At 39.2% G+C, this 71339-nt stretch overlaps 4 protein-coding genes across 12 annotated transcripts; all 4 read left to right on the top strand.

The window, feature by feature from the left end:
• Positions 1-23945: 23945 nt before the first annotated feature.
• LOC110068778 (hydroxyacyl-thioester dehydratase type 2, mitochondrial-like) lies at positions 23946-33894 on the top strand. 4 transcript variants are annotated; one of them, XM_020776186.2, is made up of 5 exons: positions 24054-24361; positions 25432-25514; positions 26954-27054; positions 30010-30079; positions 31266-33894. In XM_020776186.2, exons 1-4 carry the CDS (start codon positions 24060-24062, stop codon positions 30061-30063), a joined length of 540 nt encoding a protein of 179 aa, XP_020631845.2. In that variant the 5' UTR covers positions 24054-24059; the 3' UTR covers positions 30064-30079; positions 31266-33894. The 4 variants fall into 4 exon arrangements, with proteins under 4 accessions (XP_089147588.1, XP_089147587.1, XP_020631845.2 ...); XM_020776187.2 differs by having other exon boundaries at positions 24111-24215; XM_089291462.1 differs by lacking the exons at positions 30010-30079; positions 31266-33894 and adding an exon at positions 27921-28577 and having other exon boundaries at positions 23946-24361.
• On the top strand, positions 31354-39529 carry LOC149110918 (uncharacterized). 4 transcript variants are annotated; one of them, XM_089291460.1, is made up of 4 exons: positions 31354-31415; positions 34984-35109; positions 37119-37656; positions 38592-39529. In XM_089291460.1, the coding sequence occupies exons 2-4, from the start codon at positions 35008-35010 to the stop codon at positions 39113-39115; spliced, it is 1164 nt and encodes a 387-aa protein (XP_089147586.1). In that variant the 5' UTR covers positions 31354-31415; positions 34984-35007; the 3' UTR covers positions 39116-39529. The 4 variants fall into 4 exon arrangements, with proteins under 4 accessions (XP_089147586.1, XP_089147585.1, XP_089147584.1 ...); XM_089291459.1 differs by lacking the exon at positions 31354-31415 and adding an exon at positions 34042-34903 and having other exon boundaries at positions 34980-35109; XM_089291458.1 differs by lacking the exon at positions 31354-31415 and adding an exon at positions 34042-34903.
• An 8902-nt stretch (positions 39530-48431) lies between these two features.
• Positions 48432-52940, top strand: LOC149110919 (uncharacterized). 2 transcript variants are annotated; one of them, XM_089292607.1, is made up of 4 exons: positions 48432-48730; positions 48811-48936; positions 50517-51054; positions 51990-52940. In XM_089292607.1, the coding sequence occupies exons 2-4, from the start codon at positions 48835-48837 to the stop codon at positions 52511-52513; spliced, it is 1164 nt and encodes a 387-aa protein (XP_089148733.1). In that variant the 5' UTR covers positions 48432-48730; positions 48811-48834; the 3' UTR covers positions 52514-52940. The 2 variants fall into 2 exon arrangements, with proteins under 2 accessions (XP_089148733.1, XP_089148732.1); XM_089292606.1 differs by lacking the exons at positions 48432-48730; positions 48811-48936 and having other exon boundaries at positions 50409-51054.
• Positions 52941-61832: 8892 nt separating this feature from the next.
• LOC149110920 (uncharacterized) lies at positions 61833-66356 on the top strand. Of its 2 annotated transcripts, XM_089292133.1 has the most exons (4): positions 61833-62122; positions 62203-62328; positions 63937-64474; positions 65411-66356. In XM_089292133.1, exons 2-4 carry the CDS (start codon positions 62227-62229, stop codon positions 65932-65934), a joined length of 1164 nt encoding a protein of 387 aa, XP_089148259.1. In that variant the 5' UTR covers positions 61833-62122; positions 62203-62226; the 3' UTR covers positions 65935-66356. The 2 variants fall into 2 exon arrangements, with proteins under 2 accessions (XP_089148259.1, XP_089148258.1); XM_089292132.1 differs by lacking the exons at positions 61833-62122; positions 62203-62328 and having other exon boundaries at positions 62633-64474.
• The last annotated feature ends 4983 nt before the right edge of the window (positions 66357-71339 follow it).

Below are 71339 nucleotides of genomic sequence, written 5' to 3' on the forward strand. Positions count from 1 at the left end.
TTCCCTGTGAAATATTGAGCCCAATAATTTAGAATTTATCCATTTTTAAATGAATTACATGAGCTTAACGTGATGCTTCAGCATGCTAAAGAGGAGGACCTCTTGAAATATAACTGTAAACTCAGTATGATTTGTATGCGTGTATTCACTTGCAGTGATCTCAGTTTTGTCGGGTTCTCAAACACTCTTTCAGGTAGAAATGTAATCTCGTTTGAAGACAAACGAGGCGCGGTGGCCTCATGGTTAGTGCGCTCGTCCCCGGATCAAGCAGTCCGGGTTGGAGCCCTGGCCGGGGACATTGTGTTGTGTTCTTGGGTAAGACACTTAACTCTCACAGTGCCTCTCTCCACCCAGGAGTATAATTGAGTACCGGCGAATTGTTGGGAAACCTAACAAATTGCGGAGGAGTGACCTGCGATGGATTAGCACTGATCCCATCCAGGAAGAGTAGAAATACTCCCAGCCGCTTCATGCCACAGAAACCGGGATAAGCTCCGGCAGCTATGAGCCAGTCGGCTCCAATGCTTCACTCCTTTTATCATTCACTTACAGTGATCTCAGTTTTGTCAGGTTCTCAAACACTCTTTCAGGTAGGAATGCAATATCGTTTGAAGACAAACCCCTGTGGAAAGTAGAACGAGATAACTTGTAAGAGTGAACTAACAGTGTCTCATTCTGGATACAGCTATGTGAGTTTGTTTTGAGTTCTCATAACTCCCTATTAGTATCTCATCCCATTAGTATCCAATGTATTTGAAAAAACAATCTCAATGTCAAACAATCTTCAAACCTTCGCTTCAGCATGATGTAGATTAAGATTTTGCGCTTTGGGCAGGAAGTTAGAGTATTGTTGCTTGCTAACAAATTTATCTACTGAGGACAAAGAATCCGACCACAATAAAGCGTAAAGAGTAATAAAGGAATTTCAAGGTAGCAAAAGACCAAAACAGGTAACATAAATGCCGACAAAAACTTAAACCTATAGATTGTTTTGTAATTTAATAAGGTTCTCATCAAGCTACGGATATTTTTAGCTGGAAAACGCGTAAAGCCGGCATTACGTCAACAGCTCGTGATAGTTGTGTATTTCTATCGATTCATAGAAACAAAATTCGGCTTTTGGCCCAAGCTTTTTTTACAGAGTATTTTCTAACGCATCATGTTTTGCATTGTAGTAAAACAAAAGAGTTTATGTTCTTGGGCATAAATATTTTTTGGGCCCGACTTATTTTTGCCTGAGCCGCTAAGCGACAGCCGGGAAATGAGCTCTGAGAAGGGCCCAAACATATTTATGCCCAAGAACATAAACTGTATTACTATTATTATCACTTTGGAGGACATCGAGAAAATAAGAACAAAAAAAACAACAGTCTGAACAATTACAGGTGCGTATACAAGTTGAATGGCTTTTTATTTTCCCTCAATGAAATGACACAATACATCGTGCGAAGCTGGTTAAAATTGCAAAATCTCGCCGTTTGAGTTTTCAAAAACTGTAAAAGACATGGAAGGAACTCGGCTCGATGAAGTTTATTTGTAAGTGTTAAAATTTCAGCGGGCTAAAGTAAATTTTATTCCGCTAATTTCTTCATTTTAGCCCGCAAAGTGCGCCACAATTCCCGACAAAGTGATAATTATTAAGAATAACACAGGCACCGACCAAATAAAGCAAATTTATTGATAAATATATGGATCGATGATTAATATAAATGAAAAATGAAAGAAAGGAAAGGATAAATGAAATAAATGATGGTTGTGTTATTTAAATGGGTCCTAAATGGATAGACTGCTGTAGGCAGGTACGTGGATGGTTTGGAAGGTGGATGGCTTAGAGGGTGGATGGACAAATGAACACACGTAGTTGGAAGGTCTGGATGGTGGATGGATCAGTATAGACATGCTAGCGAAATAGTCTTACAAATATTGAGTCTCCCTTGTAACGCAACGCATTGTGTCCGAGGATGATGTTCCATCCGTACAGTTAAGAACGAAGCCAGTACAAGAAGAGGACCGATGAAGCACACAACCTAAGAGCAAGCAACGTTGATATAAGAATGTAGGGTAAATATATATTCGTACAAAACTGAAGTTGAATTGTTTTAATTTTATTCCGTAAAGGATCGTAACAATAATAAGGATCAACCCTTAGGTTTTCGTTTTAATAAGAGATATCTAAATTGTTTTACGTGTACCAAATAGCCCTTGACTTGCTCTACAAGAACACATTTTTTTTTTTGTTACTCGTCATCTGAAGTCGCGTCAGCACGACACTTACTCTGATTGGGTAAAATCCATCGGATGATGAAGCAAGGACCAATCAGCTGTAGGGCTGATAATGCATTAGCAGCCCGCTGTCAGTCATTTGCGGTCCACTGAACACGAGTTTTCGAGAGGCCGAGTTTCTATTTGGCCGCGTATATTGATAATAATACAAATTTGCGTTAACTTCGCCTTAAGCATTTCGAACAAAAGAGGTCAAAAACTGTCTGTCTTGTAATGGAGAGCTGTTGTTGACACCGGATTCAGTCACGATCACCTGCGTAGAAGTTGGGAGACAAATATAATTCGCGTTGCTCACCGTTAATACCTGATAAGGAGCATAAAACTATTTGCTGTTTTTGGATAAATAGCATTTTTTTAATCAACTTGCGACTTTCATTCTCTGTGCTACTTAAAAGGACTCTGAATAGGAGAGAAAAGACTTGGATTTGCATTTTCTATTTTCTAGCGCAAGAAAAAATGCTAACCTTGTGTAGCATAAGAGTACAAGAACATGGGCAGTAACAACAGCAGCAACATGGTGAAGATATAGTTCATGACGAGAGATGTTGTCTACGTTTACTTTGGAAACATCAAACTGTAGATAGGAAAAGAACAATAGAAATAATTGGCTAACTTGTGTCGATTACCTAAACGTTTTATTAATTGTTTCAAAGGATGCAGTAAAAAAAGGCCACAACAAAATGCGCAAAAACACTGCCTAAATAATTGGCCCCTTGAGTGCATCGAGATATGTAGCATGTTTATGTTTTAAAGGATTAATTTAACGGAGCGCCGCATAAACGTCACTCACACAATTCTCCATCCGTGAAAACTCCCTCATGCCAAGCCCAAGATCCGATCATACATTTCTCTGCTAGACTTTGTGTGTCCCGGAGAAGCAGTCAGTTAACGGGGTCTACTGCAGTTTTCTTGGCACTTTTCTATTTTTGATGTAAAATGAATCTGGAAATCTGGAATGTTTGTAGGACATGATAGCTGCAGATAATGCAAACCTCAGGTATTTATACGGCTCGCGTGACTGCTTTCTCACGACAGCGTTAAGATCCTTATTAAGGTGGCCGAACACAGTTTTCGCGCGCTTTTGCTGATGCAATTCAGCGCGCACACAAGGATTGCAAAAAACAAACAGGCCATTAATAGAGCGATCATTTTATTTACTCAACGTAGTGTATTGATGGCTTTAATCAGACTTTTATTACAAGATATCTTAGAAAAGGTAACGATGCAAAGAACCCAGCAATTCTCAGCTTTCTCTTTGTTACCAGAAGAACTCAGTTAAATGCAGCGCATGCGTAGTAAGGCGAAAAATTGCGATTGAATGCGGAATAGCTTTCTCGGAAATACGCCTATTTCTCGAGAACCACTCATTAGAATTTTACGCCATTTGGTAGGAAAACACTTTAGGAAATAAGTAACTGGAGTATTGAAAAAAACTGAACTTTAACAAAGGAAATTCTAGATATTCCTGTGAACCTTCAACAAGGGATAATTAAAGATCCCTCTGTTAAATTATTAGCAAAATGGTGTTAACTTGTTGCATGCAAATTGTAAAGAAAATCTAACGTCTAGATTTTCTTCAAATAAACAAAACCGATTTTAAAGGCCTGTTTATATTTATTCATGTTGCCATGGCAACGGCAAATACGTCAGCTTAACCATCAAAAATCCAAAGTTTGCGTTGTTAACTTCCTTGCTGGCATTTTTGGCGACCGAGGGATCAAGGGTTTTAGAGAAAAAGATGAGTAAAACACAGGTATCAAAAACTGTGTTCACCCAGTAATCTGCGCGCGCTCAAAGGAAAACGTCAGTGTTTTTCGATTTTTATGACGTCAACATGAGCACAAAAAGCAAAACTGACAGTGAATTTTCTCGCGTTTCCTTTGGTGAATTTTTTTTTAAATTTGGCCCAGTTGTAACCACATACAATTCCTATAAAATACCCTATTTTTGTTAAAATCTGTCAGAGCTAATCTAATATATTTAGAAGAATGACAAATTACAGAATATTGGAAAAACCGTCTGAACAACCTTGACTTTTTGCCAATTGAAAATGTCAGGCAATACCATTTCCATGATGACGCAAAGTATGAAAAAATTTCACCGAAGAAAAGTACAAATATTGAGGAGTTTAGGCCGAAATGAGGAATATATCCACAGGGCAATAGATGAGATGTTGCCATGGTAACGGACTTGATCCACAAATTGACAACCAAAAAATAAGCCTTATTTTAACAGTAACCATACTGGTATATCTCTACAAGGAAAACTGTTGCGGCTATTTCGTGTTTTCTATATTTCCTGTTTTCTTTGTGTCTTTTTTTGTTCCGTATGTTAATGTATTTTTTCACTTTCTGCATTTCGTTGCGTATATATTTGTGTTATCCCTTCATGTTCATTTAGTGCTAGTTTATCGTCCGGTACACATGTTACGTCTTGGTTCCCAGAACCCCGTTGCCAGCATTTTCGTAAGCCGTTTAGTTTATCGTCTGTTTTGTATTTTCCTCTTAGTTTTCTGCCGTCTTCGGTTGGTTATTTGTAGTAATTCGTTTTATGTTTATCTTTAGGAATTTACCTTCCTCGTGCGGAAAGTCAAATAAATTTACTGGACTAATTGAAACTCGCTTTAAGTTGTGTCTGAAGTCGGCCCTTTGCTTTTTCAAAAACTTTAAGAGAAATTAACTAAGTTTCCTTTTCTAACTCGCGCTCTATAGGGAGGGTGTTCGTAAATAATCTAGGGAGCCACCTTAAGGTGGCTTACAACCGTTTTGATGGATTATAACAGCCCAACTTCTAACTCTTTTCAAAAATGTTCCAAAATGTTTTTTCTTTCTCTATTTACTGTTTTCTTTAAGTCTTTTACCATTCTAGGGGAAACTTGAACAATTTAAACGTCAACAAATGGCCAAAATGAATGACCGAGTACCTAAGGAGAGACTGGGCACTAGTAGGTTAAATCGCGTTTTTCTAAAAATTCGCCCGCATGATCCCACCTCAAAATTTCAGGAATGAGAAATTGGCTCTGATTTAACATTCATGCAAAGTAAAATAAAAATCTGTACGACAGATTTTTCGCCAACTAAGAAAATGTGAAATCAAAAATAGCTCAAAATCAGTCTTACAGATTTTTTTAAATTTTGGCTCTAAACGCAATTCACCCCTAAAAATTAATTGTGAAAATTTCATCATAGGTTGCACGGTAGGTTTTCGAGCAATCCTCGATGAAAGACTTACTTTTACATCCTTGGACGAGAATTGAACTGCGCATGCCCTTTATTTATGCGCGCGCTCATGTGACGCCATGTATGGCTACGAGAAAGCAAGAGTAAATTAGAACTCTTTTACCGGTTGTTTATGAACCTTTTCTGTCATATTTTATTGGCCCTAGGCTTAAACACATGTTTGAAAGCAGTTTGAAACTATCGCTACGTATACCGAAGTGATTTAACGCCTTTCAAGTCCTGAAGTTGTTTACGTTTTTTCGTAGGGTTACTTGAGTCATTTTTGCACGCGCGACTAACACTGACGTCTGGCAGGCAACCGTAGCGCTCGCTACTGAGTCTCTGAAAAACTGTAGTAAGCCACCTTAAATCAAAGCTTGGGATCATACTACTTTTCATAGTATTCGGGGTACTAAGGGCTAGGGTAAAGGTAACAACCCCACCTCAAAGAATAGCCTTCCTTCTAACGTCAGAGCCTTTAGTTGTTTTATTAACTTAAACAAGGAGGCCAATCACCCAATGTACACCTCGTACTCCCACACAGCAAACATGTGAATCAGTTTTTTCTTATCTCAATCTTGTAACTGATGTTTCTGCCGTGTTTAAATAAATAAAGTGTATGTATTCCGCTAACGAAAGCTATCTGTTGCGACAACCATGGACTTAATTTGACATGAAGCAGCAAGAGGTTCCCTAAAATAACAATATGAAATGAAGCGGGGGAATTCATTACAAAGGCCAAAACGGCCTGTCCACTGCTAAAAACTTTGTCTGAAATCTCTACTGTTGGAGATTCAATAACAAGAAATCTCCCACAAAGTTATTTGTATCATCCACCACTGAAAACGAGTACGTCTGTATTTAATGGCAATAGCTCCAGCACAGAGTCTCCAGAGATGCGTTGATGCACTGTAAGAAACTAATTTTAGTCTGAAGAACAAACAGTAAAAACACAAACCGATATTCACTCGAACAACGACATAATGAATTATCGCTCAAACTAAACCACAGTTTTCAAATGTTTGGCGAAATTGCCCTTAAGCATTAAAAAGATGTTTTTCTTCTTCTATTTTGTGTTGGTGGTTGGAGTGAGCTTACACGAATTAAAAAATAATCGTTTGTTTTGCGTAACTTAAGGTCGGGTTTTGCGCCTTAACCTCATACAAGAACCATTGGTTTTTCCCGTCACTGGCATTTCATGCAGAGTCTTCATAACGTCTTGTTTGACATATTTAATAATATGACTACAGTTTCAATAGCAAAAAATATGATTTTAACCTCAAGAAAAACAGAAGACACAAGTTGAAAGAAAAACGAGGTAATGGGATAGAGTAACAGCAACAAGCATAAAAAAAACAGCAAAAAGGAACCATCCACCTTGCACTTGAATTACATAACTTTAATCCCTTAACAACATATTATAAAAGTTGCCTTTCAACCTGCAAATGCCCGCAAAAACAAATGCAGTAAGAGTGTTGTGGTTCTTTTCTACAAATCTCTAAGAAAACGTTACCAGATAAGGTAAACTGCGCGATATGTCAGCAAGGCTGTCAATTTTGACGCCATCTGTTCACACAGTGTTTCAGCTTACGATCATTTGACGAGTCTAATACAATAGTTAGCTGTTTCAAAATTTTTATAGCACATTGACAAGTAATAAAAATCCACTTTCCTCTGTAAAGGGAGTGAGCTTGGTCAAGCTAATCTACCTTTATTTGAATTGACTTGACATAGTTCAGAATGAAGTACCATAAAAAATGTACATTGACAAAAAGAATAATCTAAATTTGCGAAATATATAATTAATGCAGAAAGAGTTCAAAACCTGACCTTTTTTATTCATGGTAGTAGAAAAGTCAGTATAGGTGGCTAAAATTTGGAGCTGGTATGATCACAATAATCTTTCGTCCTTCAGCACAGCATTCATAAAAACTAATAGTTTTCAAATGCAAAGCAATGACGTGAATTTGAAAAATACAATTTATCGCCAAAAAGATGATTTGCTAAAATCTTATTTAGAAGTTTTTGATTAATTTTGCACTGGAAGTACCATAAATGAAGCGAATTTTGTGATTCGAGATTTTTCATTAGTTTTCGGTTACGGCATAGCTTTTGAAGTACGCTAAGGACGATATTGATGTATTTACCATGGTTCTTTGGCAGAGGATGTTTTAGCAACGTTTCAATCGAGAAATGCCTGAAGAAAATACAACCGTTTAACAGAAAATCTGCCTGATGCACAGGTTTATTTTTTCTAAGGGGGCTGTTCTTTTATTTTCTACCAAAACCCTACGAGAGGAATCTAACAAGTACGTAACCTACTCGACATATTTGCACTCTTGTCGATTTTTACGCCATCTGTTTCATTTATCAAGTTTTTTTGCGAAATGAGATCCAAATAACTTTAAAGGAAAGGGCCTTGTGAAAGTAAGAATACTACGAATTTGAAAACTAAAGTCACTCCACCAAAAGACGACCACTACTTGACACCCTGATAATTCAACATTCTTACCTTCTCTTCTTTTTAAAGATAGTGCTAGGTTGATTTGTGGGCCAAAATTTAAACTTTGTTTGAAAAAAAAATATATCCACAGCCTTCCTATAGAATAAGAATTATTTTCTGCGCTCAGAACAGCGGCATCGTATTATATCTAATTTTTGTCCAATAACTGCTTCGGTTTTACACTCCCTAAATGCTTCAGTATGAAACATTACAAATTGAGCACAACGTATGATTGTTAAGCTGAAAAATAATCCACTTCACGGATAATTAAAATAAGATGTCCTAGCAATCCTAATTAAGTTTCTTAACTTCTGATGGCAAACAAAACCTTTCGCCTGAATTTAAAACACACGTTTCAGCTTTTAATTAGTTTTTTGTGACCAAAATATAGAGAAGTTTCTTTATCTCTTGAGCACAACGTATGATTGTTAAGCTGAAAAATAATCCACTTCATGAATAATTAAAATAAGATGTCCTAGCAATCCTAATTAAGTTTCTTAACTTCTGATGGCAAACAAAACCTTTCGCCTGAATTTAAAACACACGTTTCAGCTTTTGATTAGTTTTTTTTGTGACCAAAATATAGAGAAGTTTCTTTATCTCTTGAGCACAACGTATGATTGTTAAGCTGAAAAATAATCCACTTCATGAATAATTAAAATAAGATGTCTTAGCAATCCTAATTAAGTTTCTTAACTTCTGATGGCAAACAAAACCTTTCGCCTGAATTTAAAACACACGTTTCAGCTTTTGATTAGTTTTTTGTGACCAAAATATAGAGAAGTTTCTAGATCTCTTTTCATTTTATTTTCCGAGAAGGAGGGGTGGGGGGTGGGGGCGTATGTCGTTGACTATTGATATTCATAATACAAGAAAGAAAAATTTAAAGGATAAAACTAGCTAGGGGTGAGTGCCTACTACAAAAAATAAACGACTCTGTTATTGTTTTACTCATGGTTGGCATCTTGCGCCTTTTTGAAATTGGCTGATCTCCTTCAAGGCAATCAGTAAAAGCGGATGTTAAGATATTTTCATTCGAAGAGATACCTCTCAGAATCTCATGTAGATTTTTGTTTATGCCCTTAATTGACATAGTTAAAATCATGATTAGGCTGGGTTCTGATAAAGGAGGCATCATTTTCCGTTAAAGAGACCCCTGTGTCGAGACAATCATTGACTTAATTTGACATGAAACAGCAAGAGGTGCCATAAAATGACAACTGAACATAAAATGAAGCAGGCGAATTCAGTACAAAGGCCAAACCTGTCTACCGCTGAAAACTTTGACTGAATCTCTTTTGTTGGAGAGTCAATAACAAGAAATCTCCCACAGAGGTATTGTTTATCACCCACCACTGACAACGAGTGTGTCTGTATTTAATGGCAATGGCTCCAGCACAGAGTCTCCAGAGATGCGTTGATGCACTGTAAGAAACTAATTTTAGCCTGAAGAACAAACACTAAAAACACAAAGCGATATTCACTGTAACAAAGACATAATGAATTATCGCTCAAACTAAACCACAGTTTTCAAATGTTTGGCGAAATTGTCCTTAAGCATTAAAAAGATGTTTCTCTTCTTCCCTTTTGTGTTGGTGGTTGGAGTGAACTTACACGAATTAAAAAGCAACCGTTTATTTTGCGTTATTTTAAGGTCGGGTTTTGGGCCTTTTAACTATGTTAGTCTCATACAAAAACCATTGGTTTTTTTCCCGTCACTAGCATTCATGCAGATAGCTTCGCCTCAGAGTCTCCATAACTTCTTATTTGACATATTCAATAATATGACTACAGATTCAATTATTATAGCAAGAAATATGATTTTCCTCTCAAGAAAAGCAGAAGGCACAAGTTGAAAGAAAAGAGAGGTAAAGGGATTAAGTATAATTAACAGCAAGAAGCAAAAAAGAAAAACTGCAAACAGGGAACACCCTCCTTGCACTTGAATTATATAACTTTAATTCCCTTAACAAAACTTTTGTAAATACGCATATTATAAAAGTTGCCTTTCAAACAGCAAATCCCCACAAAAAAGGCAATAAGAGTGTTGTGATTCTTTTCTATAAATCTCTAAGAGAACGTTACCAGACCAGACGAGGTGTGCACGATATGTTAGCAAGGCTAACATATTGACGCCATCTGTTCACATACTGTTTCAGCTTACGATCATTTGAAAAGTCACTTACAATAGATCGCTGTTTCAGAATTTTTATAGCACATTGCCCAGTCACAAAAATCCACTTTTTTCTGTAACGTGAGTCAGCTTGGTCAAGCTACTCTATCCTAAACCAAATTGACTTGACTTAGTTCAGAGGGAAGTACCATAAATATGTACATTGCAAAAAGAATAATCTGCGGAAAGAGATCAAAACCTGACCATTTTTACTCAAGGTGGTTAAAAAAAAGTTAGTATATGTGGCTAAAATTTGGAGCTGGTATGATCAAAATAATCTTTCTTCCTTCAGCACAGCATTCATAAAAAATAACAGTTTTCAAATGCAAAGCAATGATGTGAATTTGCAAAATACAATTTATCACCAAAAAGATGACTAGCTGGCTATTGCTCAACTTTTATTTACAAGTTTTTGATTAAATTTGCACTGGAAGTACCATAAAATGAAGCGAATTCTAATAGTTTTCTATTATGGCTTTGCTTTTGAGGTACGCTAGAGACTATATTGATGTATTTACCATTGTTCTTTGGCAGATAATTAATGACAAACTGATATTGAAAGCACACTTTTCAGGTTTTCACAAGGTATTTTAAAATGTTGACAGATATATACATGTCTTAAGAGTCCCTCTCCATAAAAATGAAAAATAACTCGGCAAGGGTCAAAAATTCGATTTCGCTCATATTTTCATGGTAGATAGGCTAGGGCATGACAAAAACTACTGGATAGTTTTTTTGGCAAAATATCCTTTTATTTCAAAGAAATATGCAAATTACCAAATTCCGTTAAAATCGTCATTTAACGCACCATTTTATTACACAAGTTTGAGAGCCTCGCATGCAAAACCACATCATTCTTCCGTCTTTAAAACACTCAAATATTTTTGTGCAATGTTTAAATGTGTACTGGGTTGATTTTAGGGAATGTTGCGTTGTCTTTTTGGGTGCAAAATAATTAAATTTCGAAGACATGTATTTCATTCACTTAAAAGTACTTCGTGAATATAATTAATTTTCACTATGTGCGAAACCTTCAAATGGATCAAGCTTCTGGTGGTTGAATCGCAGAAGGATGGTCTACAGATTCCTGTAAAAATTTCTTTGGGCAAATGATTGTGAGCGACGCGAGAGCTTTTCAAAGTACGTTAAAAATGCAAATATTTGAGCATCCGTCGTCAAATTTCAATTTACGGGTTAGACGTATATTTTAGCATGCGCCACATGATTTGACCTATGTTAAATTGAAATAGACACAGAGCTGATAATTTCGAAATGTTCTAACCTCATTTGCTGTAAAAGGCAGGTCCAAAACCGATTTGACCTGTTTCTCTCACCATTCGTCGCACATAAAGCAGAAGTTTGCTTTTGTTTACATAACGTCCGATGTACATCTCCAACTGTCAACTTATTTAACGGTCGAATACCATGAATCTGTGACCCTCTTTCGACACATATGATCACCACTGCAACTAAGTCTAAAACGGCTGAGTCATTTGTAGATAGTTGCTTGCTTTGCACTACACCAAAATATTACGTTTGATCATCATGGTTTGATGGCTTGAATCTTTGCTGGCAGCGGTTCCTTGTTCGTCACGCAATGTTGTCATCCCATTTTAGGGGGTAGGGCTAGGACAATTTCTATCCTAATACGTAAGACTCCGTAAGGCTTGGAATCACTGGGAGCACACAATCGTGTTGAGTAGGAAGAGATTGAATTAAGAAATGAAAAGAATGAATAGTTTACCATTGCCCCTGTTGTTATCTTTTACTCGACCACCGCTACCTACATGCCCTGCGTAATACTGTAACGCTAAACTCATGCCTAGGTCTTTTCGCGCTATGCAATTATTTTTGGTTTACCTGTAATACAGTGGGCTACCCCCGGGGAAATGGGTGGTGACCGCTTAATGGAGCTAGCCGCTTAAATAGAGGTTGGTGTACCTTGAATATTTAATTTTTCACTGTCGGGCTATAAATTACTTGGTGAACATTCAAGACAATCATGATAGACGTGTGTTTGAATTATCACTCGTCATGCACCTTCAATTTCAGACTCTTATCTGCCATCGCCCTTTCCAAAACAAAGTTCTTAAATTTTGGGTGGCCGCTTAATAGGGGTAAAGACAATAATGAAACCCTTATCGGAATGACCAAATGGTGGCCGCGGAGGTAACCGGTCAATAGGTGTTTTATTTATAATATTTTACTGAAGATAATTTTGGACTGTATTGACAACAACATACCAATGCCTCGCCACTAAGCAAACAAAGTACGCCAAATAAAATGGCATGGCCAGGGCTATTTACTCACCTAATTACTAGTTAAATTTAGTCTGTTTTTCTCACGAATTAGACACGTTGTGATTTCCTATTTTCATTTCAGCTAGTTCTTGCTTCATTGATCTATAATTTGCTTATGGCGATTTTCTTAAAATTCTAGTGAGTACAGGCACTAGCTTTATCAGCTGTTGTCTGAAATGTCAGAACGTACAAGAGACGTGATGTGGACCGACGCCACGTACACTATAGAACGCGATTATATAAATATACACATATTATTATATATATGAACAAACAGATGAACAATGATTAAGAACAAATGTCAACAAAAACCAAGTAAAATTTGAATTTGGCGGCAGAAGTAGAAAAATCGATTTTTCTCTCTTTTCGTCCACAAATAGCCCTTAGGTAGATATGAAACGTGATATAGTTTTTTGGAGCTCGAAGCGCTTTAAATTCGAGAAAATCGAGGGAAACGATTTTCGCCTCAATGGTCACCAAAATGGCCGATCACAAAGACTTAAAATTAGTAATCTAAACTTAATTTGCATTCGCGTGTAAAAGAGAACTAAAACTTATCAATACTTTTTCTTGAAAGACAAAGTATTTAGCTATCCAAAACAGGTTAGAACTTGACTTGAGCGCCATTTGGGAATAAACACACAATTTTTAAAAAAATCCCTTTCAGTTAGTAGGTCGAATTCCTAATTTAGGAATAAAATTCAGAGATATTTTTCGACATGTGCCGTAACTCCAAATTCCTTGAAACTTCGCCTTTGGAACACTTTTATGTTGTTGTAAAACATGTATTAAAATCAGCTTGGGTTATTCTTCGAGTGGTTTTTGAGGCCTGGCTGAAAAACTCCGATTTTACCTAAAACATGACGAAAAGTAAACAATGGCTTCTGCGTGTTGGTCTGAGGGCAAGCGAGTACAGGCATTTAAATCCTTATAGTATGAGTTCTTTGTACTAATAAGCAAATTGTTTGCTTGCACCTGTAATAAAACTGTTCAATCTCAACGCCAGAGTAACTTTATTTAATCCGAATATGTTTCATCGCTTCGAATCCCAGACATTGTGACGAGATGTCGATTTCACACCAAGAAGAAACAAGAAGTCGAAAACGTTTTACTACGCAGCCTTCCAATTATCAATTTAAGACAACTGGCCGCTGAAGGAGACATTTACCGAATTACAGCTTAAAACAGTTACGTTTTCTGTAACGCATCAGGTTCGGCTGCAAAAAGTTATTTCAGGACCAGCAATACAGGTTAAATTTGGTGAAGAAATCTTAAGGTTTCATTGTTTATTTTGTTTGCAAGTCACAGTTTCATTCCCGGCCGTGGAATTTACTATGTCCCACAGCAGAGACCAGAATGGGTTGTTTTACAAAAGTGCGGCCGTTTATTTCCGAAGTAAAACATGTTTCCGATAGTCTTTAGTAATTTTGTCAATATATAGTTCAGTTAAAAAGAAGATCACGCGAATTTCAATTAAAAGTTCGGTCAGAAATATTTCCCGCCAAAGCGAAGTTATTTTTTCCAATGTTTTCTAGTCACTTTGTTTCGACTTTCTGCTATTGGCAATCCATGACTCACTAAAAGACCCGCTTGCAATGGTTAGCTAGATTGCAGAATAGAATATTTAAACACGCCAAATCCATTAAGCTAATTTATTTTACCCAGTATTTTCCCAAGAGAATTCTATCTTAGACGTCACGCTGCATGTAAAAATAAAATGTATCCTCAGTTCTCTTGTTCTTTTTTTGCTTTGTATATTTTTTTTTTTTTTTTGCCGTCGTGCAAAACATACTGCAACCATATAACGATCGAAGCTCTACTCTAAATTAATTTTGAGACTTTAGTTAACACTTCGTTTGCTTTCGGAAGGCGTGACACGTCATATATACAGCGATTTAAGGTCAGACGACAGAAGTTCGCAAATGCGGATCTTTTTTAAAGGTTTCTGTCGTTTATCCTTGGTATGTTTTAAAAGTATGAACTGTTGTGTTTTTCGATCAGAAGAATTGCTAAGCAATGCGGGTGGACTCTGGTCAGTTATTGTTCCATTAACGGCGCTTAAACTGATGAACGAGATTCTCGAGGAAAGTCAGAGGTCAGATCCTATTTGGTAGCGATACGAAAAGACAGGTTGGGTGACACCAATTTGCCGCTATCCGCCATGGTATCCGTTCCACGAAGAGGTTACGAAGGAGAGAAGAATAGAAATATGTAAATGCTGCTATGTCAGGATTACCAGCGGAGATCTTTCTTGCGATCAATGTTGTTTTTGTCGGCCCAAGTTAGTATACCTTCCGTTGTACCTTGTAAATGGGCAAGTCCTATATTAGAAGGTTGGAAAATAAGCGCCTGCTCGCATTTACTTTGCAGTCCCGTTTTCCATATTCAACTGAAATAAAGCAACTCTGTAACTTTTATTTATACATGTACACAGTTAAACCGGGTGAATTGTTTAGAATTGCGGTCCGTAACTGTGAAATCTACACATTATCTGTTTGTCGGTGATCTAATTTCACGTAGAAAGATTGAAATATTCCTTGTGAGTGAAGGTACTTTTGAATGCATGAAAAAACTCATTTTATCATTTTATTTTACTTTAAAAGAAGCATATCGACCGGCAGAACGAAAATATGATAATGAAAGAAGTTAAACCGCTTTACTTCAGCAGTCTCTTCTGTCTCTTGGTCTCAGGAAACACGCAAGCAGTCTATTGCTTACTTCTTGCTGATGTTTTCGTTAAAATCCGGTTATTTCAGCGGCGCGTTAAAAGCCACTCGAAGAATATCCCAAGCTGATTTTGATATATGTTTTACAACAACATAAAAGTGTTAAGTACAAGGAACTAATAATACAAGGACTTTAAACGCCTATACCGCATTACCTTCAGACCAACACGCAGAAGTCCATTGTCTACTTTTCGTCATGTTTTAGGTAATATCGGGGTTCAGTCGGGCCTCAAAAACCACTCGAAGAATAACCCAAGCTGGTTTTAATACATGTTTCACAACAACATAAAAGTGTTCCAAACGCGAAATAAAACAACCCATTCTGGTCTCTGCCGTGGGACACAGTAAATTCCGCGGCCGGGAATGAAACCGTAACTTGCAAAGAAAATAAACAATGAAACCTTAAGATTTCTTCACCAAATTTAACCTGTATTGCCGGTCCTGAAATAACTTTTTGCAGCCGAACCTGATGCGTTACAGAAAACGTAACTGTTTTAAGCTGTAATTCGGTAAATGTCTCCTTCAGCGGCCAGTTGTCTTAAATTGATAATTGGAAGGCCGCGTAGTAAAACGTTTTCGACTTCTTGTTTCTTCTTGGTGTGAAATCGACATCTCGTCACAATGTCTGGGATTCGAAGCGATGAAACATATTCGGATTAAATAAAGTTACTCTAGCGTTGAGATTGAACAGTTTTATTACAGGTGCAAGCAAACAATTTGCTTATTAGTACAAAGAACTCATACTATAAGGATTTAAATGCCTGTACTCGCTTGCCCTCAGACCAACACGCAGAAGCCATTGTTTACTTTTCGTCATGTTTTAGGTAAAATCGGAGTTTTTCAGCCAGGCCTCAAAAACCACTCGAAGAATAACCCAAGCTGATTTTAATACATGTTTTACAACAACATAAAAGTGTTCCAAAGGCGAAGTTTCAAGGAATTTGGAGTTATGGTACATGTCGAAAAATATCTCTGAATTTTAACCTTATATTAGGAATTCGACCTACTAACTGAAAGAGATTTTTTTAAAAATTGTGTGTTTATCCTCAAATGGCGCTCGAGTCAAGTCCTAACCTGTTTTGGATAGCTGAATACTTTGTCTGTCAAGGAAAAGTATTGATAAGTTTTAGTTCTCTTTTACACGCGAATGCAAATTAAGTTTAGATTACTAATTTTAAGTCTTTGTGATTAGCCATTTTGGCGACCGTCTACGCGAAAATCGTTTCCCTCGATTTTCTCGAATTTAAAGCGCTTCGAGCTCCAAAAAACTATATCACGTTTCATATCTACCTAAGGGCTATCTGTGGACGAAAAGAGAGAAAAATCTATTTTTCGACTTCTGCCGTCCTATGTTTGCTAATTAGAAAAACTCACTCTTAAATTGTTTCAGTTATCCCGAGAGTACTCTATACAAAATAGATCAAAATGTACAGCATATGCCGTGACAGCATTGCGTGACGAACAAATAACGGCTGTAAGATTGTGCTGCGCCGACACGCTTATCAGCAATGGTCAGCAATCGATCAAATGCAATATTTTGACGAAGCGTAAAGTAAGCAACTATCTACAAATGACTCAGCCGTTTTAGACTTAGATGCAGTGATGTTCATAAGCGCAGAAAGATGGTCACAGATTCATAGTATTCGACCAATAATAGGTTGACGGTAGGCGATGTACATCGGACGTTAACCTTGTGTAAACAAAAGCGAACTTCTGCTTTATGTGTGACGAATGATGAGAGATCGACTAGAAACACGTCAAATCGGCTTTGGACCTGCCTTTTACAACAAATAAGGTTAGAACATTTCGAAATAATCAGCTCTGTGTCTATTTCAACTTATTATAGGTCAAGTCGTGTGGCACATGCTAAAATATACGTCTAACCCGTAAATTGAAATTTGACGACGGATGCTCAAATATTTGCATTTTTGACGTACTTTGAAAAGCTCTCGCGTCGCTCACAATCATTTGCCCAAAGAAATTTTTACAGGAATCTGTAGACCATCCTTCTGCGATTCAACCACCAGAAGCTTGATCCATTTGAAGGTTTCGCACATGGTGAAAATTAATTATATTCACGAAGTACTTTTAAGTGAATGAAATACATGTTTTCGAAATTTAATTATTTTGCACCCAAAAAGACAACGCAACATTCCCTAAAATCAACCCAGTACACATTTAAACATTGCACAAAAATATTTGAGTGTTTTAAAGACGGAAGAATGATGTGGTTTTGCATGCGAGGCTCTCAAACTTGTGTAATAAAATGGTGCGTTAAATGACGATTTTAACGGAATTTGGTAATTTGCATATTTCTTTGAAATAAAAGGATATTTTGCCAAAAAAACTATCCAGTAGTTTTTGTCATGCCCTAGCCTATCTACCATAAGAATATTAGCGAAATCGAATTTTCGACCCTTGCCGCGAAATTAAGAATTTGTCTGATTTTTACAGGCAAGCACTCTTAAGAAAGTACATATGCATAACATTGCCGAAAAAAGTGACTGAAAAACAATGAAATAACAGTATTTCAGAAAAAAGGCCCTTTTCAGCAAGGCTTTTTGATTGTAATAATTCCCCAATCTCCAACAAATTTATTGCGCCTTATCTACTACTGACAGTGACTTTGACAGTCTCCAGAGATGTCTAGTGAATGACTGCAGTTTACAATGAAGAAATTAATTTCAGTCTGAAAACGAGCACTTAAGAAAAACCAGCAATATTTTATACGGTAACGACGAAGGCAGCGAGCTTCACTTAAAACCAGCGATAAGGCTAATATCTCTAACCACTCGTAATAATAAATAGGTGAACCACACAAAGATCGTGTTCATGAAAAATAGTGACTTGGATGTAAGCGTTCTCCAATAAGTAAGCTTATATTTGTGCTATCAAAATGCGCCCCCATTGGTGTCCATCTGTTGGAACGCAAAATTTGGTATAAAAAACACCAAAACAATTGTCGAAGAAGAGAATGTTAATGAATAATTGATACATTTGGATGACGAGAAACTCGAGTGTAAACTTGCCAGCAGTGTTCCGTAGGCGCGGTTTTGTTTTTCATGTATTCAGGAAGACCTTTGATTCTTGCAACCCGAAGTACGATATCATTGATTATGAGTCATTATTGCCTTATTTACCATGGCTAGAGTCTTGTTGACGCTTATTCCTTTGTTTTTCATCCCCCCTAGAATGTCCAAATGACCAGTCACACTAAGTACCAAAAATATTTGGGCAGTGGGAGAGGCAATTTCTTAATATTTTCAAAGGGCCACTTGCCTCACCTACCCTACGAGGGAGTTCATATACTCCCTCACCCACCCCCACACGTAGCTAACGAGTTACGTTTTCAACTCTGCTTTAAAATGGTTACCCGAGAAGTGTACTTTGTTATAACATTAATGATGTTTTGAACAGAGAACAGAAACCTCAAAAAGGGGAACCTAAAGAGAAGTGGTAATAAAGCTTATCATGAGACTTTGACGCTAGGAAGAGAGGAAGACCAGAATTTAAGACCAGAATGTCAGAACATGCACATATTGTACTCTTTAAATTTTATTCATCTCAGTGGTACTTGCTTATAGCAAGTTGCACAGCAACATGTCAAGAATGACAATCGAACTAAGAGAACCGTTTTAACTGTACGAAAGGAACTCAAAATTGAGTTAACACCCAGCACAAGATGTGACTTGTATAGCAGATTCCTAAGAAAAATCTACAATATCTGGTGTAATGAATTTATTCGAGCACAGAAGTGCCTTGAAGAACACCATTGCCAACAAACACAAGATTGACAAGTTATGCCTAGGGAAAAACTCTAGGTCCAGTTACAAAAATAAGACGTTACGTACAATGTTATTTGGTTTTGGCTCTTGGTTCTTATCATATATTTCCTGACCATTTACTTTTCAATGATCTTTGGTAAAATTCCTCACTATGTAATCTGGTCGCCAGTTTCACAACTGAAGTGGTTACCATGTCTAAATATTTTCTAAATATATGTATAAATATTTTCAATTTAAAAATCAATTTCAATTTAAATATTTTAAATATTTTCAAATCGGGCAGCACGCGTCATAACTTTTTCAAATTACGATCGTAATACTGATGAATTGTTGAGGGTGGTCAACTGGGTTAAACTGGACCGTCAACGCCTTGTTAATAAATCAATAATGATGTACAAGATTGTAAATAATATGGTTCCGGAATATCTTTGTTCACGCTTTGTCTTCCGTTCCGATACTTTGACTTATAAGCTAAGAGATAGTGATGGTACGCTTGCTATCCCACAGCCCCACACTAATCACTGTAAAAGAAGTCTTTCTTACAGCGGAGTTGTACTATGGAATAGTCTGCCCTTGAATATTAGTCAATCGCTCTCCCTTAATCAATTTAAATCTAAGTTGAAGAACTATGATTTTGACAGTGGTCTTATATAAATTTTATTTTGTTTTTATACACGGCTTCCTTGTAAAGCAGGTTTTTATCATTTCTCTTATTCTAGTAGTTATTCACAATATTAAATTAGTTAGGTAGTTAGATTTATTTAAATTAAATATTGTATAGTCCTGAAGGAAATACCGTGTCTAAATAAAGATTTTACCTTTACCTTACCTAATTGTTATTGTCATTAGTTATTATTTTTTTAATTAATAACAATTCTTTATCGAGCTTATTTAAATTCTTCATCAAAACTTAACGTGATAATTATTTACGGCACAAAACTATTTACAATAACAATTCTAATAAAGTCGTTAAAAAAGGAAGCAAAATTTAGTGTAAAGAAATGAATGAAATTGAGAAGAGCTAAAAATTGCAATAGCTTGTTTGAAATGTCACAGAAACGTAACAAAAGCATTTGCGGTTTGTGTCATTGATTGTACGCGAGAAGTAATCAAAAACTAAGAAAATTACTCTCACTTTACAATACACATAATTTCTACTAATTATGGAATCTTACTTGTCTTTCCTTTAACTGTAATACTACCAATAGTAAAAATAGAAAATTGATAGAATATACAATGTAAAATAGATATATATGTATATATTATTACTGTTCCCTTTATTATTATTATTATTATTATTATTATTATTATCATTATCATTATCATTATTATTATCATTATCATTATCACCATCACCATCACTATCACTATCATTATTATTATTATTATTACTATCGTTATCATTATCATTGTTGTCATCATTATTATTAAATGCCCCTCTGGCTTGGGACTCAGCAGTGGCTCAAATGTCCCACATGATAAAGAAGCTCTGGCACACTGATTGAGTTTAAGATTTTTCTTCTGGCCTAAAACTGATAACTGACTGTTATTTTTAGCTATAGCAAGCTGGCTTTCATGTTTCCAGGGTTGCCACAGGTCAGGGAAAAAATTCTTCAAGGTCAGGGAAAAGTCAGGGAATTTTGAGTCAGGGAAAATTGATATTTTGAAGAAAAGTCAGGGAAAATTGAAATAATTTAACACGCCTGATATACCACTGAAGGCGGGAAGAAACATTTTGGGTCACTGTGATCTCAAAGATATTTTTCCTCAATGAAGAAGGAAAATTTGTGGAAAACTTACAAGTCTAACGAACAAGTAGAAAAGAAGGATGTAAGTTGAGGCCAAAAGCTGCTACAAGATCTGATGTTTTTATTGGTCAGGGAGATCTTATTTTTATCAGGGAAGTCATGGAAAAGTCAGGGAAAAGTCAGAGAATTTTGAAAAGTGATGCCTGTGGCAACAACAGTTAGGATTTCATGTAAAAAGCGAAGTAGCAAGTTCCTCTATATCCAGATAGCTATGCAGCTTCACCCAAGGTAAAGCCCGTGTAACATGATTGATGAGAATAATTATTTATTACAATGGAACCCTATTAATACAGTCACAAATGGTCCAACAAAATTTTGGTCCATGAAAATCTTAACAAATATAGCATGATTGCACTTCTAAACAACTACTCTTTAATACCATCTGGAATGCAGATATAATTTTTAAAAAACTGAAACTTGAATCAGTGTATAACATATTAACAATAGAAAGATGACCATAACTGGTTTGAGTGGCTATATATATGGGGTTAAATTATAAAGGATTATACAGGTTTGGCCGTTGACCATGTTAACAGGGTAGTCACATTAACAGAACTTCCTTATAAGAAAATGTGTAGGCCTTTCGCCAGGACAAAATAAAGTGGCCATAATAACAAGGTGACCATATTAGCGTGGTGACTGTTAGGCGGGGTTCCACTGTATATACAAATGCAGTACAATGCACAACAGGACTTGTTGTATATGGGCAGAGCTGAACTGGACTAAATTTGACTTCACTGATACATTAAATTACAAAGAGAGGTAAAATGTCGAACAAAGGCATGATGTGACTACTTATGTTTTGGAAATCTACTGTTGTAGAACTATGCATCAAGGTGTCCCAAAATATTGAACTGTTGCAATCAGCCATTTGTAGAGACCAGACAGTTAAGTTCAAATTTCTCAACATCTGCATCTCTTGAGACAGAGTTCTCTTAGAAAGAGGGGGGTCCTCCTGTAAACATACTTTCCTCTCCGACCATGCATTTGTCGTTTAAACTTCAATGTTGTGAGAGCAGGGGCATAGTTAACTAAAGTTAAGTGACCATTCATGTTGATCTTTAGCTGGCTGAAGATGGTTTCCAGAGCACTGCCATTTAAGTGTAGAGGCCAAATGTAGTATCCTGGAAACTTTTGAAGGAAGGACTGACAGAATTCTGTAAACCCATGGTACATCAGTCTAGTAAGATGTCTGAAAGGCATATAATTTTGATGAGTTACATTAAGATAATAGATGATTATAATAATTGCGGTCTTTAATTATTGAATGGAGATGCTATATCAGTCACTAAAAAACAAAATCTACATCGTGTGTGCTAGCAATAAAAACATATCAATAACCATGATCACAGCTCTACATAATCCTTGGTTACACACATACTTATGACAAGTGTTAAATCTCTATTAATGATCATCAGAGAAAAATTGACTTGTTGACAACAACTGTAAGAAATACATGTATAACAAAGTGAGGAGAATTTGCATGTCGAAAATGGGGCTTTGGGTGACTCCCTAGACTATTTACGGACACCCTTTCTATAGAGCAAGATGAGCTAGAGTAAAGTTGTTGAAGTATATTAGCTGCTCGAGCAGCTACAATATCAACTGACTCGTAAGTTTGTTACATGTAGCTTATTTCAATGTCAACATGTTGGCAGTGACATGATAAGACAAGTGTGATAATGATAAGACTAGATGTATATTTCTTTGAGAACTGACTGCGATGTTACTGCTCGGTTGCTTCACTGTTGGGTTTGCATTTAGGCTTTAAGCTTCTGTAAGTGTTCATAAGGCTTCGGCTAAACAGCAATCAAACAACTTCAACCTTTCACAAGTAACCTGCACGCAGGCTCATGCTAGAGCACAAGCGCGCGAGGCGTAGCTGTGTGGGCGAAATCAAGCGGCACGAGAAAGTGAGCCTACTCTGATCTCTGCAAATATTTCATTTCCACCCCGGAAACTGAAGAAAAAATAAGCCAACTAATTTTCACCAGAAGTATGAACTTTGGCAGCTCAGATCTCTGGGATTTCATAACAACATGCAGTCATGATATACATTGTTGATAAAGTTTTGCCGAAGAAAAACTGTCAATGTTTATGTCTAGCAAGGACACACACTTGATTCCAAGTGATCTTGCTTTGGCGGTCTGGTCTTTGATGATGCTGGTAAACAGGCAAACGCCTTCATGTTGTTTCGTTGCCCACTTGCAATCACATAAGTTTGTAATATTTAACTCTTCCCATATGCAGTCGGCAACACAACAAGTACATCTTGATTCTTTAACATACTCTCAACTCCTACTTCCTGCTCCCTCTTTAGTTAGAAATTTAACTAGAAGTAGACTGGAACTTTGTAAAACATCAGTAATGTGGGCACTCAACTCTTCCTCTGACTACAAATGTGGACGACTTATTTTTTATTGTGAGAACATGCAATAAATTACAGACTCCATGGGGATCTTATCGCTCCTCATCAAACATAATGGATTGACAGTTTTCTCGCCTTTCCCGCTTTTCGACCAATGGTATTGCACTTCGCTCAGGCGAAGCAGAAATGAAAAAAAAAAACAGAGATCAAGGCAGGCTCACTTTCTTGGCGCCTCTTCACCAGACTCCTTCCTGCCGGATCGCTTTGCTCTTCGCCGCTCGCGCGCGACTCAAAAATGAGCCTGCCAGCAGGCTATTTCACGAGCTGTGTGAAAGTAGAACGAATTTCAGTTTAATGTTATTAGATCGTTAGTAATTTGGTGGCGAGCAGACTTCGCTTGGTGGCGAAGTGACTGGCGGCCGCTGGTTGATAAGAATTATCGACTGATTACTCCAGAAAATTTTACGACTAGCACATGAAAGGTGCCTTTGTTTTGACTAAAAATTAAACTAAGATCGTCATACTCACCTCTGGCGGCACTTTTGTAAACTTTCGTGATGCTGTCAATGTCCCCCAAACCACATTTCTCTTTCAAACGAAGCAAACGAGGGTCAATCGAAGTGGCGGTTGATATTTACCGCATTTGATACACGCAAGTTTTCTTGTTTTCCTCGCCATATCTTTGCGAAGAAACTTCGACGTCAAGTTCAAAGTGCTCATTTTCCAAAGTACAAAACTGCGATATTTACGTTTTGATGCCTACATAACAAAATATTTTCTCCTCCTCATATCACGTTCGAGCCGAAATTCGATTTATCTTGTCATGGCATCTCGCACATGCGCAGCTCTGTCGTGTCCTGTCTGGTCCACTAGTCCCAGTATTACTCCGCTGCACATGTTATTTCTGCGCGCCTGGGACTTAATCGCTCTTGATGGATTTATGATGGCGGCATGTTTTGAAAGGATTTTAGCTTCTCGGCGTTCTAATTTTCTTTTAGCTGCTCGATACTTTGCCAGTAACCCTTCAGCATTGTTTAAAGTTGGAAATGAGGTAGAAGTTCGTCGGGTTGTTTCTATGAAAGATGTACAGGCATTCGCTCACATGTCAGGAGATACCAACCCCATTCACTACGATGACAAATTTGCGAGGAAAACCCGCGTCGGACAGATTATTGTGCACGGTGTAATACTGAATGGGTATTGTTTTTTTATATGGCCTTAATAATCTTAGAATGTTTGTTTTATTTCGATGGCAACTTGTAGACGGGGCTTTGGGGCTTTGAAAGTCATTGTACTATCCCAAATATTTCTGTGAGAGTTCTGAAGAAAAGTGTTTTTATTTCGAGAGATAAAGAAAATTTTTTTCTTTTCGGAGAGGGATATTTTTTGAAACTTAGATCATTTTTTCCTCAGGTGGGTAAATTTTGAATGAATGAAATGAAAACAATCTTTAAAGAGGAAGCGCCCGTCACGTAAATACGTGGTTTTCAGTGAGGTCCTCTATAAAATAAAAAGTATTAAAATCTAAAATAAGAAATACAAGTATCACAGATCTAAAATATAAAAATATACAATAATTAAAACTACTAAAACTACCAAAACTACCTACTGTCATTTTTTCTAAAAATGTTTATCCATTAAGAACCTTATAAGGTTTTTCTTAAATTTTGAGTGGCTTCTTTCACATGCATGTATAGTCTCCTTTGCAGCCGTTATCAGAGTTGTCACGCAACACTTCTCCCCCACTTACTAATGCATGTATGGGTGTTAGGTGGAGTTACGTGTAGTTAGGGGAGGGTGAACATAAAACAGAATGGCCCTGTTCCCCCCAGAATCAAAGTGGGAAAAACCAGGCCATGTGTATTATCATAACAGCAATTTTTTTTCCATATAGGATGTTCATTTTTATCTGCCATGCATGGCCACAAAATACATGAGCAGCTATAGTTCTCCATATTTCCGATGTTTGATTTTCTTCTTGTGCCAAACTTACGAAAGAACCAGATGCTGATCATAGGCTTTCCCTAAGAGTAGAAAGTGTGAAAACAGGCAAATTTCATCTTTACTTGCTCATGAATGAAGTGTATGTATGTACACTAAACAACTATTCCTTCACCAAAGTCTAATCACAATTTATAATATTTTTGGGTTGGGTAAATATCTTAATCAATACTTCTCCCCTGTTGCATTGCTCAAGATTACATTTTACTGATAGGCAAAGGTAAGGTGTGCTTTCCTCTGATAACTGTTGTCTGTTTTTATTTTAGGATAATTTCAGCTATCCATGGCGCTAAACTTCCAGGTCCTGGTTGTATGATTCTGTCTCAATCATTGAAATATCCTGCCCCATGTAAGTACTCTATATGAGGTGTCAGATGTAGGGAAATGAAAAAAAAAATAATAATAAGTTCCAAAGGGAAAAGGGGCACCAAAGTGCACCATCACTGTAGGTTCTCTTTCTCCCCCTTTATATAAGAATGGTTGAACCTCACTATTTTGAAGCAGATCTCTTGAACGCCCAGCTATCTGGAGCTCAAATCATTTTCTGTTGGATATGCTTTTTCAGTCATTTGCTATCAGCTATATTGAACCCTGCTATCTCAAACTATTGTTCATTTCCTTTGAGATAACAGGCTTCAGCTGTACCTTGGGGCTCTCATCTTCTCTTTGGGTATCCCATTTGAACAGCTGTAGATCCACCTCTGGTTTGTAAAGATTGTGAAAAGATTGTAAAATCAGATCGGTAACTGAGAGATGATCTTAGCAACCCTGGTATGGCTTCCATTTGTTTAGAAGGAATGCAACCTTTGGAAACAAGATTGCGTAAGGGCTTTCACTTGCCCAGTATTTCCACAGAGAGGGGGACATGGGGCTTTGCAGTGTTACGTTGTTGACTGCTTTTCTAATGCAGTGATACGGTAAATAAAATCCCGCCTTGCAGTGTTGCGGTGATCTCAAACCCTACGGTTTGCAATGTTTGTGTTTTTCATGCTACGGTGTTCAGTGAAACGAAACTATTTGCAATGCTGTGTTTTCTTGTTTGATCTCTCTCTGACCTAAATTTTGTATGAAAACTTTGTTAATCCATGCTAATTTTATGGTTGTATATTTTACAAACCAACAAATACAGACCAACACTGGCTAGTTAATCTCCGATATGCTTCAGCTGCCAATCTGAAGCTGTTTTCAACCTTTACAGGCATCAGCAGTATCGACACATAGGCAGTGAGAAGTGTTGTGGCGTGTTTATTTTGTGGAAAATTGTTCAGGTGTAAAAGTATTATAACAAGTGTAGACGTTCAAATCATGGGCTAAATCATATGTTACAGTGAAGGTGTTTCATCGACTTTTCTTGCAGTGATGTGGTGGTCGTTCATTTTTTTTTTTTTTTTTGCAGTGTTGCAGTTCTCAGAGCACCCCTATGTTCCCCTCAAAAGACCGTACTCAATTGCAGTGCTCAACTTGCAAACATGCCCTATTTAAATGCTATTTTGGAATGAAATGTAAAACTCTGTACAGCCTTTGTCACACCAATATAGCTTAAAAACAAATCCCCTTAGCACTGCAGATACCTGTGACTACCAAGAAGAACAAACCCCACCCACCCCACCTTAGGAGATTACCAAGGTTGTATTGTATTGTATTGTATTGCATTGCATTGCATTGCACTGCATTGCATTGTATTGCATTGCATTGTATTCGATGCATTGTATACCCAATACTTCGAGAATATTGTTAACACTATGTGTCACCTGGAATGGGTAATTTTGGCTGATTTTTATTTTACAGTGTTTCCTGGAGAAGAAGTTTTGACTCATGTCCAGGTAACAGGATTAAGACATTCTATTATGATTTGTCAAGTCACTTGCACAGCAGTTCAGAGAGGCAAAGTAAGTTTTCTTTGTTAAATTTATGAAGTAAAGTGATTCAGACTCTGAACATTGCAAACTATGTTGACTGAAATGAAAATCAACAAGTTAAACTTGCTAGCCACAGTACACTTTTTTTTGGTGAACGAGATGTAGTGACAGCGTTTGCTTGTGTTTTGCAGCTTGCTAAAAGGTAGATATAAGGTTTTCATAAACAGTAATATTTAGTTCACGCAAAGAAGGTATAACCATTGAGTGACAAATTGTATGGAGGAATGCTAAATAGTACTTAAAGGCTGTCTGAAAACTGAAGCAAAGCAAAAGCTTGAAGAAGATTAAGACTTGGGAGTCATAGATCAACTAAAAAAAACAAAAAAGTCATAAAACAACTTCTGCTTTGGTGTAAAAAGGATATTTTCATTAACTACTTTTCGCTCCAAAATAGTTACGAAATTCACGGTGCGACACTCTCAGAGGATATGCATCACAACTTCCGAAGAAATAATCCAATAAAACCAGCCCCCATTTTTCCCTAGATTCGTCACTAGCCAATAAATTTCTATTGATATATATCCTTGAAGGATTGGACTATCACACAATAAATATAAGATGAAGACCATCACACCATAATTCTCTCCGCTAAGCGGATGGGAACGTTTCCTGACAACACCTAGTTAGTGTTTCTCATCGTGTTAAGAGTATTGACTACTTCCTACCTGGAGAAAAAAGCCTCGGTAACTGAACTAAATCGAGCACAATGCAATGGATTGCGTTCGACTGTGTTCGATGAATAAATTTTCTTGAACAAAGGTCATGTTATGTGGTCTGGTAAACATACATACAAAGCAAACCCATCCTAAACAAGTTTTTCTCTTCCTTTTTTACAGACTATTCAATAACAAAAATAAACTGTCCAGGGCAGTGACAAGAGTGGTATATAAGCTATTTATGTAAGCTATTTATGTACTCGCGGTATATTCCGGCGGCATCCCGCACAAAGGTCTTCACTTAGCAAGTAATCGAAGCATTTACAGGCCACAGGGATACAATCAGTTCACGTTGAACAGTTTGAATTGTCCGCGTTCATTTACAACTCACTCGAAAAAGCACGGCCTTTCTCGCCTATTTTCTTTAAAACTTTGAAATCTTCACCCTCCTTCACTTCAAAGTGGCACTCTTGGCGGTCTTTAACTACGCACCCAAAGCTAACAACGCAGAACGCATCTGAAACCATTTCTCCGAGATGTGTGCCGTTACGAAAAACACGTGTTATATCGAAGCAACTGAGCCTCCAAACACTTGTTGTATTGATTTTCAACTCCAGTTTTACAGAAGTCAAGAGTTCGGAAAACGAGCGTTCGAGTGAGTTCGATTGTCCAATTTTTTTGTATGTGAGTTTGATTTCGTTCGATTGCCAAACTCAATCGGAGTCAATCCATGGACTGAGTCAACTTCAATCAATCAATCAATAAACTTTATTTAAGTGTATAAAAAAACTTCTAGTCAGTCCGGAGGCCGACTAATCCGGAACACTCCCAATAAAATTACTAATAGATTAAGTTAAATTAACTTAAGTTAAAAGTTACCTATCACTTTTTACGTTTTATGTTCATATCTACAATGCCATTAATATTATAAAATATAGACTAAAATATAATAGTTTCTACCTATACGACTATATACAAACTTTAAATATGTCTAAAATTCTAATAGCATTTTAAACACACTTGGCACAATTTCCTGTACAGACATAATTTGAAACTAGGTTCGCGAGGTCTTTTCTGTGGATGTTCGAGACAAATGATGTTAGACTTGGCATTGTGTGTCGCTATGTCCAAGTTTTGAACACAAATATGGTCCTAGATATCTTAGGGAATGTTTGCCATAGTGGACAGAATAGAATCTGGAGATATGGAAATCTGAGTTCTTGAGGCTGTACCCAGATGGAGTGCCACTGACTAAATCTAATCTGTTCGAAGGCAGCAGTCTGTGCTTGACTTTTTACATAAAAATGGCGATATCTTGCAATCGCATGATGTACAGAGAGAACAAGTTGGCGCGTTTCAGTAAGTCTTTGTACGCGAGATTCCAGTCACAGAAAACCGCCCCAAGTCCCCTTTCATTTACTCTTTCTAGTTTCTTTTTGTCCGTTGCTTTACAAAAGTGCCAGACAAGGTTACAATAGGCCAGATGTGGTAATGTCGCTTTTTTATAAATTTGCTGTTTTGCCTCAGTAGGAATGGATTTTCTAAGTCTCCTTAGAACGCCTATTAATTTGCTTAATTTTTTTTACCAATTATGGAAATGTGTTTAGAGAAGTGCAGCTCTTTGTCGATAGTGACTCCCAGTAATTTAAATTCTTCAGTAGTGTTGATAGAGTGGCCATTAATGTCGACAGATGCTAGGGATGGCTCGTGTTTCTTGCCGATTACCATGACTTGGTATTTGCTGTGTCCCTGTGCCCTGTAAATGCTTCGATTGAAATTCAGTTGGATTGGGTTGGATTGACCATGCCGGTTTAGACCGGGAGGGAGCTTTTGAGACCCTTACCATGTAATTCACGGAACATTAACGATGTGACAACAAAAGGGTTTATAACAGTTTCAAAAGTATTCCCTTTGAAGTCATATAACGTAGAAATGGCATCGTTAAACAGCCGCCATCTTGGACTAGTTAACTTGAATTTCGCGCGTTACTTGTACAACACCTCAGTATTCCACCAAAACTGACACAAAAACAGTCAAAGCCGATAAAGAAACTTGCATTTATCTATTAAACTACAAGTTACCGTTTCATTAAAACTCGGAAATTGGAACATGCCTGTCAAGAGACAGTTTCTAGTGGGGGGGGGGGGAACAATGAGTTGTCATACCATATTGTTCCCAGATAAATTTTAGGTGGGGATCTCAAAACACCCCTCCCCTCTCTGGTCTGATTAGGTTTATTAAAGCTATTTCTTTGATGAACATTTTGTAGGTTGTTCTATCTGGCGAAACAAAGCTCTTAGTTCCTCAGAATCTGGATGAATAAGGCCGTTGTTTTTTATGTAAGTGAAATTTAGTGCCTCATTCTTGCTGTATCAATTTTTTTTCCATCTGCCGTGGTGGCCATGTCGTGCATGGTGGCCATGCACTACATGGTGACCATGCTGGGGTTCCAAACAATCACACTCTCTCTTTCGGGATCACGGTTGGAACACGTTATATAATTACACATTATATAATCACGATATAATTATATAATTACACATTATATAATCACGACATAATTATATAATTACACATTATATAATCACGATATAATTATATAATTATACATTGCATAATGACAGTATAACTACACTTACCATGTACTATCGAACCTATATATAACGGCCCTGTATTAAGCGGCCAGTTTTCAAAGTCCCGAGTTTTCGCTCAAACAAACGCTGTATTTGTTACCTGTATTAGGTGGCCACCTTTATTAAGCGGCCGCGGCGACCCTGTAGCAGTCCTATGTTTGTCTTTCTTTGTTATTTTTACTTAACAACTATGAAATTGAACGTAAAAACTGTGAAATTGAACGTAACAACTGTGAAATGACGCAATGAGATATTTTGTTGTGAACTGTAAGTCACAGAAATACAGTACTGTATACCGTAGAAGAGTAGAGGATAATTTATTGCACAGTACTTTTACACAATGTTACGTACATTATACCGTTAAGTTACAAGTTGGCACTGAACCTTGTTTAAAGTATTGATCGCTTGAAAGAGTGTTGATTATCCTATTGTTTCCTTGCATGAAGTGTTCTTGTAGATACGCCATTTAAATTGACATTAGACCACACCCGCTGAGTATTTTTAGTGATCCTGTATTAAGCGTCCACCTGTATTAAGCGGCCAGTTCCTCAAGTCCCGAGGGTGGCCGTTATTTACAGATTCGACTTTAGTTGCATAATAGTTATACACAACAAGCAATGAAATTGTATCAGCTTACTACTTACTGTTTATTTTTAGTATAGTACCGACTTGTTATTTCTACTTTAGGGCCGTTTTTTTTCTACTTTATAGACAGCAATTTGCATTTGCAACAATTGAAAATTTCTACAAACGAGTTCAGCAGGTCCTGTGAAAGGACAAGGAATAGCACTGATCAAAGTTTTCAGCTGGCTTTATCAGTCACATGCGCGCTAACGGTACAAAACCATCTCTCCACTGAATTAATACTTGTTGCTGTGTGATTTTTGTCCAGGTTGAGCACTGATTCAGACAGAAAACAACTACACAGTCGGATGTCGTCAAGGGTTATCATCGCTTCCAAAAAGAGTCTCCTCCGCGACTCCCGGTGAGAGAGAGCAGAAACAGGAAACAGGAATCCTTATTCACGGAGCCTGCTGCATTGGTCAGACGTTGTTCGTGAATTTAAGATGGCGTCACAAGTCTCGAAATACTCGCAAACTTTCGCGCTGTTTTCTGGTTTAACACAATAGGAAGAATACGTGTGCCTTAGTGCCAGCCGTTTTCCTACGACATGGGAAAACGGAATTCAAACTTCCAGTTTCGTTTTTCGTTTACCCACGTCATCGGAAAAGGGAATTCGAACTTTTATTTTCGTTTTTCGTTTTTCAACTACATTGAAAACGAAATTTCCGTTTTTCATCTTCTATTTCCGTAAGACATTGAAAACGGAATTTAAACTTCGATTTTCGTTTTTCGTTTTCGTGTTCTGTTATGTTATCTCAAGACAGTGGCCTATTAAGCAGGCGCTAGCGTTCTTTGGGCTTGGACGTCATAGCCAACTGTATGTAACTGAGTGTACATACATACGGAGTTGTGATAACAACAAATAGCGTAAAAAAAACTGTGCAGCTACATTTATAGAAAACTAATATTTAAGAATTTTTCAGCCCGCTACAAACCGTATTGAGCTGACTGTTATTAAGAGCCTTCTGTTTAATATGACTACCACGATGTCGATATCGGCAAGGAAATGAAATTATGCGTGTACGATCACAAGTCACGGAATTAAATGGCTATTCAGGTCCGACTATTAAGTCAAAAAGTTTCAATACAAAGGCTTGTCATGATCGATTTGGAACATACAGTTGAACCTCCGATATGGCGCCTTCTACTTCGATATCGACCGGTCAGTGTAAAACGAAGACTGCGGACTGACCGGGAATAAAATGCAGACTGAGGGTAAAACGCAAACTGCAGACTACAGACTTTTTAAGAATATATCGACAGTGTTATTTCCATTATTGATTTCTAACCGGAAACAGGGTTATTCAGGCTAATAGTAGTGAAAGTTTCCAATGCTCCGGTTAGCCTGAATATCACTCAGGTTAGCCTAAATAACGCTCCGGTTTGCCTGTTAACGGTTAGCTCTCAATGATGGAAACTACTCAGTTAAAAAGTCTGCAGTCTGCATTTTGACCTTCCGTCTCCATTTTACCCCAGTCCGCAGTTGCAGTCCGCAATCTGTAGTCTGCAGTCCGCAGTCCTTATTTTACACTGACCGGATATCGACTGTTCCATCTGCAACTGACTCTCTCTTTTTGATACCATGGAAACTGTAAAACCCTTTTACACTTAGCAAACTACTGTGCAGCCCTTGATTCGGGTATCGGTTCTTGATTACCTTGAGAAGGTCTTCACAACTATTATTTTCCTCAGTAAGAAAACGGCGGACAAAGACTTCATCAAGGATGTAGTTTCCAGGTCCATTTTTAGCGACAGGAAGAGCCAACATTCTTCTGGTTCACGTATACAAAAGTGACAAAAAACACATAAACGAAAAACGACAATCGATGTTCAAATTCCGTTTTACAATATCTTAAAAAACGAAAGACGAAAAAAGGAAATAACAATTAGAATTCTGTTGTCCAAAGTTGTGGTAAAACGAAAAACGAAAACAGAAGTTGGAATCCATTTTCAATGTAGTAGGAAAACGGAAAACGAAAATGGAATCTCGAATTCCTTTTTCCGATCTCGTGGGTAAAACGAAAAACGAAACTGGAATTTCGAATTCCGTTTCCCCTGTCTTAGGAAAACGGTTGGCACTAAGGTACACGCATAAGGAAGATTCAGCAAACCACAACGGCAACTGCAACGAGAAAGTTACTAAGCAAATGGTTAATAAGCAGAGCAAGAAGTTGTTGATCCCGGGTGTTGATCACTTCACCCTTCGTAGAACATACGCTATAACACACGCTGTAACACGTGATTTCAATAGCCCACTACATAACCGCCTGACCAAAGTTGTGTTCCGTGTCACTTAACATTTATTCCCTGTTTGTTTATTTTGGTTTGACTTAGTTGAATGAGCTTTTCATTTAAATTCTCTTACATTGTTTTTAAAAAGCGAAAGCAGCCATTATTTTATTTGTTAACTTTAAGAAAAAATGTTCCATGATTTTCATGTTCCATACGCTTTTACCTTCGTGACTAAATGTTTATTCAATCGGCGCCTTTGCCGTGGCTGCAAAGCCGATTGAGCGCTTCCTTCTTGCTGTAAAGTTTCTAAAATTAAACGAACTTATATTGTCCATGTTTGAAATTCTGGCATAACTCTCCGCTCTTGGTGGTGAAAATAGATTAAGCGAGGTTAAGAATAGCTTGGATCAGTCTTCTGTCGTGAGCTGGCAATGTCAAATCTTGCTGGGACCAGATGTTTTATGCCGAGTATTATCATCTTAAAGTGCGTGTTCCCGGATTTACCCCCGGGCAATTTACCATTTTAGCTGAAACGCAAGACTAAGAACTCTACTGGAGGAAACAAGTATCTTTTCGTGTATAATCAACTTGACTTGTTTGAAATCTCTTTGCTTTGTTACGCTGAGTTCCCACGGTTATTAAAAGAGCGATAAGTGAAAGAAGTATATGAATTTGTTCCGTGGTATTTTTGTAACTAAGAGCTGTTATAGTTTGGTAGTCTCATATTCTGTGGAATGCGTCTTTTCGCGCGGTCTAAAATCTCGTTAAATTTTTTCCGCTGAGTCCTGTAAACTCTGAAAGAGAATATCAGTAATGGCGCCAAAACATTGGCTCGCTCGCAAGTTCCTTTTGCACGTATTTGCATGGCAATGTGTATGGCCTTATGTCCCAGTCGGGACAACGAGGATGAATAAGTGAGAGAGTCAGCACATGGCAATGTAATCTACTGCTTGAGAAACGAGAAATGCACTACTTTGCTTTCATGTCTTGATTGTCTAGTCATGGAGCTGATTCAGTGGAAAAACTTTCTTGTTTTTGTAGCTATTTGTAGCATGCACATAATTGGGCCTCTTGTGGTTCACTTGAAATCAAACATCGTCAAAACAAACACTGAAAGCGTCACAAACTTTCTCCAAGGAATGCTGCGCAAACATTGGAGTGATAATCTGAAGTATCGGTGGCGAATTGAGAGAGCCAGTAAAAATTAAACATAGAAAATTACATGTATCTTATTAGTTCAGTGTTAAAACAGTTAGAGGCTTCCGCACTTGAAAGAAACAGGCTTAGTATTTTTTGGTTTATGTTTCTGTTTTGGAGTTATTTTTAATGCTTGCAAAAAGGTTATTTTTAATTGATTGTGTCTGGTTTCTACTCTCGGGCCTGTATTCGCGTGTGGTGTCAGGAAATAACACTGAAATGATCTTTTCGTTTTTTACGCTTTACGTTGCCGCCGACTGACATTCATTTACTCTTTTTTTGTTTCCTTTGGCGGGAATTAAGAGAGAAGATGACAGATTTTCATCAGCTGCGAGTCATAATAGAGCGGCGAGAGAGTACAAAAGCCCAGCGCAGGGCCACTGTCAAGCACAACCCGGTTGAGGCCGTTGGATTCACTTGATCTTTGAGAATCATTTGTTAACTAAATTTCATAAAACTGATCCCACTGCTACCAAGGTATACCTTAGACCAATTGCTTTCTTTTCTTTGTTGATTGGACAACAAAGTTTATTGATTTGCTATTTTGCCCAAGGCAGGTTTTGGATTAAAGGCGTGAACTGATGGCGAACAAAAGTTTAAACTTTTACGGCGTGGTGGTGTTTTCGCTGATTGCGATTCAAACAGGTCCAGTGGCATTAGAAAGACAAACGGTAGACGAGGTGGTAAGTGTAGTTAATTGTTTCATATGTAACATTGGTTCTATGTAACATAGCAGTAGTTTTGTTCCGTAAAACAGGTTCCCACTGATTTTTTTTCTCGCATGGCACAGTTAAGCTAATGTTTGCAGCAACGCTGTAAAAGCATCATTTGAAAAAACGAAGTTCGTAGGAAACACTCTAGTCCGAAAGAATTTCGTGAAGGCTGGTTGGCCGGTTCCTTTCTGTGATCTGTAGCTTTTAAGAGGATTAGTAAAAAAAAAAAACATAACTCGTTTACTAAAAGCATTTCAATTTAAAACAAGTGATGGTTGACCTATAAAGTCCTTGGCGAAATTGAGTCGAACGTTTAATCGCGTTTTCCCTTCAAAATCTGGTTTTCGTACTTAATTTCCTTAGACGAAGCTATTACTGCGATTATAAAACAACTTTGGTACAGAAGTCACATTGAACCATAAAAATTTATTAGAAAGCTATGTGCAATAAAATCAAGTTTATGTTGACAAATATTACTGGGTACAATCCACTTTCAAGGGCTTAATTTATATGAGGACCGTAGCTTCCGTTGATATCACTAGCTTAATTAAAAGAAAAAACACTTCATTCTCCACCGATATTGTGAAGGAATCTTTCGGTCTGTGTCCTTAGAAAACTAACAGCATGTTCATAACTATATGTAATGTAATTTCCTGAAAATAGTCTCATCAAATGCTAATTGAATCTTCACGCAACCTAAGAGTGGTTGGTACAAAAACGCTGATTAAGGGAGGATTAAAGAATAAATCTTTGTGTGCTGTTAACCTGGCTATAAATAAGCACATCGTGACTATATATACCGCGTTGACTCATTTTTCGTGCTATGTACTCAGTGGCACTTGCATAAGAAGATTAAGGTTATTCCCCAGTATTGCCTTGCGCATCCCTACTGCGCATAATTTCACGCGTGATTAGCCCGCGCATTAACAAATGGCGGCTTTTTCTTTACAGAGAGGTAACTGGTCATTTTCTCGCAAACGAGTATGGTGACCTATCATTTTTTTCTGTTGTTTTGAACTGAGTAATAAATTTCTCTGTGTAAACTAAATATGGATCAATTCTCAGTGTAGAACAAAAACCAATGGTCAGAAACGTGAATTTAGCAAGCAATCGTGACTACAATCATAGTGCTATTATAAGGATTTACATGGATATAAACAAGGTGCTTTTGCTCCTAGACGAACATGGGGACCCCTCATTTTTATTTCAAAATTTAAGTTCCTATAATATAAACAATCGATAGGCAAAGTTTCACAAAAATCTCAGTGCATAAGAAGATTAAGTAGCGGTTGTCAAGAAGTATTTGTTGAGGGTCTTCATTTTCCCTTTCTTTTTTCTTGGAATACCCTGACATACATACTTTATTTAACCATACCATGCGCTTGCGGTCCTTACAGTCCAAACCGAAATCATTTTTTACTACCCGGGTATAAGGACGCCAAATTTACACCACCCTGTCAAGAAGGAATTCGTTTGGGCGTGTCAGTTGCTAGTGACGGTGCAATTTAGTGTCTTTTTTCTTTACTGCGACATACCTTAGTTTCTCGCCAGTTACTTTTATCCACATTCACGCTCTGTTGTAAGATTATGATTAGTTGTCTCACGACAGTCCGGCGTTTCTTCGGTAAGGAGATAAAAAGGGTCGGACTTTGTACTTGTTTATATAGGTAGGTCTTCATCAGCTGTTGGTAGTTAATTTAAAACAACACAGCTAATTGTCTAGGTCACAAAAATGTTTTTTCGTTTGGTCTGTTCTGTCGGGCAGATGTTTAGAAATCGCTGAAATTGCTAATTAAACCGAGGTGATAAACTCTTTTAAAAGATGATTATCTACTAGATGAGCTGCCTCTGTTACGGAACAACGTAAGCGGATGTTTGAATTTTTAACGTTAATTTTTGTATCTCGCAATTTAACGTTTAACAACAAGTTAGCTGTGGAAATTGCCCTTCATACTAATATTGTTTACTTTCACTATCAGGAAAGCGATGACGTTATAAATCCTGCCGCTTTCAACGGCGAGCTCTTGAGGCAACTCCGTGACTCTAATGCTTCAGTCCCCGCTATGGCTGAAGAAATAAAGAAACGTGGAAATGAGCTCAAAAAATTCATTTTACTTCCCCTAATGCGTCACAAAGAAAAGCAAGGGCATAACAGAAATCACAGCCCAACGAAACATCATGAAGAACACCACCATCAACATCAGCACAATTCTCCATCTGCTGGAATCCATTTGCCACGTCCATCTCCCACATTTCCCTTCAACACGAGGACAGATGAACATGTTGACTTCTCAACTGAAGAATATGCGCAGATTACTCCAACCCCATCGGTGGACAGCTGGTTGACTCGGTTGATCTTCACTCCAAAGCTTCGTTATGCAAGAGCTGACAAAGTTCCCGATGATTCACAAGTAAAGATAGCAAAAATTAGCAGTTTAAATTCCAGTCCTACTCCAACATTCACTCCCGTAAGCTCGGTGATGACGCTGTCGATGCAACCAAATCAGAGCGTGACAGGTATTTTAAAATATTGCGCGTTGGTCACCAGAGTAATTGTTGCTCTTGAGGTGCGAATGTTTTGCTTATAGCACAGTCTCAACGTTCTAATGACAGTAATCTCTATCAATCAACCAGTCAATCAATAAATCAACACTTTATTTAAACACGTTTCGCCTAAGAGCTAAGTAAGGTCGATCACAATACGAACGTGTAAAGGACGAAAGTAGCTGGATTTCATCACTTTTTTGGGTCAACGTAGTCATAATTAAGCGTGATATACAAAAGGTAATTGTCTTTTCAGTATTTCATGGTAACCAGGATCGACAAAAGCCTTTCACCGTTATGTCCACTATCATAGGAATAGTTGCTCACGCCACCAAAGGGGAAGCTACTCCAATCCATAACATTTGCACCACACGTAACATTATTATTTTCATAATGTGTTTGCTGCTCTGAGAACTGATTTGGAACACGCTGTAAAACCATGTAAACTCAACCTGCTAGCCTTGTTTTATTATTTTGTAAAGTGAAGGCTCAGTTGTGACTTTGATCCCCCAAACGAAAGGGGAACCACTATGCCCAGCCAAACCAGAAAATCTTGGGTATCATAGCAGAGGAAAGCACCCTATTGATTTGAACACGGTCTAATCAACCTACCTGCCGCTCCGATAGATGTGTTGCTAGTCTATATGCAGCTCCCACATTTTCTCAGGTTTTGTCAACAATCGCATACTCACGGGTGAAGAGAGGTACTAAAAAGATAACTAGTCCTGTTAAAACCCAACTCAAGGACTGCCAGGCTAAACTTCTCCTTTTCTTCCATAGTGTTTCAACTTACTTGTATCGTGTTGAGATGTCAGACTTTTTATTGAAAAATTATCGTGTACTGAGACACGTAGCATTTTGATGTTTTTTGGTTTGTTTCTGATTTTTGTTGTTTTCATCGGCTTCAGGACACCCAACGGACCCATCAGATGAACAGGATCCTTGCACTGTATGGCAGAACTGTGCTTTAAATCAGCTCCTGAAAGCCAGCCGCTGGTTTCAGAAATTACCCAGCTGTTCTTGTCAGCTTCAACCAGCGCATTTCATCTACAACAACACAATTTACGACCCGGCATTGAACAAGTCCTTTCAGTGGAGAGGAATGAAGGTGGATAAAAAAGGCCTCCTCAGACGTACAGCAGAGTTCTGCATTCGATCTCTTCCACGTACCAGCCTCAGCGCCCAAGTTTGTTGCTATGACTCCAAGTTCCAACTGATCACCCGGGGGACTGGGGCAGGCGCACCGTTCGTTGTGTCCCCGGATCGGAATGCCTCGATGCATTACAAGCTGGACGTCTTGCCTATTCGTCTTTGTAATGGGGACTGGACGCGTTATCACGCCGTCCGCCCTCCCAATAATGGCCGTAACTGTTCTGCAAACCCGGATGACAACGAATTTGCTCTTCAAGTACTGAAGGCAAGGGATTACTAACCGAGAGTTTTCTACGGACTTATGGCATCCTTAAAACTATGTTCCTTTGATTATTTACAAGAATGAAACATATAAAAGTCTCTCAGTTGCAGAAGAACCTGAGAAAACTAACAACTTATCGTCTGATTGTTTTTCAAGATTCAGTAGTACAATAATAATGTGACGTCATTATATTTTGTAACCGCACCAGTAAACTAGTAGTGGCTATTACCTCAATGATATAATAAACTTTGCATAGTAGTTATGGAGACATTTTGTTATTGCTGCCTTTACCACTATAGAAAAGTCTTTGATCAGTACGTTTATATCGAAACGCAGTTCAAATGTATTTTAGACCTTAAACAAAGCTTTTATTGATAGTTTTAATGATGTTTTGTATGACAAATTTTATTACAATAAACTTTTCATCGAAGACATCATTTTAATGTGAACTACCCGAATCATGAGTACAGAGAGCTATACAAGAATAGTTGGTAACGTATCCTAAGCAGCACAAATCTGAACAGTTACACAGATTTTGAAGTTTTTTCTCTGAGTCGAAATATACGATTGGTTGAGTGGAGTACGGATAGTTCTTTCATTTTATGCTTAGCTGCGACATTTAGCTATCAATGAACGACTCGCATCACCCTACCTAGCTGATATTTCAAACTTTTTTCATTGCGGCTTCAGTCTGTAAGACTTCATTTAGCTTCTGTGTTCAAGGCTTTTTGAAAAAGTCATTTTCTCAGAATGTCGAGAATCCAGACAGGCAGAAAAAATCTTTTTTTCTCTGTATTTCGCCGAAACATTCCTTTGGGTGAACTTATTCAAGGAACAAGAGATGTTCCAACGATTTGTTCCAATGATTTGTTTTACGGGCGAAATTTTAAAGGAGGCAGTTTTCGAGGCTTAAAATGTTCAAAATTTCATGCCTCTTTACGCAAACCCCAGCGGGGAGGTAAAAACGATTCTTCGAAAACGAAACTTGGCGCAAATATTATTTGATTCTTATACTTTAAAATCATTTTGTAAAGCAGCAAAAGGAACGTAAGTAACTATGAATCGTTTTTTCCAGTTTTAACTGTTAATATCCAAAGAATAACCTGTGATTTGCGTAAAATTGAACTCGCTTACATGCCGCAACAGTTTATTTTACTGACACGGAGCATTTTAATTTCCAGAGCTATAACTTTCCTGGTGGAAAATAAAAATACTATAACCAAGGTTTTCTAAAATGTAGATAATTTGACCAAATGGTATATACCAGAGGCCATTTATACTAGTCAAAGTTAGCCTTTATTTGTTCTCGCCAACAGACACAAATGGCAGCTGTATAAAAATATGCTTGCTTAAAAAGCTACAAAAAAAACATCTAGAAACTTATTACACGGTTTTAACTTTTCATTCTCCCGTTGAGTCGTTCTGTAAACGATACCCAGTAAAGCAGCGATAAACGGCCGACAACGTTTATATTTGCAATGCGACACTGAATGGCACACAGATGTGGCTGTTTTATATCGTTCGTAGATGCATGAGACCCTATTTTCAACACTGGATGCGGGATTGAGGATTCTCTTTGATTTAGCCTTTGATGCAGCGAAAGAATAAGGAGCAGGGAGAGCGGGTGGGGCAAAAAATGAATGCTTTCCTCCCCACCCCCCACGCCCTGCTTCCCCCCCCCCCTTTTTTTTTTGCTCATCCCTTCCCCACTTCGCTACAGACGTTATTTTCGCCGGAGACAAGCGACAACCCGAAATGCGTCTGCCTCCGCAGGCTAAACTTCTCCCCATTTTTTGCCCACCTGAGGCTCGCTCGTTTGCTCGCTCGCTTGCTCGATCTCCCCGCTTGGAAAATGGAAAAAGGAAACGCCTGCTACGCGGGCTATCTCTGATGTCGACTTGATTCACAGTGTTTTGTCACACACCTCTAAATGTGCGCAAAGAATAACAACAACAAGAAACCAATTAGTTGCAAGAAAAGCTGGACCGCCGAAGATACCTGTTTATTATTCATTTAAGTAACTCAAGCTACATGCTACCAGTCACACTCTTCGTGCCGTGGAAATTTTTTCTATTAATTGTAACTTACTCTGTGTAAATAAAGGCTTAATATCATTTGTTTCATCCTTTTATTTTTCAAATCTGAAAAATACGAGAAATCAAGTGCATTTCTGTTATATTTATAGGCCTAAGATTTTCTTTCCAAATACGATTCCATATTTCGAGACATTTCTTCTCATTTAATTACTGTAAAACCTTACAATCCCATCTCTTGAGGAAGTTATTTGCCTGTGTCGTTGAAGGCGTCCAAAAGTTTCAGACATTTATTATTTACTTGTTGAAGTTGTCCTCTCATTCGTTTTGTGATACACTTGATAATACTGAAATCCAACATTATCCTCGGTTTCAGCAGTACAGAGTTCATCCGTTACAACGCTAATAGGACCTGTTTAATTTTCACAAAGATCTTGAAACTTTAACTATTGAGCTCATAGTAAGTGCAATTGGTCGCGGCCTTTTCAAGTAAGTCCAGGTGCATTCTTTTATGCTTATGCTTATGCTTATGTCGTTATTGTGTCCAGTAGGGGCACATGTTGGCATAAGTATAAGCATAAGCATAAGCACATTAAAAAGCATAAGCGGAAGACTATCAGCCAATCAGCGAGCACTTTATGTTTATGTCAACGATGTCCTCACTGAACAGAAGCATAACCATAAGAAGAAGAACGTTTGCTTATGCTTATGTCGCGGCCGTCCCCACAAGAGCATAAGTTTCTTATGCTTGTGCTTATGCTTATGCTTGCGATCGGGCTTATCAGCATGTACTGGATATATTCCAGGCATATATTTTATAGAACAACTCAAACACTGGGAATATAGCAGCAAGAAGGAACGTAAGCAACGGTGAGTCCTTCTTTCCTGTTTTAAACCATTAACTTCGGACGAATAACCTCGTGATCTGCATAAAATTGAACTCGCTTACATGCCGCAATAGTTCATAACTCTCCTGGTGGAAAAGACAATAACCAATTTTTCCTAAAATGTGAATATTCGAGCAAATGGTATATACAAGAGGCCATTTATACTAGTCAAAGTTAGCCTTTATTTTTTCCTCTCCAAGAAACACAAATGGCGGCTGTACAAAGGTATTTTTCGGCGAAATAAAAGAAAAATCGATTTTTTTTTTTTTCATGATTGTCTTTGAATTCTCGACATTCTGAGAAAATCATTCTTAATATGTTGCCCGATGTATTCGCGGTTCTTGAATACATTAATCTAGTTTTTGGCACTTAGAAAGCATTTGCTGCTATTTGGTTCTCCAAGGGCTTTTTGAGTTCCTTTTTGCCTAGTTCCTATATTGCCACAGAATTCACTTCTGGAATGCGACAATTTTTTTCCTCCTTCGACGCAGATATTTCCATCAGAGTGACAGTAGACTGCTGAGTCAGTTGACCGTTACATTGCATTAGACTCAATTTAAATTTGCGCGAATTTGCCCTTAAATTAATCGAAAATTGTGCCGTTCTCAACCAATCAGATTTGAGAACTCTTTCAGTTAGTAAAAGACCTTAGGCAATTTTCGCTTTTCTCTGTGTATTCACATAAGTTTGATTGACATTTTTGCTTGCCCCACGCGTTCTCTTAATTTACAGGCGTCTTTTTACAGGGCACTAAACTAAAAGCATTGATCTAAACAAGGAATTCAATGCGAATTGAATTACACTGTTTGTTCAGTGTTAGTAAAAAAACAATTCGAAAATAAGACAGTAAAGTTTGTTCTGACACTTTCTTAAAATTTTAAAACCTTGCTCGATGTCATCCGGCTTCTTATCACGTTGCTCTCTTAGGTGGTTTCCAACTGCCGATCCTTTGTAGTCTTTGTGGTCTTCAATTCGTTGGTGTAGGTCGACAAAACCTGCACCACACAGGTCACGCTTAAAGCAATACACTACGCATTGCTTATTCACTAGGGGCGGCTTGTCTTCCCTCACTTTGATATCGTCCTTGATCCTTCGACTTGCGTACACTGGGCTAATTTCTGCATTGATCTTTCGAATGAGGTCGCTAAGCTGCCTGCGCACTGCTTTGGCAGATTTCTGGTCTTTAACAGGCAGCACGATTCTAACTGGAGCTTCTGTCTTCTCATATACTTAGGTACGTGAATCTTCAGACCCTTTTGAATTAATGAATTGACGGATGGTAGACTGCACAACAGCCACTGTTGAACACCATGCTTTATCGTGCGTTTAAGCTCTCATCTACTTGGGAGTTTTTTCATGAGGAATGTGAAGGCTTTAAAGAGACCTTTGCCCGACTACACTACCCAGACAATCTTGTGCAGTCTACCAGTCTACTTTTTAACTATCATTCCATGTATAATCAACTTGGCTTGTTTGAAATCTCTTTGCTTTGTAACACTGAGTTTCCGCGGTTATTAAAAGAGCGATATGTGAAAGAAGTGTACTGGTCAGCGGTTCTTACGGGCCCATGCTCGCATCAATAAAACGTGTTCTGTACATCCGCCATCTTGGGTATCTTGTTTTCTACACTTCATGGTGTCAGAAGCCGGATGGAGCACCTGAAACCGCCTGAAGCACTCACACTGAGTGCAGCGGCGAACAAAGCCGAGGCATGGCGGCGATGGAAGATGTCATGGGAACTGTACAAAGTGGCAAGTGGTCTCGATAAAAAGCATGAGAAAATTCAAGTCGCCACGTTGCTCCGTGTGCTTGGAAAAGAATGCGTGGAGATTTACTCAAATTTTGTTTGGGAGAACGAAGGTGATCGCGACAAAATTGCGGTAGTGGAGGAGAAATTGATGGCTCACTGTGCGCCGTTGACATCGAGGCATTTTAATCGTCATTTTTTCAGCGGCCGCAAACAGCAAGGGGGCGAGACAGTCGATGAGTTTTGCAGCGCTCTGAAAACACTGGCTGAGAATTGTGATCTCGGCGACAAGGAAGAATCTTGGATAACGTCTATTTTTATTCTTGGCCTCAAGGATCAAAGTACGAAGGAGAGACTTATGGAACGAGAACAGAACCTGGAGAAAACATTAACAGCAGCTCGCATTGCCGAAACAAGTAAACAACACACGAAGAGCTTAAAGGATGACGGCAGCAACGTCGAAAGAGTGGATGCAGTGGATGGTTCAGTTCCTAAGCATCAAGGTGGCCTCGCGTGTAGGAACTGTGGCATTTTGCATGGGAAAGGTTTAAGCCTTGCTGCTGGCCAACAATGCCACAAGTGCAAGAGGTTGAATCATTTTGCAAAGATGTGTAGAATACCAGGAGGACATAAGAAACAGATAAACACAATTGATGATTATGACTCTGACACTGAGAGCATGTTTATCGGTGCCGTTAACTCGGGGGACCAAGACTGGGTGGAAACAGTAGATTTTGGCAATGTTAAAGAAGTCTTTAAGCTCGACACTGGTGCCCAGTGTAATGTTTTGCCAAAAACTGTGTATGACAAAATCACAACTATGCCAATGCTGCCATCATTAACAAGACTAGAAAGTTATTCGAAGACCTGCATAAAACCAGTAGGAAGATGTGAGTTAACATGTTGGGTGCGGGGGCACAAACATCAAGTTTTATTTCAAGTTGTGGATGGTAGCTATACCCCACTCCTGGGCCGGGAATCCTGCGAACAGCTGGGCTTAGTACAACGCATAAGCACTATAAGAAGCAAAGGTATCCTGGATGAATTCCTAGAAGTATTCCAAGGGCTGGGATGCCTACCCGGAAAGTATCACATCAGCATTGACCCCTCCGTCCAACCTGTCGTCCATCCACCCAGAAGAATTCCTCACTCTAAACGTGACCCATTGAAGAAAGAACTAGAACGCATGGAAAATGTTGGCATCATTGAGAAAGTGCCTCTAAACGAGCCAGCAGATTGGGTTAGCAGTCTTGTGTGTGTTGATAAACCATTCGGGTTTGCCTAGATCCAAGGGATCTTAATCGTGCTATCCACCGCCATTAGTTGAGGATATCACTTCCAGTTGCGCAGGAGCCACACTCTTTTCAACCCCGGTTAACGAGAAGGCTTTCTATCAGATTCAGCTGGATGAGGAGAGCAGCAGACTGTTGACATTTAATACCCCGTTCGGCAGGTATCGTTACCTGAGGATGCCAATGGGCATCAAGTCTGCTCCAGAAGTGTACCAACGGAGAATGGAGCAAGTGTTCGAGGGGATCCAGGGGCTCAAAGTCATTATGGACGACATAATCACATATGGATCTAACCAGGAGGAGCATGATATCCGATTGAGGGATGTTTTGGAGCGAGCCCGAGACAACAATCTGAGATTGAAGAAGTCCAAGTGCCATATCGAGAAGGAAAAAGTGCAGTTTCATGGTCATGTTTTCACAAGGGACGGCTTAAAAACTGATCCCGAGAAAGTCAGGGCAGTAGTTGACATGCCAAGGCCCACTAACAAAGCTGGTGTTCAGAGACTGTTGGGCATGGTCAACTATGTGAGCAAGTTTATTCCAAACACGTCTCACCTTACTTCACCACTGAGACAACTGCTACATCAAGATGTAGAGTGGCACTGGGAGGAACAGCATGAGACAGGTTTCAAGAAAGTTAAAGAAGCCCTTGCTCTTTCACCAGTGTTGGGGTACTATGATGCAAAGAAAGGGTTAACACTCCAAGTAGATGCCAGCTCAACAGGTTTGGGTGCAGCATTGATTCAAGAGGGGCAACCCATAGCTTATGCTTCAAAGGCACTGACGCCCACCCAGCAGAATTACTCCCAAATCGAAAAGGAACTTTTGGCTGTGGTGTTCGGGTGTGCAAAATTCGAGTAGTATATTGTGGGTCGTGACCTAACTATTGAAACAGATCACAAGCCTTTGGAGTCAATCATTAAAAAGCCCCTTCACGCATTACCATTGCGCCTGCAAAGGATGTTGGTTCAACTCCAACGCTATCCAGAAATCAACCTGGTCTATAAGCAGGGTACAAGTCTCCATTTAGCGGATGCTCTGTCTCGAGTTCATTTGGAGGAGCAGCTGACAAATGCTGAACAGCTAGATATAAACTTAGTGGAACACATGATCTCAGACATGCAGTTGGTCAGGTTTGCAGAAGAACCTAAACAAGATGAGATCCTTCCTGCCCTGCAAAAGGTGATTTTGTCTGCTTGGCCCGAGACGAGAAGTCAGGTACCCGCTAAGCTACAGGAGTTTTGGAATTACGGAGATGAGTTGACTGTTGGCCATGGGTTGGTCTTGAAAGGTCAGAAGATTTTTGTACCTAAGCCTCTACGAGACAAGATGCTTGACAGATTACACGAAGGACACCTGGACATCAACAAAACGCTAATGAAAGCACGGGATGTCCTGTTCTTGCCTGGCATGGCTGCAGAAATAACTGAGAAGGTCAAGATGTGCCCATTGTGCCTAGAGAATCGACCATGTCAGCAGTCTGAACCACTAAAGTCCCACGAGATCCCACCACTGCCTTGGGCCAAGGTTGGCACGGACCTCTTGCACAAGAATGGTCGGAACTACCTCGTAACAATTGATTATTACTCCAAGTGGCCAGAGCTGACACTGCTTAACTCAATGACCAGTACTGCAGTCATCAGAGCCTTAAAGTCCCAGTTTGCCAGGTACGGTGTTCCATCAGTCCTAATGTCCGACAATGGTCCATGTTACAGTTCTGAGCAGTTTAAGCCGTTTTCGCAAGATTGGTGTTTTAATCATGTCACATCGAGCCCCGGATACCCACAGTCTAATGACCAATCAAAAAGATCGGTCAAAAACCTGAAAGAAATGCTGGAGAAATCTGATGACCCGTACAAAGCCCTCCTTTCATACAGAAATACTCCATTGGATGGAGTTAACTTGTCGCCGGGTCAGATGCTCATGGGTAAACGTCTGAGAACCTTCATCCCTGTAACTGAGGAGATGCTTAAATCCCAGCTGTATGAGCCTGAGGAGGTACACCCCAAACTAAAGGAAAGGCAAAGAAAGCAGAAAGTGCATCATGACCGTACAGCAAAGGAATTGCCGCCGCTGAAGGAAGGCGAGGTCGTGAAACTGAAGGAAGGCAGCAGGTGGAAACCGGCCAGAGTCACACAAATTCTTCCATCACCGAGGTCTTATCAGGTGGAGACAGAGAAAAGCGTGTACCGGAGGAATCGTCAGCATCTGTTTAAGACTGAAGAGTCCCAAACACCAGACGTCACAACTGATGATGTTCCAATGGAAATAGAGTCAGATACTGTGCCTGTTGCCACCACCCATGATAACCCCGACACACAGCCAGTAGAAATGCCTGTGACGACTTCTACCCGATCTGGAAGAACAATCCGAGAGCCGGAGAGATTTAAGAACTATATCAAGTACTAGAGACAGAGTAAACTCTTGAAAGACTTTTATTAACTTTGTTTGTTGACATTGCCACTTTTAGGTTGTTGTTAAGTTCCTTTGTTTTGCCATGAAGTTTCCGATTTTGTGCTAACTGTTCCATTGTTACTTTTGTAAAAAAACTGGGATGTTCTGGTCAGCAGTTCTTACGGGCGCATGCTCGTATCAATAAAAAACGTGTTCTGTGCATCGGCCATCTTGGGTATCTTGTTTTCTACACTTCCTGCACTTCAAGAAGTACATGCATTTGTTCCGTGGTATTTTTCTGACTAAGAGCTGTTAAAGTTTGGTAGTCCCATATTCTCTGGAATACGTCTTTTCGCGCGGTCTAAAATCTCGTTAAAATTTTTTCCGCTGAGTCCTGTAAACTCTGAAAGAGAATATCAGTAATGGCACCAAAACATTAGCTCGCTCGCAAGTTCCTTTTGCACGTATTTGCATGGCAATGTGTATGGCCTTATGTCCCAGTCGGGACAACGAGGATGAATGAGTGAGAGAGTGAGCGCATGGCAATGTAATCTACTGCTTGAGAAACGAGAAATCCACCACTTTGCTTTTATGTCTTGATTGTATAGTCATAGAGCTGATTCAGTGGAAAAACTTTCTTGTTTTTGTAGCTATTTGTAGCATGCACATAATTGGGCCTCTTGTGGTTCACTTGAAATCAAACATCGTCAAAACAAACGCTGAAAACATCCCAAACTTTCCCCAAGGAATGCTGCGCAAACATTGGAGTGATAATCTGAAGTATCGGTGGCGAATTGAGAGAGCCAGTGAAAATCAAACATAGAAAATTACATGTATCTTATTAGTTCAGTGTTAAAACTGTTAGAGCTTCCGCACTTGAAAGAAACAGGCTTAGTATTTTTTGGTTTATGTTTCTGCTTTGGAGTTATTTTTAATACTTGGAAAAGATTATTTTTAAATCACTGTGTCTGGTTTCTACTCTCGGGCCTGTATTCGCGTGTGGTGTCAGGAAATAACACTGAAATGATCTTTTCGTTTTTTACGCTTTACGTTGACGCCGACTGACATTCATTTACCCTTTTTTGTTTCCTTTGGCGGGAATTAAGAGAGAAGATGACAGATTTTCATCAGCTGCGAGTCATAATAGAGCGGCGAGAGAGTACAAAAGCCCAGCGCAGGGCCACTGTCAAGCACAACCCCGTTGAGGCCGTGGGATTCACTTGATCTTTCAGAATCATTTGTTAACTAAATTTCATAAAACTGATCCCACTGCTACCAAGGTATACCTTAGACCAATTGCTTTCTTTTCTTTGTTGATTGGACAACAAAGTTTATTGATTTGCTATTTTGCCCGAGGCAGGTTTTGGATTAAAGGCGTGAACTGATGGCGAACAAAAGTTTAAACTTTTGCGGCGTGGTGGTGTTTTCGCTGATTGCGATTCAAACAGGTCTAGTGGCATTAGAAAGACAAACGGTAGACGAGGTGGTAAGTGTAGTTAATTGTTTCGTGTGTAACATTGGTTCTATGTAACATAGCAGTAGTTTTGTTTCGTAAAACAGGTTCCCACTGATTTTTTTTCTCGCATGGCACAGTTAAGCTAATGTTTGCAGCAACGCTATAAAAGCAACATTTGAAACATTTGTCTCCGTCTGAAAAGTAACAAACGAACTTCGTAGGAAACACTTTTTTGTCCGAAAGAATTTCGTGAAGGCTGGTTGGCCGGTTCCTTTCCGTGATCTGTAGCTTTTAAGAGGATTAGTAAAAAAAAAACATAACTCATTTACTAAAAGCATTTCAATTTAAAACAAGTGATGGTTGACCTGTAAAGTCCTTGGCGAAATTAAGTCGAACGTTTAATCGCGTTTTCCCTTCAAAATCTGGTTTTCGTACTTAATTTCCTTAGACGAAGCTATTACTGTGATTATAAAACAACTTTGGTACAGAAATCACATTGAACCATAAAAATTTATTAGAAAGCTATGTGCAATAAAATCAAGTTTATGTTGACAAATTTTACTGAGTACAATCCACTTTCAAGGGCTTAATTTATATGAGGACCGTAGCTTCCGTTGATATCACTAGCTTAATTAAAAGAAAAAACACTTCATTCTCCACCGATATTGTGAAGGAATCTTTCGGTCTGTGTCCTTAGAAAACTAACAGCATGTTCATAACTATATGTAATGTAATTTCCTGAAAATAGTCTCATCAAATGCTAATTGAATCTTCACGCAACCTAAGAGTGGTTGGTCAAAAAACGCTGATTAAGGGAGGATTAAAGAATAAATCTTTGTGTGCTGTTAACGTGGCTATAAATAAGCACATCGTGACTATATATGCAGGTTCTATTTCAGCGGAATGACCTTAAGTAGCGGTTGTCAAGAAGTATTTGTTGAGGGTCTTCATTTTCCCTTTCTTTTTTCTTGGAATACCCTGACATACACACTTTATTTAACCATACCATGCGCCTGCGGTCCTTACAATCCAAACCGAAATCATTTTTTACTACCCGGGTATAAGGACGCCAAATTTACACCACCCTGTCCAGAAGGAATTCGTTTGGGCGTGTCAGTTGCTAGTGACGGTGCAATTTAGTGTCTTTTTTCTTTGCTGCGACATACCTTGGTTTCTCGCCAGTTACTTTTATCCACATTCACGCTCTGTTGTAAGATTATGATTAGTTGTCTCACGACAGTCCGGCGTTTCTTCGGTAAGGAGATAAAAAGGGTCAGACTTTGTACTTGTTTATATAGGTAGGTCTTCATCAGCTGTTGGTAGTAAATTTAAAACAACACAGCTAATTGTCTAGGTCACAAAAATGTTTTTTCGTTTGGTCTGTTCTGTCGGGCAGATGTTTAGAAATCGCTGAAATTGCTAATTAAACCGAGGTGATAAACTCTTTTAAAAGATGTTTATCTACTAGGTGAGCTGCCTCTGTTACGGAACAACGTAAGCGGATGTTTGAATTTTTAACGTTAATTTTTGTATCTGGCAATTTAACGTTTAACAACAAGTTAGCTGTGGAAATTGCCCTTCATACTAATATTGTTTACTTGCACTATCAGGAAAGCGATGACGTTATAAATCCTGCCGCTTTCAACGGCGAGCTCTTGAGGCAAGTCCGTGACTCTAATGCTTCAGCCCTCGCTATGGCTGAAGAAATAAAGAAACGTGGAAATGAGCTCAAAAAATTCATTTTACTTCCCCTAATGCGTCACAAAGAAAAGCAAGGGCATAACAGAAATCAGAGCCCAACGAAACATCATGAAGAACACCACCATCAACATCAGCACAATTCTCCATCTGCTGGAATCCATTTGCCACGTCCATCTCCCACATTTCCCTTCAACGCGAGGACAGATGAACATGTTGACTTCTCAACTGAAGAATATGCGCAGATTACTCCAACCCCATCGGTGGACAGCTGGTTCCCTCGGTTGATCTTTACTCCAAAGCTTCGTTATGCAAGAGCTGACAAAGTTCCCGATGATTCACAAGTAAAGATAGCAAAAATTAGCAGTTTAAATTCCAGTCCTACTCCAACATTCACTCCCGTAAGCTCGGTGATGACGCTGTCGATGCAACCAAATCAGAGCGTGACAGGTATTTTAAAATATTGCGCGTTATTCACCAGAGTAATGGTTGCTCTTGAGGTGCGAATGTTTCGCTTATAGCACAGTCTCAACGTTCTAATGACAGTAATCTCTATCAATCAACCAGTCAATCAATAAATCAACACTTTATTTAAACACGTTTCGCCTAAGAGCTAAGTAAGGTCGATCACAATACGAACGTGTAAAGGACGAAAGTAGCTGGATTTCATCACTTTTTTGGGTCAACGTAGTCATAATTAAGCGTGATATACAAAAGGTAATTGTCTTTTCAGTATTTCATGGTAACCAGGATCGACAAAAGCCTTTCACCGTTATGTCCACTATCATTGGAATAGTTGCTCACGCCACCAAAGGGGAAGCTACGCCAATCCATAACATTTGCACCACACGTAACATTATTATTTTCATAATGTGTTTTGCTGCTCTGAGAACTGATTTGGAACACGCTGTAAAACCATGTAAACTCAACCTGCTAGCCTTGTTTTATTATTTTGTAAAGTGAAGGCTCAGTTGTGACTTTGATCCCCCAAACGAAAGGGGAACCACTATGCCCAGCCAAACCAGAAAATCTTGGGTATCATAGCAGAGGAAAGCACCCTATTGATTTGAACACGGTCTAATCAACCTACCTGCCGCTCCGATAGATGTGTTGCTAGTCTATATGCAGCTCCCACATTTTCTCAGGTTTTGTCAACAATCGCATACTCACGGGTGAAGAGAGGTACTAAAAAGATAACTAGTCCTGTTAAAACCCAACTCAAGGACTGCCAGGCTAAACTTCTCCTTTTCTTCCATAGTGTTTCAACTTACTTGTATCGTGTTGAGATGTCAGACTTTTTATTGAAAAATTATGATGTACTGAGACACGTAGCATTTTGATGTTTTTTGGTTTGTTTCTGATTTTGTTGTTTTCATCGGCTTCAGGACACCCAACGGACCCATCAGATGAACAGGATCCTTGCACTGTATGGCAGAACTGTGCTTTAAATCAGCTCCTGAAAGCCAGCCGCTGGTTTCAGAAATTACCCAGCTGTTCTTGTCAGCTTCAACCAGCGCATTTCATCTACAACAACACAATTTACGACCCGGCATTGAACAAGTCCTTTCAGTGGAGAGGAATGAAGGTGGATAAAAAAGGCCTCCTCAGACGTACAGCAGAGTTCTGCATTCGATCTCTTCCACGTACCAGCCTCAGCGCCCAAGTTTGTTGCTATGACTCCAAGTTCCAACTGATCACCCGGGGGACTGGGGCAGGCGCACCGTTCGTTGTGTCCCCGGATCGGAATGCCTCGATGCATTACAAGCTGGACGTCTTGCCTATTCGTCTTTGTAATGGGGACTGGACGCGTTATCACGCCGTCCGCCCTCCCAATAATGGCCGTAACTGTTCTGCAAACCCGGATGACAACGAATTTGCTCTTCAAGTACTGAAGGCAAGGGATTACTAACCGAGAGTTTTCTACGGACTTATGGCATCCTTAAAACTATGTTCCTTTGATTATTTACAAGAATGAAACATATAAAAGTCTCTCAGTTGCAGAAGAACCTGAGAAAACTAACAACTTATCGTCTGATTGTTTTTCAAGATTCAGTAGTACAATAATAATGTGACGTCATTATATTTTGTAACCGCACCAGTAAACTAGTAGTGGCTATTACCTCAATGATATAATAAACTTTGCATAGTAGTTATGGAGACATTTTGTTATTGCTGCCTTTACCACTATAGAAAAGTCTTTGATCAGTACGTTTATATCGAAACGCAGTTCAAATGTATTTTAGACCTTAAACAAAGCTTTTATTGATAGCTTTAATGATGTTTTGTATGACAAATTTTATTACAATAAACTTTTCATCGAAGACATCATTTTAATGTGAACTACCCGAATCATGAGTACAGAGAGCTATACAAGAATAGTTGGTAACGTATCCTAAGCAGCACAAATCTGAACAGTTACACAGATTTTGAAGTTTTTTCTCTGAGTCGAAATATACGATTGGTTGAGTGGAGTACGGATAGTTCTTTCATTTTATGCTTAACTGCGACATTTAGCTATCAATGAACGACTCGCATCACCCTACCTAGCTGATATTTCAAACTTTTTTCATTGCGGCTTCAGTCTGTAAGACTTCATTTAGCTTCTGTGTTCAAGGCTTTTTGAAAAAGTCATTTTCTCAGAATGTCGAGAATCCAGACAGGCAGAAAAAATCTTTTTTTCTCTGTATTTCGCCGAAACATGCCTTTGGGTGAACTTATTCAAGGAACAAGAGATGTTCCAACGATTTGTTCCAATGATTTGTTTTACGGGCGAAATTTTAAAGGAGGCAGTTTTCGAGGCTTAAAATGTTCAAAATTTCATGCCTCTTTACGCAAACCCCAGCGGGGAGGTAAAAACGATTCTTCGAAAACGAAACTTGGCGCAAATATTATTTGATTCTTATACTTTAAAATCATTTTGTAAAGCAGCAAAAGGAACGTAAGTAACTATGAGTCGTTCTTTCCAGTTTTAACTGTTAATTTCCAAAGAATAACCTGTGATTTGCACAAAATTGAACTCGCTTACATGCCGCAACAGTTTATTTTACTGACACGGAGCATTTTAATTTCCAGAGCTATAACTTTCCTGGTGGAAAATAAAAATACTATAACCAAGGTTTTCTAAAATGTAGATAATTTGACCAAATGGTATATACCAGAGGCCATTTATACTAGTCAAAGTTAGCCTTTATTTGTTCTCGCCAACAGACACAAATGGCAGCTGTATAAAAATATGCTTGCTTAAAAAGCTACAAAAAAAACATCTAGAAACTTATTACACGGTTTTAACTTTTCATTCTCCCGTTGAGTCGTTCTGTAAACGATACCCAGTAAAGCAGCGATAAACGGCCGACAACGTTTATATTTGCAATGCGACACTGAATGGCACACAGATGTGGCTGTTTTATATCGTTCGTAGATGCATGAGACCCTATTTTCAACACTGGATGCGGGATTGAGGATTCTCTTTGATTTAGCCTTTGATGCAGCGAAAGAATAAGGAGCAGGGAGAGGGGGTGGGGCAAAAAATGAATGCTTTCCTCCCCACCCCCCACGCCCTGCTTTCCCCCTCCCTTTTTTTTTCTCATCCCTTCCCCACTTCGCTACAGACGTTATTTTCGCCGGAGACAAGCGACAACCAGAAATACGTCTGCCTCCGCAGGCTAAACTTCTCCCCATTTTTTGCCCGCCTGAGGCTCGCTCGTTTGCTCGCTCGCTTGCTCGATCTCCCCGCTTGGAAAATGGAAAAAGGAAACGCCTGCTACGCGGGCTATCCCTGATGTCGACTTGATTCACAGTGTTTTGTCGCACACCTCTAAATGTGCGCAAAGAATAACAACAACAAGAAACCAATTAGTTGCAAGAAAAGCTGGACCGCCGAAGATACCTGTTTATTATTCATTTAAGTAACTCAAGCTACATGCTACCAGTCACACTCTTCGTGCCGTGGAAATTTTTTCTATTAATTGTAACTTACTCTGTGTAAATAAAGGCTTAATATCATTTGTTTCATCCTTTTATTTTTCAAATCTGAAAAATACGAGAAATCAAGTGCATTTCTGTTATATTTATAGGCCTAAGATTTTCTTTCCAAATACGATTCCATATTTCGAGACATTTCTTCTCATTTAATTACTGTAAAACCTTACAATCCCATCTCTTGAGGAAGTTATTTGCCCGTGTCGTTGAAGGCGTCCAAAAATTTCAGACATTTATTATTTACTTGTTGAAGTTGTCCTCTCATTCGTTTTCTGATACACTTGATAATACTGAAATCCAACATTATCCTCGGTTTCAGCAGTACAGAGTTCATCCGTTACAACGCTAATAGGACCTGTTTAATTTTCACAAAGATCTTGAAATTTTAACTATTGAGCTCATAGTAAGTGCAATTGGTCGCGGCCTTTACAAGTAAGTCCAGGTGGATTCTTTTATGCTTATGCTTATGCTTATGTCGTTATTGTGTCCAGTAGGGGCACATGATGGCATAAGTATAAGCATAAGCATAAGCACATTAAAAAGCATAAGCGGAAGACTATCAGCCAATCAGCGAGCACTTTATGCTTATGTCAACGATGTCCTCACTGAACAGAAGCATAACCATAAGAAGAAGAACGTTTGCTTATGCTTATGTCGCGGCTGTCCCCACAAGAGCATAAGTTTCTCATGCTTGTGCTTATGCTTATGCTTGCGATCGGGCTTATCAGCATGTACTGGATATATTCCAGGCATATATTTTATAGAACAACTCAAACACTGGGAATATAGCGGCAAGAAGGAACGTAAGCAACGGTGAGTCCTTCTTTCCTGTTTTAAACCATTAACTTCGGACGAATAACCTCGTGATCTGCATAAAATTGAACTCGCTTACATGCCGCAATAGTTCATAACTTTCCTGGTGGAAAAAACAATAACCAATTTTTCCTAAAATGTGAATATTCGAGCAAATGTATATACAAGAGGCCATTTATACTAGTCAAAGTTAGCCTTTATTTTTTCCTCTCCAAGAAACACAAATGGCGGCTGTACAAAGGTATTTTTCGGCGAAATAAAAGAAAAATCGATTTTTTTTTTTTTTCATGATTGTCTTTGAATTCTCGACATTCTGAGAAAATCATTCTTAATATGTTGCCCGATGTATTCGCGGTTCTTGAATACATTAATCTAGTTTTTGGCACTTAGAAAGCATTTGCTGCTATTTGGTTCTCCAAGGGCTTTTTGAGTTCCTTTTTGCCTAGTTCCTATATTGCCACAGAATTCACTTCTGGAATGCGACAATTTTTTTCCTCCTTCGACGCAGATATTTCCATCAGAGTGACAGTAGACTGCTGAGTCAGTTGACCGTTACATTGCATTAGACTCAATTTAAATTTGCGCGAATTTGCCCTTAAATTAATCGAAAATTGTGCCGTTCTCAACCAATCAGATTTGAGAACTCTTTCAGTTAGTAAAAGACCTTAGGCAATTTTCGCTTTTCTCTGTGTATTCACATAAGTTTGATTGACATTTTTGCTTGCCCCACGCGTTCTCTTAATTTACAGGCGTCTTTTTACAGGGCACTAAACTAAAAGCATTGATCTAAACAAGGAATTCAATGCGAATTGAATTACACTGTTTGTTCAGTGTTAGTAAAAAAACAATTCGAAAATAAGACAGTAAAGTTTGTTCTGACACTTTCTTAAAATTTTAAAACCTTGCTCGATGTCATCCGGCTTCTTATCACGTTGCTCTCTTAGGTGGTTTCCAACTGCCGATCCTTTGTAGTCTTTGTGGTCTTCAATTCGTTGGTGTAGGTCGACAAAACCTGCACCACACAGGTCACGCTTAAAGCAATACACTACGCATTGCTTATTCACTAGGGGCGGCTTGTCTTCCCTCACTTTGATATCGTCCTTGATCCTTCGACTTGTGTACACTGGGCTAATTTCTGCATTGATCTTTCGAATGAGGTCGCTAAGCTGCCTGCGCACTGCTTTGGCAGATTTCTGGTCTTTAACAGGCAGCACGATTCTAACTGGAGCTTCTGTCTTCTCATATACTTAGGTACGTGAATCTTCAGACCCTTTTGAATTAATGAATTGACGGATGGTAGACTGCACAACAGCCACTGTTGAACACCATGCTTTATCGTGCGTTTAAGCTCTCATCTACTTGGGAGTTTTTTCATGAGGAATGTGAAGGCTTTAAAGAGACCTTTGCCCGACTACACTACCCAGACAATCTTGTGCAGTCTACCAGTCTACTTTTTAACTATCATTCCATGTATAATCAACTTGGCTTGTTTGAAATCTCTTTGCTTTGTAACACTGAGTTTCCGCGGTTATTAAAAGAGCGATATGTGAAAGAAGTGTACTGGTCAGCGGTTCTTACGGGCCCATGCTCGCATCAATAAAACGTGTTCTGTACATCCGCCATCTTGGGTATCTTGTTTTCTACACTTCATGGTGTCAGAAGCCGGATGGAGCACCTGAAACCGCCTGAAGCACTCACACTGAGTGCAGCGGCGAACAAAGCCGAGGCATGGCGGCGATGGAAGATGTCATGGGAACTGTACAAAGTGGCAAGTGGTCTCGATAAAAAGCATGAGAAAATTCAAGTCGCCACGTTGCTCCGTGTGCTTGGAAAAGAATGCGTGGAGATTTACTCAAATTTTGTTTGGGAGAACGAAGGTGATCGCGACAAAATTGCGGTAGTGGAGGAGAAATTGATGGCTCACTGTGCGCCGTTGACATCGAGGCATTTTAATCGTCATTTTTTCAGCGGCCGCAAACAGCAAGGGGGCGAGACAGTCGATGAGTTTTGCAGCGCTCTGAAAACACTGGCTGAGAATTGTGATCTCGGCGACAAGGAAGAATCTTGGATAACGTCTATTTTTATTCTTGGCCTCAAGGATCAAAGTACGAAGGAGAGACTTATGGAACGAGAACAGAACCTGGAGAAAACATTAACAGCAGCTCGCATTGCCGAAACAAGTAAACAACACATGAAGAGCTTAAAGGATGACGGCAGCAACGTCGAAAGAGTGGATGCAGTGGATGGTTCAGTTCCTAAGCATCAAGGTGGCCTCGCGTGTAGGAACTGTGGCATTTTGCATGGGAAAGGTTTAAGCCTTGCTGCTGGCCAACAATGCCACAAGTGCAAGAGGTTGAATCATTTTGCAAAGATGTGTAGAATACCAGGAGGACATAAGAAACAGATAAACACAATTGATGATTATGACTCTGACACTGAGAGCATGTTTATCGGTGCCGTTAACTCGGGGGACCAAGACTGGGTGGAAACAGTAGATTTTGGCAATGTTAAAGAAGTCTTTAAGCTCGACACTGGTGCCCAGTGTAATGTTTTGCCAAAAACTGTGTATGACAAAATCACAACTATGCCAATGCTGCCATCATTAACAAGACTAGAAAGTTATTCGAAGACCTGCATAAAACCAGTAGGAAGATGTGAGTTAACATGTTGGGTGCGGGGGCACAAACATCAAGTTTTATTTCAAGTTGTGGATGGTAGCTATACCCCACTCCTGGGCCGGGAATCCTGCGAACAGCTGGGCTTAGTACAACGCATAAGCACTATAAGAAGCAAAGGTATCCTGGATGAATTCCTAGAAGTATTCCAAGGGCTGGGATGCCTACCCGGAAAGTATCACATCAGCATTGACCCCTCCGTCCAACCTGTCGTCCATCCACCCAGAAGAATTCCTCACTCTAAACGTGACCCATTGAAGAAAGAACTAGAACGCATGGAAAATGTTGGCATCATTGAGAAAGTGCCTCTAAACGAGCCAGCAGATTGGGTTAGCAGTCTTGTGTGTGTTGATAAACCATTCGGGTTTGCCTAGATCCAAGGGATCTTAATCGTGCTATCCACTGCCATTAGTTGAGGATATCACTTCCAGTTGCGCAGGAGCCACACTCTTTTCAACCCCGGATACCGAGAAGGCTTTCTATCAGATTCAGCTGGATGAGGAGAGCAGCAGACTGTTGACATTTAATACCCCGTTCGGCAGGTATCGTTACCTGAGGATGCCAATGGGCATCAAGTCTGCTCCAGAAGTGTACCAACGGAGAATGGAGCAAGTGTTCGAGGGGATCCAGGGGCTCAAAGTCATTATGGACGACATAATTACATATGGATCTAACCAGGAGGAGCATGATATCCGATTGAGGGATGTTTTGGAGCGAGCCCGAGACAACAATCTGAGATTGAAGAAGTCCAAGTGCCATATCGAGAAGGAAAAAGTGCAGTTTCATGGTCATGTTTTCACAAGGGACGGCTTAAAAACTGATCCCGAGAAAGTCAGGGCAGTAGTTGACATGCCAAGGCCCACTAACAAAGCTGGTGTTCAGAGACTGTTGGGCATGGTCAACTATGTGAGCAAGTTTATTCCAAACACGTCTCACCTTACTTCACCACTGAGACAACTGCTACATCAAGATGTAGAGTGGCACTGGGAGGAACAGCATGAGACAGGTTTCAAGAAAGTTAAAGAAGCCCTTGCTCTTTCACCAGTGTTGGGGTACTATGATGCAAAGAAAGGGTTAACACTCCAAGTAGATGCCAGCTCAACAGGTTTGGGTGCAGCATTGATTCAAGAGGGGCAACCCATAGCTTATGCTTCAAAGGCACTGACGCCCACCCAGCAGAATTACTCCCAAATCGAAAAGGAACTTTTGGCTGTGGTGTTCGGGTGTGCAAAATTCGAGTAGTATATTGTGGGTCGTGACCTAACTATTGAAACAGATCACAAGCCTTTGGAGTCAATCATTAAAAAGCCCCTTCACGCATTACCATTGCGCCTGCAAAGGATGTTGGTTCAACTCCAACGCTATCCAGAAATCAACCTGGTCTATAAGCAGGGTACAAGTCTCCATTTAGCGGATGCTCTGTCTCGAGTTCATTTGGAGGAGCAGCTGACAAATGCTGAACAGCTAGATATAAACTTAGTGGAACACATGATCTCAGACATGCAGTTGGTCAGGTTTGCAGAAGAACCTAAACAAGATGAGATCCTTCCTGCCCTGCAAAAGGTGATTTTGTCTGCTTGGCCCGAGACGAGAAGTCAGGTACCCGCTAAGCTACAGGAGTTTTGGAATTACGGAGATGAGTTGACTGTTGGCCATGGGTTGGTCTTGAAAGGTCAGAAGATTTTTGTACCTAAGCCTCTACGAGACAAGATGCTTGACAGATTACACGAAGGACACCTGGACATCAACAAAACGCTAATGAAAGCACGGGATGTCCTGTTCTTGCCTGGCATGGCTGCAGAAATAACTGAGAAGGTCAAGATGTGCCCATTGTGCCTAGAGAATCGACCATGTCAGCAGTCTGAACCACAAAACTCCCACGAGATCCCACCACTGCCTTGGGCCAAGGTTGGCACGGACCTCTTGCACAAGAATGGTCGGAACTACCTCGTAACAATTGATTATTACTCCAAGTGGCCAGAGCTGACACTGCTTAACTCAATGACCAGTACTGCAGTCATCAGAGCCTTAAAGTCCCAGTTTGCCAGGTACGGTGTTCCATCAGTCCTAATGTCCGACAATGGTCCATGTTACAGTTCTGAGCAGTTTAAGCCGTTTTCGCAAGATTGGTGTTTTAATCATGTCACATCGAGCCCCGGATACCCACAGTCTAATGACCAATCAGAAAGATCGGTCAAAACCCTGAAAGAAATGCTGGAGAAATCTCATGACCCGTACAAAGCCCTCCTTTCATACAGAAATACTCCATTGGATGGAGTTAACTTGTCGCCGGGTCAGGTGCTCATAAGTAAACGTCTGAGAACCTTCATCCCTGTAACTGAGGAGATGCTTAAATCCCAGCTGTATGAGCCTGAGGAGGTACACCCCAAACTAAAGGAAAGGCAAAGAAAGCAGAAAGTGCATCATGACCGTACAGCAAAGGAATTGCCGCCGCTGAAAGAAGGCGAGGTCGTGAGACTGAAGGAAGGTAGCAAGTGGAAACCGGCCAGAGTCACACAAATTCTTCCATCACCGAGGTCTTATCAGGTGGAGACAGAGAAAAGCGTGTACCGGAGGAATCGTCAGCATCTGTTTAAGACTGAAGAGTCCCAAACACCAGACGTCACAACTGATGATGTTCCAATGGAAATAGAGTCAGATACTGTGCCTGTTGCCACCACCCCTGATAACCCCGACACACAGCCAGTAGAAATGCCTGTGACGACTTCTACCCGATCTGGAAGAACAATCCGAGAGCCGGAGAGATTTAAGAACTATATCAAGTACTAGAGACAGAGTAAACTCTTGAAAGACTTTTATTAACTTTGTTTGTTGACATTGCCACTTTTAGGTTGTTGTTAAGTTCCTTTGTTTTGCCATGAAGTTTCCGATTTTGTGCTAACTGTTCCATTGTTACTTTTGTAAAAAAACTGGGATGTTCTGGTCAGCAGTTCTTACGGGCGCATGCTCGTATCAATAAAACGTGTTCTGTGCATCGGCCATCTTGGGTATCTTGTTTTCTACACTTCCTGCACTTCAAGAAGTACATGCATTTGTTCCGTGGTATTTTTCTGACTAAGAGCTGTTAAAGTTTGGTAGTCCCATATTCTCTGGAATGCGTCTTTTCGCGCGGTCTAAAATCTCGTTAAATTTTTTCCGCTGAGTCCTGTAAACTCTGAAAGAGAATATCAGTAATGGCGCCAAAACATTAGCTCGCTCGCAAGGTCCTTTTGCACGTATTTGCATGGCAATGTGTATGGCCTTATGTCCCAGTCGGGACAACGAGGATGAATGAGTGAGAGAGTGAGCGCATGGCAATGTAATCTACTGCTTGAGAAACGAGAAATCCACCACTTTGCTTTTATGTCTTGATTGTATAGTCATAGAGCTGATTCAGTGGAAAAACTTCCTTGTTTTTGTAGCTATTTGTAGCATGCACATAATTGGGCCTCTTGTGGTTCACTTGAAATCAAACATCGTCAAAACAAACGCTGAAAACATCCCAAACTTTCCCCAAGGAATGCTGCGCAAACATTGGAGTGATAATCTGAAGTATCGGTGGCGAATTGAGAGAGCCAGTGAAAATCAAACATAGAAAATTACATGTATCTTATTAGTTCAGTGTTAAAACTGTTAGAGCTTCCGCACTTGAAAGAAACAGGTTTAGTATTTTTTGGTTTATGTTTCTGCTTTGGAGTTATTTTTAATACTTGGAAAAGATTATTTTTAAATCACTGTGTCTGGTTTCTACTCTCGGGGCTGTATTCGCGTGTGGTGTCAGGAAATAACACTGAAATGATCTTTTCGTTTTTTACGCTTTACGTTGACGCCGACTGACATTCATTTACCCTTTTTTGTTTCCTTTGGCGGGAATTAAGAGAGAAGATGACAGATTTTCATCAGCTGCGAGTAATAATAGAGCGGCGAGAGAGTACAAAAGCCCAGCGCAGGGCCACTGTCAAGCACAACCCCGTTGAGGCCGTGGGATTCACTTGATCTTTCAGAATCATTTGTTAACTAAATTTCATAAAACTGATCCCACTGCTACCAAGGTATACCTTAGACCAATTGCTTTCTTTTCTTTGTTGATTGGACAACAAAGTTTATTGATTTGCTATTTTGCCCGAGGCAGGTTTTGGATTAAAGGCGTGAACTGATGGCGAACAAAAGTTTAAACTTTTGCGGCGTGGTGGTGTTTTCGCTGATTGCGATTCAAACAGGTCCAGTGGCATTAGAAAGACAAACGGTAGACGAGGTGGTAAGTGTAGTTAATTGTTTCGTGTGTAACATTGGTTCTATGTAACATAGCAGTAGTTTTGTTTCGTAAAACAGGTTCCCACTGATTTTTTTTCTCGCATGGCACAGTTAAGCTAATGTTTGCAGCAACGCTATAAAAGCAACATTTGAAACATTTGTCTCCGTCTGAAAAGTAACAAACGAACTTCGTAGGAAACACTTTTTTGTCCGAAAGAATTTCGTGAAGGCTGGTTGGCCGGTTCCTTTCCGTGATCTGTAGCTTTTAAGAGGATTAGTAAAAAAAAAACATAACTCATTTACTAAAAGCATTTCAATTTAAAACAAGTGATGGTTGACCTGTAAAGTCCTTGGCGAAATTAAGTCGAACGTTTAATCGCGTTTTCCCTTCAAAATCTGGTTTTCGTACTTAATTTCCTTAGACGAAGCTATTACTGTGATTATAAAACAACTTTGGTACAGAAATCACATTGAACCATAAAAATTTATTAGAAAGCTATGTGCAATAAAATCAAGTTTATGTTGACAAATTTTACTGAGTACAATCCACTTTCAAGGGCTTAATTTATATGAGGACCGTAGCTTCCGTTGATATCACTAGCTTAATTAAAAGAAAAAACACTTCATTCTCCACCGATATTGTGAAGGAATCTTTCGGTCTGTGTCCTTAGAAAACTAACAGCATGTTCATAACTATATGTAATGTAATTTCCTGAAAATAGTCTCATCAAATGCTAATTGAATCTTCACGCAACCTAAGAGTGGTTGGTCAAAAAACGCTGATTAAGGGAGGATTAAAGAATAAATCTTTGTGTGCTGTTAACGTGGCTATAAATAAGCACATCGTGACTATATATACCGTGTTGACTCATTTTTCGTGCTATGTACTCGGTGACACTTGCATAAGAAGATTAAGTAGCGGTTGTCAAGAAGTATTTGTTGAGGGTCTTCATTTTCCCTTTCTTTTTTCTTGGAATACCCTGACATACACACTTTATTTAACCATACCATGCGCCTGCGGTCCTTACAATCCAAACCGAAATCATTTTTTACTACCCGGGTATAAGGACGCCAAATTTACACCACCCTGTCAAGAAGGAATTCGTTTGGGCGTGTCAGTTGCTAGTGACGGTGCAATTCAGTGTCTTTTTTCTTTACGGCGACGTACCTTGGTTTCTCGCCAGTTACTTTTATCCACATTCACGCTCTGTTGTAAGATTATGATTAGTTGTCTCACGACAGTCCGGCGTTTCTTCGGTAAGGAGATAAAAAGGGTCAGACTTTGTACTTGTTTATATAGGTAGGTCTTCATCAGCTGTTGGTAGTAAATTTAAAACAACACAGCTAATTGTCTAGGTCACAAAAATGTTTTTTCGTTTGGTCTGTTCTGTCGGGCAGATGTTTAGAAATCGCTGAAATTGCTAATTGAACCGAGGTGATAAACTCTTTTAAAAGATGTTTATATACTAGATGAGCTGCCTCTGTTACGGAACAACGTAAGCGGATGTTTGAATTTTTAACGTTACTTTTTGTATCTCGCAATTTAACGTTTAACAACAAGTTAGCTGTGGAAATTCCCCTTCATACTAATATTGTTTACTTGCACTATCAGGAAAGCGATGACGTTATAAATCCTGCCGCTTTCAACGACGAGCTCTTGAGGCAAGTCCGTGACTCTAATGCTTCAGCCCCCGCTATGGCTGAAGAAATAAAGAAACGTGGAAATGAGCTCAAAAAATTCATTTTACTTCCCCTAATGCGTCACAAAGAAAAGCAAGGGCATGACAGAAATCACAGCCCAACGAAACATCATGAAGAACACCACCATCGACATCAGCACAATTCTCCATCTGCTGGAATCCATCTGCCACGTCCGTCTCCCACATTTCCCTTCAACACGAGGACAGATGAACATGTTGACTTCTCAACTGAAGAATATGCGCAGATTACTCCAACCCCATCGGTGGACAGCTGGTTCCCTCGGTTGATCTTTACTCCAAAGCTTCGTTATGCAAGAGCTGACAAAGTTCCCGATGATTCACAAGTAAAGATAGCAAAAATTAGCAGTTTAAATTCCAGTCCTACTCCAACATTCACTCCCGTAAGCTCGGTGATGACGCTGTCGATGCAACCAAATCAGAGCGTGACAGGTATTTTAAAATATTGCGCGTTGGTCACCAGAGTAATTGTTGCTCTTGAGGTGCGAATGTTTCGCTTATAGCACAGTCTCAACGTTCTAATGACAGTAATCTCTATCAATCAACCAGTCAATCAATAAATCAACACTTTATTTAAACACGTTTCGCCTAAGAGCTAAGTAAGGTCGATCACAATACGAACGTGCAAAGAACGAAAGTAGCTGGATTTCATCACTTTTTTGGGTCAACGTAGTCATAATTAAGCGTGATATACAAAAGGTAATTGTCTTTTCAGTATTTCATGGTAACCAGGATCGACAAAAGCCTTTCACCGTTATGTCCACTATCATAGGAATAGTTGCTCACGCCACCAAAGGGGAAGCTACTCCAATCCATAACATTTGCACCACACGTAACATTATTATTTTCATAATGTGTTTTGCTGCTCTGAGAACTGATTTGGAACACGCTGTAAAACCATGTAAACTCAACCTGCTAGCCTTGTTTTATTATTTTGTAAAGTGAAGGCTCAGTTGTGACTTTGATCCCCCAAACGAAAGGGGAACCACTATGCCCAGCCAAACCAGAAAATCTTGGGTATCATAGCAGAGGAAAGCACCCTATTGATTTGAACACGGTCTAATCAACCTACCTGCCGCTCCGATAGATGTGTTGCTAGTCTATATGCAGCTCCCACATTTTCTCAGGTTTTGTCAACAATCGCATACTCACGGGTGAAGAGAGGCACTAAAAAGATAACTAGTCCTGTTAAAACCCAACTCAAGGACTGCCAGGCTAAACTTCTCCTTTTCTTCCATAGTGTTTCAACTTACTTGCATCGTGTTGAGATGTCAGACTTTTTATTGAAAAATTATGATGTACTGAGACACGTAGCATTTTGATGTTTTTTGGTTTGTTTCTGATTTTTGTTGTTTTCATCGGCTTCAGGACACCCAACGGACCCATCAGATGAACAGGATCCTTGCACTGTATGGCAGAACTGTGCTTTAAATCAGCTCCTGAAAGCCAGCCGCTGGTTTCAGAAATTACCCAGCTGTTCTTGTCAGCTTCAACCAGCGCATTTCATCTACAACAACACAATTTACGACCCGGCATTGAACAAGTCCTTTCAGTGGAGAGGAATGAAGGTGGATAAAAAAGGCCTCCTCAGACGTACAGCAGAGTTCTGCATTCGATCTCTTCCACGTACCAGCCTCAGCGCCCAAGTTTGTTGCTATGACTCCAAGTTCCAACTGATCACCCGGGGGACTGGGGCAGGCGCACCGTTCGTTGTGTCCCCGGATCGGAATGCCTCGATGCATTACAAGCTGGACGTCTTGCCTATTCGTCTTTGTAATGGGGACTGGACGCGTTATCACGCCGTCCGCCCTCCCAATAATGGCCGTAACTGTTCTGCAAACCCGGATGACAACGAATTTGCTCTTCAAGTACTGAAGGCAAGGGATTACTAACCGAGAGTTTTCTACGGACTTATGGCATCCTTAAAACTATGTTCCTTTGATTATTTACAAGAATGAAACACATAAAAGTCTCTCAGTTGCAGAAGAACCTGAGAAAACTAACAACTTATCGTCTGATTGTTTTTCAAGATTCAGTAGTACAATAATAATGATGTGACATCATTATATTTTGTAACCGCACCAGTAAACTAGTAGTGGCTATTACCTCAATGATATAATAAACTTTGCATAGTAGTTATGGAGACATTTTGTTATTGCTGCCTTTACCACTATAGAAAAGTCTTTGATCAGTACGTTTATATCGAAACGCAGTTCAAATGTATTTTAGACCTTAAACAAAGCTTTTATTGATAGCTTTAATGATGTTTTGTATGACAAATTTTATTACAATAAACCTTTCATTGAAGACATCATTTTAATGTGAACTACCCGAATCATGAGTACAGAGAGCTATACAAGAATAGTTGGTAACGTATCCTAAGCAGCACAAATCTGAACAGTTACACAGATTTTGAAGTTTTTTCTCTGAGTCGAAATATACGATTGGTTGAGTGGAGTACGGATAGTTCTTTCATTTTATGCTTAACTGCGACATTTAGCTATCAATGAACGACTCGCATCACCCTACCTAGCTGATATTTCAAACTTTTTTCATTGCGGCTTCAGTCTGTAAGACTTCATTTAGCTTCTGTGTTCAAGGCTTTTTGAAAAAGTCATTTTCTCAGAATGTCGAGAATCCAGACAGGCAGAAAAAATCTTTTTTTCTCTGTATTTCGCCGAAACATGCCTTTGGGTGAACTTATTCAAGGAACAAGAGATGTTCCAACGATTTGTTCCAATGATTTGTTTTACGGGCGAAATTTTAAAGGAGGCAGTTTTCGAGGCTTAAAATGTTCAAAATTTCATGCTTCTTTACGCAAACCCCAGCGGGGAGGTAAAAACGATTCTTCGAAAACGAAACTTGGCGCAAATATTATTTCATTCTTATGCTTTAAAATCATTTTGTAAAGCAGCAAAAGGAACGTAAGTAACTATGAGTCGTTCTTTCCAGTTTTAACTGTTAATTTCCAAAGAATAACCTGTGATTTGCACAAAATTGAACTCGCTTACATGCTGCAACAGTTTATTTTACTGACACGGAGCATTTTAATTTCCAGAGCTATAACTTTCCTGGTGGAAAATAAAAATACTATAACCAAGGTTTTCTAAAATGTAGATAATTTGACCAAATGGTATATACCAGAGGCCATTTATACTAGTCAAAGTTAGCCTTTATTTGTTCTCGCCAACAGACACAAATGGCAGCTGTATACAAATATGCTTGCTTAAAAAGCTACAAAAAAAACATCTGGAAACTTATTACACGGTTTTAACTTTTCATTCTCCCGTTGAGTCGTTCTGTAAACGATACCCAGTAAAGCAGCGATAAACGGCCGACAACGTTTATATTTGCAATGCGACACTGAATGGCACACAGATGTGGCTGTTTTATATCGTTCGTAGATGCATGAGACCCTATTTTCAACACTGGATGCGGGATTGAGGATTCTCTTTGATTTAGCCTTTGATGCAGCGAAAGAATAAGGAGCAGGGAGAGCGGGTGGGGCAAAAAATGAATGCTTTCCTCCCCACCCCCCCCCCCCCTTCCCCCCCTCATCCCTTATCCCTTCCCCACTTCGCTACAGACGTTATTTTCGCCGGAAAACTTCTAAACTTCTCCCCATTTTTTGCCCACCTGAGGCTCGCTCGTTTGCTCGCTCGCTTGCTCGATCTCCCCGCTTGGAAAATGGAAAAAGGAAACGCCTGCTACGCGGGCTATCTCTGATGTCGACTTGATTCACAGTGTTTTGTCACACACCTCTAAATGTGCGCAAAGAATAACAACAACAAGAAACCAATTAGTTGCAAGAAAAGCTGGACCGCCGAAGATACCTGTTTATTATTCATTTAAGTAACTCAAGCTACATGCTACCAGTCACATTCTTCGTGCCGTGGAAATTTTTTCTATTAATTGTAACTTACTCTGTGTAAATAAAGGCTTAATATCATTTGTTTTATTTTTCAAATCTGAAAAATACGAGAAATCAAGTGCATTTCTGTTATATTTATAGGCCTAAGATTTTCTTTCCAAATACGATTCCATATTTCGAGACATTTCTTCTCATTTAATTACTGTAAAACCTTACAATCCCATCTCTTGAGGAAGTTATTTGCCCGTGTCGTTGAAGGCGTCCAAAAATTTCAGACATTTATTATTTACTTGTTGAAGTTGTCCTCTCATTCGTTTTCTGATACACTTGATAATACTGAAATCCAACATTATCCTCGGTTTCAGCAGTACAGAGTTCATCCGTTACAACGCTAATAGGACCTGTTTAATTTTCACAAAGATCTTGAAATTTTAACTATTGAGCTCATAGTAAGTGCAATTGGTCGCGGCCTTTTCAAGTAAGTCCAGGTGCATTTTTTTATGCTTATGCTTATGCTTATGTCGTTATTGTGTCCAGTGGGGGGACATGTTGACATAAGCATAAGCATAAGCATAAGCACATTAAAAAGCATAAGCGGAAGACTATCAGCCAATCAGCGAGCACTTTATGCTTATGTCAACGATGTCCTCACTGAACAGAAGCATAACCATAAGAAGAAGAACGCTTGCTTATGCTTATGTCGCGGCCGTCCCCACAAGAGCATAAGTTTCTTATGCTTGTGCTTATGCTTATGCTTGCGATCGGGCTTATCAGCATGTACTGGATATATTCCAGGCATATATTTTATAGAACAACTCGAACACTGGGAATATAGCAGCAAGAAGGAACGTAAGTAACGGTGAGTCCTTCTTTCCTGTTTTAAACCATTAACTTCTAACGAATAACCTTGTGATTTGCATAAAATTGAACTCGCTTAAATGCCGCAACAGTTCGTAACTTTCCTGGTGGAAAAAACAATAACCAATTTTTCCTAAAATGTGAATATTCGAGCAAATGGTATGTACAAGAGGCCATTTATACTAGTCAAAGTTAGCCTTTATTTTTTCCTCTCCAAGAGACACAAATGGCGGCTGTACAAAAGTATTTTTCGGCAAAATAAAAGAAAAATCGATTTTTTTTTTTTTTTCATGATTGTCTTTCAATTCTCGACATTCTGAGAAAATCATTCTTAATATGTTGCCCGATGTATTCGCAGTTCTTGAATACATTAATCTAGTTTTTGGCACTCAGAAAGCATTTGCTGCTATTTGGTTCTCCGAGGGCTTTTTGATTTCCTTTTTGCCTAGTTCCTGTATTGCCACAGAATTCACTTCTGGAATGCGACAATTTTTTTCCTCCTTCGACGCAGATATTTCCATCAGAGTGACAGTAGACTGCTGAGTCAGTTGACTGTTACATTGCATTAGACTCAATTTAAATTTGCGCGAATTTGCCCTTAAATTAATCGAAAATTGTGCCGTTCTCAACCAATCAGATTTGAGAACTCTTTCAGTTAGTAAAAGACCTTAGGCAATTTTCGCTTTTCTCTGTGTATTCACATAAGTTTGATTGACATTTTTGCTTGCTCCACGCGTTCTCTTAATTTACAGGCGTCTTTTTACAGGGCACTTCACTCGAAGATTCTTCCGTTTCGTTTTTCTACTTATTTTGCGAAATTTTTATTCTTTTTTCTGATTTGTTTTTGTAATAAAAAATAACGTTAAGAAATCACGACGTTTCGACCTCTCCAAGGTCATTTTCAAGTGCGAATAAGAAGGTATAAAATTAGCATAAATATGTTTCTAACAGTAAAACAATAGTCACAGTAGTTAAAAATGTCACGAACGGTAGAATGCAATAAAATGAGTAGCATGAGTGATAAAAATATTTACGAAGTTAAAAAAGGGGTACCAAAACAATGAGACAATAAAGCAAAAAAACAATACTAATAAACTAAAAGCATTGATCTAAACAAGGAATTCAATGCGAATTGAATCACACTGTTTGTTCAGTGTTGGTAAAAAAGCAATTCGAAAATAAGACAGTAAAGTTTGTTCTGACACTTAAAAATTTTAAAATTTAAAAATTTATAACCTTGCTCGATGTCATCCGGCTTCTTGTCACGTTGCTCTCTTAAGTGGTTTCCAACTGCCAATCCTTTGTAGTCTTTGTGGTCTTCAATTCGTTTGTGTAGGTCGACAAAACCTGCACCACACAGGTCACGCTTAAAACAATACACTACGCATTGCTTATTCACTAGGGGCGGCTTGTCTTCCCTCTCTTTGATATCGTCCTTGATCCTTCGACTTGTGTACACTGGGCTAATTTCTGCATTGATCTTTCGAATGAGGTCGCTAAGCTGTCTGCGTACTGCTTTGGCAGATTTCCGGTCTTTAATAGGCAGCACGATTCTTAACTGGAGCTTCTGTCTTCTCATATACTTAGGTACGTGAATCTTCAGACCTTTTTGAATTAATGAATTGACCGATGGTAGACTGCACAACAGCCACTGTTGAACACCATGCTTTATCGTGCGTTTAAGCTCTCATCTACTTGGGCGTTTTTTCATGAGGAATGTGAACGCTTTAAAGAGACCTTTGCCCGACTACACTGCCCAGACAATCTTGTGCAGTCTACCAGTCTACTTTTTAACTATCGTTCCGTGTATAATCAACTTGGCTTGTTTGAAATCTCTTTGCTTTGTTACACTGAGTTGCCGCGGTTATTAAAAGAGCGATATGCGAAACAAGTGTACTGGTCAGCGGTTCTTACGGGCCCATGCTCGCATCAATAAAACCTGTTCTGTGCATCCGCCATCTTGGGTATCTTGTTTCTACACTTCATGGTGTCAGCAGCCGGATGGAGCACCTGAAACTGCATGAAGTACTCACACTGAGTGCAGCGGCGAACAAAGCCGAGGCATGGCGGCGATGGAAGATGTCATGGGAGCTGTTTGGGAGAACGAAGGTAATCGCGACAAAATTGCGGTACTGGAGGAGAAATTTATGGCTCACTGTGCGCCGTTGACGTCGAGGCATTTTAATCGTCATTTTTTCAGCGACCGCAAACAGCAAGAGGGCGAGACAGTCGATTAGTTTTGCAGCGCTCTGAAAACACTGGCTGAGAATTGTGATCTCGGCGACAAGGAACAATCTTAGATAACGTCTGTGTTAGTTCTTGGCCTCAAGGATCAAAGTACGAAGGAGAGACTTATGGAACGAGAACAGAACCTGGAGAAAACATTAACAGCAGCTCGCATTGCCGAAACAAGTAAACAACACATGAAGAGCTTAAAGGATGACGGCAGCAACGTCGAAAGAGTGGATGCAGTGGATGGTTCAGTTCGTAAGCAACAAGGTGGCCTCGCGTGTAGGAACTGTGGCATTTTGCATGGGATAGGTTTATGCCCTGCTGCTGGCCAACAAT

The sequence above is a fragment of the Orbicella faveolata genome, unplaced genomic scaffold, assembly GCF_042242905.1.
Source record: "Orbicella faveolata isolate gen_17 unplaced genomic scaffold, um_ofav_v1 contig_24, whole genome shotgun sequence".
In the NCBI taxonomy this organism is placed as follows: domain Eukaryota; kingdom Metazoa; phylum Cnidaria; class Anthozoa; order Scleractinia; family Merulinidae; genus Orbicella; species Orbicella faveolata.

Excerpts from the sequence above, each read along its gene's own strand:
- LOC110068778 (XM_089291461.1), top strand. The coding sequence starts at position 23,988 with ATGGCATCTCGCACATGCGCAGCTCTGTCGTGTCCTGTCTGGTCCACT. Across the intron at positions 24,362-25,431 it reads CACGGTGTAATACTGAATGG|GATAATTTCAGCTATCCATG; the intron begins GTATTGTTTTTT and ends TTTTTATTTTAG. Across the intron at positions 25,515-26,953 it reads ATTGAAATATCCTGCCCCAT|TGTTTCCTGGAGAAGAAGTT; the intron begins GTAAGTACTCTA and ends TTTATTTTACAG.
- LOC149110918 (XM_089291457.1), top strand. The coding sequence starts at position 37,011 with ATGTTTGAATTTTTAACGTTAATTTTTGTATCTCGCAATTTAACGTTT. Across the intron at positions 37,657-38,591 it reads ACCAAATCAGAGCGTGACAG|GACACCCAACGGACCCATCA; the intron begins GTATTTTAAAAT and ends CATCGGCTTCAG.
- LOC149110919 (XM_089292606.1), top strand. The coding sequence starts at position 50,409 with ATGTTTGAATTTTTAACGTTAATTTTTGTATCTGGCAATTTAACGTTT. Across the intron at positions 51,055-51,989 it reads ACCAAATCAGAGCGTGACAG|GACACCCAACGGACCCATCA; the intron begins GTATTTTAAAAT and ends CATCGGCTTCAG.
- LOC149110920 (XM_089292132.1), top strand. The coding sequence starts at position 63,829 with ATGTTTGAATTTTTAACGTTACTTTTTGTATCTCGCAATTTAACGTTT. Across the intron at positions 64,475-65,410 it reads ACCAAATCAGAGCGTGACAG|GACACCCAACGGACCCATCA; the intron begins GTATTTTAAAAT and ends CATCGGCTTCAG.